General features: G+C 45.0%; 1 protein-coding gene across 4 annotated transcripts; it reads right to left on the bottom strand.

Annotated features, from left to right (window-relative positions):
* Positions 1-39,334: 39,334 nt before the first annotated feature.
* On the bottom strand, positions 39,335-70,932 carry XPNPEP1 (X-prolyl aminopeptidase 1). Of its 4 annotated transcripts, none has more exons than XM_032116555.1 (21): positions 70,885-70,932; positions 69,158-69,253; positions 66,376-66,506; positions 60,381-60,444; positions 58,564-58,668; positions 58,196-58,288; positions 57,115-57,258; positions 56,661-56,756; positions 54,369-54,450; positions 53,230-53,440; positions 50,435-50,524; positions 49,095-49,145; positions 47,914-47,972; positions 47,158-47,235; positions 46,575-46,646; positions 44,895-44,955; positions 43,996-44,065; positions 42,651-42,824; positions 41,726-41,802; positions 40,952-41,050; positions 39,335-39,897 (listed from the first exon to the last, which is right to left on the bottom strand). In XM_032116555.1, the coding sequence occupies exons 3-21, from the start codon at positions 66,490-66,492 to the stop codon at positions 39,769-39,771; spliced, it is 1,872 nt and encodes a 623-aa protein (XP_031972446.1). In that variant the 5' UTR covers positions 66,493-66,506; positions 69,158-69,253; positions 70,885-70,932; the 3' UTR covers positions 39,335-39,768. The 4 variants fall into 4 exon arrangements, with proteins under 4 accessions (XP_031972446.1, XP_031972447.1, XP_031972448.1 ...); XM_032116556.1 differs by lacking the exon at positions 70,885-70,932 and adding an exon at positions 70,583-70,604; XM_032116557.1 differs by lacking the exon at positions 69,158-69,253 and having other exon boundaries at positions 70,885-70,929.
* Positions 70,933-71,768: the final 836 nt, after the last annotated feature.

Here is a 71,768-nt window from a genome sequence, read left to right as displayed (position 1 = left end):
AGTAATTCCATCTCAATTTTGGCATTGTCTGTGTCTTCAAATGCTAAGGGTGCCACTGCTGGTGACTCCTTTCTAGTAGACACAGGCATGGGAATTCAGAAGACATGAATCATGTAGCACTGCTGCCAACCACTAATTGGATGTGTGTGTCCAAGTAAAGTAGCTCCTGCATATCTGGCACTCACAGGATACATTCAAGCCATGCCTAAGACAATGAAACTAATTTACAGCAGTGTCAGTATAAGCAATATGTTTCTACTTTTGGTCTTATAAATAAGCAATCTGGTTTTAAAAGTGCCACATCCTGAAATGCCCACATCCTGAGTAGCAAACTTTATATTTGATGTCCCAGCTTTGGGCAACGCGTCCCAGTTGTGTCCCATGCAGGGAGCCATGTCCCTGAATACTCTCTGGGAAGTTAGCTGAATAGTTGTCCAGAAAGTCCCACAAGTGCAAGGGATGAAGAACAGGTTGGGGTGAAATGAGGGAGCAGGCATATTTTCAAGTCATAAATAGAGCAGGGAGTGCAAGAAAAGTGAGTTTGGTGGAAAAGGAGAGCAGACTTGACTTTCTCCAACTCCTCTGATCCTCCCAACCATCTGGAATCAATCATTTGTCTCTATGTGGCCTTGTAACATTAAAATGAGCACTGGTTTGAGGCTTGTGAAATGCTCTGTAATCCCAAAACAAAAGGTATCAAATAACTGCAGCATGGTTATTGTTACAAATATTTTCACTCTGAATTATAGCACCATTGCAAAGAGGTTTTGCGTTCCTGCGTCCCTGTAAATCTGGACAGTCTTCTTTCCACAAATTCTTTTGCAATTTAGCTTGTAAGATTAATATTTTAAGAGCATCTAATGTTGCTAATTGAACAGGGAAACAGATATGTCAACTTTTGTTTTCCACAGGACTCACTTCAGAAGTATGAATGATAAATGCACCCCAAGAGATATTATCATAATCATCATTCCAAATAAATTTTTCAGACAATGGAGTGCATGGCAGATAACTTTCAGAGAGATGCATAAAACACACTCCATGCTAAGCTCTTTCCTAAACATATGAATATGCAATTTTTTCCTGTTGTAATGAACTGATATTGTTTAGATGAGAAGGACCATGACCAGGTAAAGGCAACATGAAGGAGCTCAAAACCAGAAGAGGTACTGAATTTGCAATCACATTTATCCTGCATACTCACTGTGGAGCTCCACATTTAGCAACTTGATAAGACCACACAGTCAATGGTTTCAGCAGCAGATTTTGCAGTGAAACAGAAGAGTGACCCTGTTATCGAAGAACAGCAGATATTTGTTGGTGTGAGATGGAGAGTTTTAATTTCCAGTAAAAAATGATCCACTGAGCTGAGAAGTGCTTTAAACCAATAGCTGTTTTTTCTGTCGTTAGACACCAATGATGTAAGGTGACTTCTCAAATATATTCTTCCTCAATTCTATAATTAATCCAGTGTTGTGGGAGGTGTTTCTCAGGGTTGTGTTTTACCCAAAAGAAGCAGTATTCCAAGCCAAGTGTCACAGCCCCATCTTAGATGTGTGAGGATCTCTTATGTGTGGCTGGCAGGTTGCTAACTGTACAGCAGGGATCCAAATCCTGTCCCCAAACCCCAGGGCATCACAGGTTGTCTGGAATTTCACTACATAGTTGGGTCCCCTCTTCCTTGGTGCAACAGCTCCTTGCCCCAGCCTTTGAAAATGAATTGTTTGGTTTTGCTTCCCACTCCTCTGTCCCTGATGCTTTTGTCAATAAATAAATAAAATATTAATTCATTGAAGTCTTTTGCTGGAATGAAAGAAAAACAGAAAACATGTTTCATTTCTCTGATTTTTGATAAGGACATTTTCTTCAGAAATGACTTTCTGACAACTTTTCCATCAATCCTACTCAAAGGTTCTCTGCATTGGGAGGCACAAATCTGCTTTCCCAATTATGCTGCATTTCTTTGTAGATTCAGCTGAAGGAAAACATGTTAAATAAATGATTTGTTTCCAATTACTCAGTCAACTCTAAAAACAAATATGCACACACGTCTTTACATAGAGACTTAGCAGGCAGACCAAAATATTTGCAATTTTATGAGCTTATTGGGAAATAAAAAAGGCAAATGTCTCTTCTGATTGTGAGCAAGTACATCATCACTACTTGAGCATAACATGGAGGGCACAGGGTTTTTCTGTACTGCAGGTAACTGAAATAAGATAAAATTGCAAGCCTATAAATATTACTCCATAAATGTTTTATTTATTTTTCAGATAAAAATGAAGACACACAGCTGTTACAGTATATCTTTGCCTTCAGAACAGTAATATATCACAGTGAAGATATTTTGATGGTGACTTCCAACAGCTGTGTGATCCTCTTTCCTGATAAGATCATGTGTCATCATCTAAGTAGCAGAGGTGAGACTACAAGAGAAATGAGCACACAAGGGAACACCCTGGAATATATGCACAAACATATTTGCTGTTTCATTTTGTTTTGAGTCTGTTTCACTCTGTTTGGAAAACAACTTCTGTTGTCTCTTTTTCTTACTTTAGTAACACTTCTTTTGCATACCTTCTGTTTGTTTGGTTGTGTTGGTTTGGTTTTGATAGTCCCAGGAGCTAGGTGCAATCCAATGTTGTCAGGATTCTCATGTTAAGGGTCCAGCTGACCCTGTCAGCTTTCCCAATCGTCTGTCTATAGTGGTCCTTTCCAGCTTTATCACCATCCAGAGAATGCTTCATTTGCTGCATCTGCTGGCCTGAAAACAAGTTGCTTTTTTACAGCCCCTCCTGGGACTGGTCCACCCAGACAATGCTGTAGTGTTTGACCCATCCCTCAGAACCACAGGTGCAGGTAGAACAATTCACCTGTAAAGTATCCTGGACAACAACACACTGATCCACTCACTCACAGTCAGATGAGGATATACTGTCCCAGGAAAAAGGGAAAAAGGATGGGATTATTGCACTGCATGCAACCTTATGCTAACAGCTGGCAGAGACACCGAGTTTCCAACCCTGCTGCCCTGTGTCTGCTCATAACTGCAGATCTCAACCACCCCTGTCTGCTTTTCCTGTTTGCTGAGGAAAGGGATAGAAGAGGATTACAGGGATCTCAGATTTGTATTAGGTGAAATAATAATGCAATTATGTTGGGACTTCAGTCATCTCTGAACTAATCATATCTCCTCCATCTGCAAAATTATAGTGGAAATTGAAAACCTTTGAGCCTGTCATTAGCTCTGTGATGTCCTCAAAAGACTTTTTGAAAATCCTGACTCTGGATTTTTGTCTCTTTTTGTTTACATACTTTGCTTCAAAAGGCAAAGTTTTACTTCCATGTTGAGCCTCTGAGGTGTGTGTAAACCAAAAGGTCCTGAAATTTCTTGCTCTTTTTCATGTCAAGAAATAGTATGATTGATACAACTAAGCAACAAATGAACTTTAATAACATTGTCTACTTGGTATCTTCACAGTCATCTTTGTTCCAGGGAGAGATAGAGTGTTTGTGCAGCCCTAGAGTTTATGTAATTGAACAAGTCCCTTAAGCTTATCATGCCTAAACTCATGCTTAAGCATTTTTGTTACATGTTAATGAGCGCAGATTCAGCAATTTATCCAAGTACTCTCTTAACACTGGTTTTAGCTTTGCAGATTTCCCAGCGGGCTGCCAGCCTCCTCCAACTAATTGACCTGGCTTCTGCTTCATGAAAAAGGAGGAGCAATAAACAGGGAAACATTATTTTCCTGCAGCAGAAAAGGCCACTGTCATCTAGCAATCCTTTCTGACTTGACTGAGCAGGAGCTGGTAACTCCCTTGGCAAGAAAGTTCCTGGGAGTCCTCACCTTTAGAGAGCTCAAACCTGTCTCTGCTAAATCCTCTCAGCCTCCCACACATCTCTGTGTGTTTTTTCTTGGCCTTCCAGCTCAAAGAGAGGAGCTGAAAGCCCTAGGCAGCAGTTTTTATGCATGTGATTTCTGACACTGTAGGATGTGGAAGTTTATTTCACCAAGAGAAATCAAATCCTAAGGCCTTCCCACCAGGTGTCCTGGCCTAATGCGAATCAACTAGGAAGTGGTACAAAATTATTTCATCATAAAAACTGGTATCATCACTGTTAAGTGATGAGTAAAATAGACCTTATATCATCAACACTTTCAGTTAATTCCCACTTGAGTTGAGCTTGGAGAAGCTCAAAAGAAGATTTACCACATCTCCCAACCCTGCTTGAAAAGTTACAGCTGCTCTGAGTCTCAAAAATGTTCTGCCTGAGGCTTTCCCATCCTCTTGCTTATCTCCTGTGGTTGCTGATGGGGACATGGCAAAAGGAACAAAGGTGACAGAGGAGCCTTTTACTATATCCAGTAATGGTCATTTCTCAAGGGGAAGTGGGCAATTACAGGATAACCTATCTAAGAGATCTCTTCTGGCCCAGGTTTCATTGATGACATTTCAGTATGAGCACAATACCTTGGTCTAAAGCAGGGGTAGAGTCTTTTTTTACTGGGAAGTACAGGTACTTTTGCACAGGGAAGATGCAGTTCCAGCAGGTGAAGCTTCATCAATTTATAAGGATTCAGCACTGCTGTCTTTTTAATCCTTATAAAGGAGAGGCAAGCCCCACAGGGTTGGGAGATCTTTCAAATTCCTGTATGGAAAATTCAGGGAGAAGGATACAAAAAATCCTAGGTTGAGATTCCTGTTCACATCCAAGCCACCTCCTCCCTACACAAGAGAAGCCCTTGAGTGCAAGTATTTCCCTTTATGGAGTGACAAGGACAAAATTGCCTTGAGTTCTCTAAATGTACTGGCAAATTTTCATACTTCTGGGGAGCAACTAGACCAGGAAAGATGATCTTGTGATTAAAATTCCAGCCTGATACTCTGGATATTTCAGTTTACTCCTTGCTCATTATTCACTTTTTACCTGATACTGAAAAGGCCACTTAAACTTGCTATGAACAAGTTCACCATCTTAAAATATGCATAACCATATTTCCTTTTCCTCTGTTTTACTTATTAGAATGTACATTGTTCGGGTCATCTCCCAGTACTAAAGGGTATTTAGTCATTGCTGCAATAAAAATACATAAGAGCAATAAAACAACACTGTGAAAGACAAAAAAAAAAAAAGTGCTAGAAATGCATAATGTCTCCCATTATCAGTATGTCTCTAAGTCCACTGAGAATGAACCATTTGATGGTGGCTCCTGGCCTTCCTGGCATCTCAAAGGGCTGCTCTGACCTGAGGATTCAAGTGGGCCACCTGCAATGAGAGGACAACACTCCTGGTTTATCAGGCTCCAGCAAAGCTCTCACAGGTTGCAAGACAGGTCTGGTGAAGTGTTTGCACACATGGAGCTAAATGCAGTATTTGTTATGTCTATAAAAAACATAACTTTTAAAAGGACATAAGGAATAAGACTGTGTCTCAATCAGATACCAGTGCCAGATATCTGAGGAATTGGTATTTCCACCTTAATATTGTTTTTTCTCCAGTCTGTTTGAAACACTGCTTGTGTAGAAAACTCATGTGTGTGTGTGTGTGTGTGTGTGTGCATACACACGTGTGTTTGTGTGTTTGTACACACCAGTATTCCTCCTTCTGCAAATAAACTACACATATAGGAAAGTCTTGTAAAAAACTGTATGAAGTCTTAAGATCAAGGAACAACAGGAATTTCTTGAAGTCAGTTGAGTTGGACACAAAGTTAGGAGCAGATCCAAAAGCTCTGTGAACTCAGCAGAACTGTACTGATGATGCCTTCACTCATTTACTGCAGAACTCTCCCTGAATGACCCTGCACAATGCATTTCATTACATATATTACGTAAGAATCATCAAAATAAAGTTAGTGAAATGAGAAAAAAATCTTCAATATTAAACATTGACAAGAGTGCTATTCATTACAAGTGGGGGACCAGAATTAATTGGAGTGAAATTTTACTCTATATATGACTGAGAATTTCTCTGGGCAGAGAGACTTCACGAAACCAAGGACAAAATGTTTGACAGCTGGGGGCAAAACCTCATCTGTTAATAAGATACGGCTTGAAAAGCGTCTTACAGGGGAGGTTGACTTAAACAACAGCACTACCACCTTTAGGAAATACTGCCAGCTTACAGTTTGAGTTCTGTAATAGAGTAACAGTACAGTAATAGCACAGTAATTGATGAAAAATAAAAGTGATTCCAGAAAAATCTGTGGCCTTTCATTACAGTTTTGAAAATTCATCCTGTAGAAATTTATTATTATGTAAATTCACGTTAGCCTAGCCCCATGTATTGCTTAGGGCGAGGCACACACAAATAGTCTCCATCTTCCAGCTGATACATGGTAAATTGCTGAAGTGCAGTAAATGAATCACATGCATGAACCCTTTTTGACAAATGACCTCTCATAATTACTACTTTTCCTAGGGAGACTTCAAGAGTAGAAATTTAATCATAAGGAGAGAAATTCCAGCAAATGATTCCTTCTAGTCCCAGACGTAAAATTTTGTATCTGTGGTTATACTGAATGTAGAAAATGACTTATTGCATTAATTAGTGGAAGCTTTTTTGGCCGATTCACTCTCTTGGCAATCCATGACATGGATGGTGCCACAGGCGTAAGACACGAGGTGTGTGTCAAAGCTTACTCTGTGAGTAACTACTGCTGCTCCTCAGCAGTGCCATTTACCCACACGACGGGAATGTGCCTGGATCCGAGCCCCTGCCAGCAGAGGTCGGCCCTTTCAAAGGTAACCTCGGACAGCAAGGCACTCGCTCCTTCCCACAGCAGTAAGGAGCTCACTCCCTTTTAAACCCAATCTGCAGTAATTTCCCTGCGCCACCAGCGGAGCAATCATTTCAGCAGGAGCAGTGGACAGTTTGACCCCATTTAGTGTCTGCAGACCCAGACCTGTGTGATTTTGTCCCTGCCCACACCGGGTCAGCAGCCCAGAGCACTTCTTGCTGCTGCCATTCTCATCCCCCCATGCTGTGGGGCTGCCCCAGTGCCAGCAGGGAGCTGCCGGCCAAGCCTCTCTGCCCAGGAGAGCTGCGAGCGAGAGATAAAATAGTTCTGCTGAAGCTAAGAGCAAGAGGAAGCTTATTCTCACCCAAGGCATGAAAAAGCTGTAAAACAGCACGATATGTGCGGGAAGGAAATGGAGCCTGACGGGTTCATATCATGAAAGCACCGAGCGTAGCCCATTAAAAGATTTTGCTATTACTTAGTGCAGTTGTAGCGTGAAGATACCGCAGGGTGGGAATCCTGGGTCTGACCACACCACCACAGCTCAGGAGAGAGCCAGACCTGCTCCTCTGTGTGCCTGTGTGTCAGGCTGTGTGTGATGTAGGTCAGGGCTCTGTCAGAATACACCCACTGTTTGTTCAGCATTCCACTCCTCCCCTCCTCTCAGAAAGGGGGGGAAAAAACGAGAAAGGGAAATTTATTTGTCCATGAGGCCTTTTTAAACAGACGAGGTAATTACCTGAGTACATCTATTATATGCAGAGCTGCTCCAATCACCACAAAGCACGATTGCTAAACTGTAATTAACTGCCAAACACCCAACCCTGTTTAAGTCACCTTAATGCAGGGACATGGAACAAAAATTTCTATTGTCAATCCATCGTGCAGTGTCAAAGAGAGGGCGGGAGGCCAAGAGCAGGGCTTCACCCTGAAATACATATCTTCAGCTCACTGTGCCAGAAATTCTTAACACTGTATTTTTTTTTTAGAACAAGTCTACTAAAGAGAGTTACTAAACATACATCAGCAGCCCAACACAGCACTAACGGGAGCGTGCGGCAATCAACCAAATGGACCGAGCGAGAGCCGGGAGCAAGAGAGTGTGGGAGAATTTCAAGTGAATTGGTGTGTTCATAAAAAGTGACAAATGGCCCAAAAGGCTCAAGGTTCCTGTTCAAGGAAAGACAGAGGAGCAGTGCTAGCTCCAGGAGGGGGTCTAAATTGTGCTGGGGCTGCAGATCTTGTGGAGCTACCAGGGCACAAACCCCACTCCTCCTCCCCACTTCTGTGCAGGCTGGGCTAATCATGGGTATTTCCTGAGACCAGGTGCTGTGGCCTGTTTTTATCCTGTCACATCTGCCTCCAGGGGAAGAAGATGCATCAGTGGGACCTGGACATTTCCCTCAGGTCAGCAGTGTTAACACCACAGCAGCAGTAATGCCATGGCTGTTTGGGGCCCCTTCTGGTGATGGAAGGAGTAGCTGGGTTGTAGTTTTCTGCCCCCATTTCTTCTCCAGGCCCCAAATACTGTGAAGACAAATGCTGGAAACATGGGTTTCAATGGTTGCTGAGACAGTTTGGTCCTAGCAGTCCCTCAGTACCCCACCACAACATCCAGCATCATGTACTTCAGGAATAAGGGAGCAGGGTTCTGTCCTGTTTTTACTCCCTTTCAGGTCTGCCCAGTTCAGTTTTTTAGAGCTTCAAATGGGCTTTTGGTTTTTTTCTTATGCCTCCATTTTCTGTGCCTAGGGAAGGCAGGAGTTCAGCTGGCTGCATCCCTGTGCCCACAGAGAGAGGGTCCAGCTGCAGCCCAGTCTGGCCCAGCCCTTCCCTACTTCTTCTCCTTTGAGGAATTGGTGCAAAACCAAAGCCAGCAGCAAGCGGAGTGGATAACAGGAAGTCAGAGTCTCAACATGCTCAAATCCCAACTTCACGTGACAGTGCAAACAGAGTCATTCAAAAGCCTTGAGCTGAGGACCTCCAAAACTGCAGAAAGCGTTGCTGAGGAAAGAGAAATTACCTGGAAAGGAAATCTTCTTCCTGCTCAGCTCTGCTCTACCCTTCTCATATGGCATCAAATCCATCCCAAACAGCAGAGGCTGTTCCAGAGCAGAGCCATGCCAGAGCAGAGTGCACCACTGGAGACTGGTAACATGAGCAGATGTCTGCAAACATGGTCCTCCTGCTTCTCACTCAGCACCAGGAACTGCTCCACAGCCCTCTCATCGAGAAACCTCTGGGGTTTGTGGAACTGCAGCTGCCTAGAGACAAAAGATGCCCATGAAGCACTGGGTGGGGGTACCCAGTTAATGAAGAACTGTGAGAGAAGTCCTCGTACATCCACAGGCTCATCACTGTCACCACTCAGAGGCATTGGACTGGACAGTTTCTTACTGCTGTCATTTCTCCTATGTCACTGTGCTTGGTGCTTTTCAGACCCTCTGGGATAAATGATCGTGGCCACCATTTAGTTCTGTTTAGAAATACGTGTACCTACAATAGGATAAGTCAGTTGCTGTATGAAGCTCATACTGTACTCACAGAACAGCCACGCTGGCTCTCTGTCCAGACAAGAAAGCAGTAGCAGCAAAGACAGGTCACTACAGCTGATTCCTTAACTCATATCCAAGAATTCAGGGACTGGGAAGAATTACAGAAGACCAGAGCAGGAAGAAAAGAAATATCTTGTTTCCCTACCCCCATTCCCATGTAATTCCACAGAGCTCAAAATCATTTTGTCCTGACTGCCACAAGCATGGAAGGAGAATCAGGAGTCACATATTTTTTGTTAGAGTGCAGAAAGGGGAAAAAATCAAGCAGAGGGTAAAGCAATAGCAGGTTTTTTTTTTTTTCCTTTTTCCAGTCCTAAACTTAGTGGAAGTAAGGGGCATGCATTCAGGGAGGCCCCCAGAGACACCCCTGTCCTGCAGTTGACTTTGCCCATTGAGCAAATTGCTTAGTTGCATTTACACTACCTGACCCACTTTTCATTTCCCTGTTTGAAGAAAAAAAAAAATCATACAGAAAATCAAGCACAGTCGAGATGCACTTAAGAGGGGCTTTGAACTGTGTATCACATAGAAAGGAAACTTGAGGAATAGAGAGACCTCATTTTACCCAGGGAACAAAAGGGACCAGTGTCATAACCTAAACTAGATTTACTCCCCAGTCCTGCCCACATCACACTTCATCACTGCTCTGACAGCTGTTCTCAAAGTTCTGCCTAACGAATGTCATAATATGGCCTCACAAATTATTTTTCATCCAAATGAGAATGAATGGACTTGGGCTTCAAATGAGAGACAACTTCCAGCTCTCTCAAGAGGAAAATCTTCACATATGCATCTATGCACATGTATTCACATGTACTCGCACATTCAACAAAAAAATTTTGTCTATTTGCAACCAAACCAGAAAAATTTCAGGCAATCCACCCCAACAAAGTTTCTCCTTCTATCTTTCATTTGTTAACATAACACATCATGGTGTCCTATTTTCTCTTGCATTTTTAAAAGTGAGATTTAATGTCCCCATTTACCACGGGTTTTATTGAATATAGAAATCAATAACAAACTGCTGGTCAATAAAGAGCTGCTTATGGAAGGGAAAAGCTTCTTGCAATGCTAAAAAGGAAAAAAAATAGAGAAATAATTAATATGTGTTTGACAGTGGCCACCAGGCTGTAACTAATAAGGGGAATGTATCATCTGTTAGGAGAAAGTTTTCATTTCACGGCTGCCTTGAAGACCTGGGGACATTTCTCTGGCTGTCTGCAAGAGCCAGGCATAGGTAGTTACCATCTCAGATGGATTTTTTAGCCAAGCAAGGAAATTTTTTTTTCATCTCTTTCAAAGTACTTACTGTTGGGACAGAACAGTTTCCTCTAGTTCCCAGCAAGTCAAAAACTACTTTTACATTCCTGTGAAGGAGGACACAGATGCTAATACCCTCATCATCACCATCATCTGATTGTATCTGTTGTCTCATCATGGTGTAGATCCTGCTCCCTCACCGACACAGATCTTCTAGTTTTTTCTGCATGGCTGACTCTGCTAACTGCAGCCTATCTCCCTATCAGCTTGCCATGGTTCAGGGATCTTGGCATCATCCAGCAGAATGTCTGACACAGACCTAGCCCAATTCACTACAGAAGTGATGATATTCTACCCCTATTGAACTGGAGAGGACCCTGGTCACCAGAACAGGCTGGCTACTGCTCACGGGAATAAGGCAACAAGGACAGGAAGAAAAATGTTACAGTTGGTACTCTGCAAAATAAAAGTGCTTGTAAGAAACAAGCCCTCAAACTGATGGAGAGCTAAACACATCAACTGAAATTCACAAATGAGTTATTAGATTTTTTTAGGAACTTCTTCTGTTGCTTCTGCTTTACAAATCCTGCAGTGAACTGCTCCAGAGAGTCAGGGTGCCATGATCACCTCTGCTCAACCTCACTCCTGTGGCCCAGGGATCCAAACAGCACTGATGTCACACAGACCAGGTGCTGTGCACAACCTTTGTTTGTCAGATTATAACATCATTTCTTCCTTTCCAGATGAAGACAGAAAGATGAAATAATGGGATTGTAGCAGGAAATAGTGAGTGTACAAGGCAGATTTCAAATCCTTTGCCTTGACAGCCAGGCTCTATCACCAAGGTTTTGTGGACATATTCCTGCTGTTATATCATCGTACAAACAACTTAAATGCACTTTTTACCTTCTTTTGCCCCATAGGGTTTTATTTTCTCCTTCAGTGCTATCAGATTTTAGTTAGAAGTGATCACTCTACATTATCCCACTGTTTGACCCCTCAGGTGCTTCAGCTATTAGATTAGACTGCCCCATACGTGAAGGCAAGGATATCGATATCAACTGTACATCCATCCTGATGAACCACTAACCACTACAAGATCACCTTGAGGGAGGAGGCATTTAAAATGCCCAAGAAATGAAATTTAGAGGAGAAAAAGACAAAGAAAAGAAAAAAAAGGACACTTGCCTGCATGGGGTACAAGTCCATGGAATAACAGCTTTCAGCAAAGAGTATCTCCTTCTGATGAGGAGAAGCCGCTGAGTTGCTGCTGCTGTTGTTTTTTATGGGAGTATGAACAAACGTCTGAGCTGTTCAGGTAGGAGAAATAATTGAGCTTGTAATCAGTTATAACTCTCCAGATGGAGCCTCATTAGCTTTTCAGGCAACATACATTAAAATTATGACCGGTTCATACCAAAGTCCCAACAAGTCAAAGATCTCCCAAGCATGTCTGCGACCTGTAAGGATCCCTTATAACTCCCACTGCTGCAGTATTTTAGTTAGAGAGGCAATGAGGAGAATGCTCCAGCTCCGAATGCAATCCATTCACAGCAGCAACATGAAGGCATCAGGATGTAAACAGACGGACATTTGGTATATTTAGGGTTTAATCTATATGCAAATTTCTTGAACACACTTCAATAAAAAAATAATTCACAAAAATTTATGTTTACAGCTTTGGGTGTGATTCTTTATGTCTTTAACTAATGGTCTCAGATCTGTACTGTTGTATTTTATAACACAGAGCTGATTGATAGATTGTTTGAACAGCAGCAGAACTGAACATTTCCTTTTGTAAATACAGAAGAGACCTGAGAGTTTTTTTAGATGAGTAACAAACAGTGGTAAGGCACACAAGACCTCTAGTCTAAAATTGCACTTCCCTCTCCCTGTCCCCAGCCCACTTGTCTTTTGAACAGGCACGCAGAGCAGCATGGATGCTCCAGCTGGATCCCCAGTCTGGAGAATCAGTGATGAGGACTCTGGACACATCTGTGTAGGTCATGTGCCCCACAGTCTAAACACAGAATGCAGTTACTTGAAGATTTGCAGAAAGTGAGAAACCAAAATATCATGGAGTAGACCCATAGCATTGTCCTAAGCGAGCTCTAACCAAACCAGTGTCAGGTCAAGAGTATTCCTAAAGACACATACAGCACTGCCAGCAGGAGCTGAGACCTCCAGGGGATCTGGCTAGACTGAGTATAAAAAAAGAAATTTGCATCAGAAACGTCGTATCAGGGCCAGAAAAGGGCCTTAAAGAAAGACATAGGTCACTACCTCCTCTAGCTCCTCTTAAAATGAGAACAATAACTCTTCAAGACAGCCAGCCTTGATTGAAAGTCTTCAAGCAATGGAGATTCATCATTCCATTAATTCTCACAGTTTCTCATTTCCATGGCAGTGAAACAGTAGTTTTCATGCAAAATGAGAAGCAGGCATTTTGAAAGGAAATGCTCATACATACAGAAGGAATGAATCACAAATGCTCATACTTAATATCTGCTTAAATCTGTCACAGCAACATGGAGGTTATAAACAAGAGACCCAACAATTTTCAGATCTTTATCTAGATGCAATGTTCTTTTTAATTTTAAATCCTGTATAATGCAGGAAATGCTAAAACATATACTTTTGCATATCACCAAGCAATTCATATGGAGATGGTTTAATTGCCTAGTTCATTGGGAGCCACATTAGTTATCTGCATGTAATTTCCAGAATATTTTATTCATATCATGTTTGTAGAAAGACTAAAAAAAAAAGGGCTATGTGCACTTTGATGGCTTTCTCTTAAAAAAGTAAGAATATTTACATAGCATATCTGATTTAAAATGTACCAGTTAGTAATATTGAATTGGGAAAATTTAAATATAGTTTCAAGGCAAAAAAAATGAGGAATACATAGAGGTAAGTTAAGAGCAAACCTGTTGCATGCAAAATCAATAAAAATACTCATTAAAAACCTCGGCTGCTCAGAGTTAATGGTTCTCTTAGAAGGCTCTCAAACACCTTAAGGGGAAGACAATGCACAATGAAGACATTTAATTAACCTTAACTCTGACCCCCACAGCAATAGTATTCACATATCTTGCAATCATTATTTCTTCCCTACCTGATATGTACCTCTGACAGCACACTTTCTCATCACCTCCTCATCACATGGATCTTTCTGTGCTCTTCTAAATTTCTCCAAGATAAGCATAAGGAACACTTAATGAAATCACAAAAGGGATCATAGGCAACGAAATGAGATTAAAGATAAGCATAGATGGAGATCATCTGCTGGGAAGATAAAATCTTCAAGATATGAGAAGATGATCTGTAGTAATGCAAATGCATCTGTTCCTCTCCCCTGGCTGCCCCACAACAGGAGATCGATGAAGAGAGAGGAGGAGTTACAGGGAGAGACAATCTTCTTTTTGACACACAAAAGAAACTACATGATTCTGGGAATGAGGAACCCTGCCAAACCACCCTGTTTTCTTGATTCCCTGTTTGTAAGAAATAATAATAATCATGGCTTTCTCATGGGCACCAAAGTAGCAAGCCCTATGGAGGTAAGATGAAGGATGGGAGGAAGAGATTGGTCCAGGTTGCTTCTCAGGAAACTTCCCAGGTTTCTGCTAACACACTTTAGAATCCCCCCTCCCTCAACACTGTAACCAAGATTAGAACCTCAGACTGGGAATTGTTAGAGATTTACTCTCCAAAAGCTTTTTAACTCAGCTTCCAAATGCACAGCTAATTCACACAAGATCGTACAGGACTCCTGAAAAACATGCCATCTGGAAAAAGGAAAAGGCTGAGGATTTTAAAGATGTGAAAAGGAAACACCTGATTTACACACAGACCCCTCAGTGTTCACAGGGGTCTGTGAGGACACACAGGTTTAATGGGAAGGGAAGGAAACCCCATCCATTACAGAAATTCCTGCTATGGAAGGTGATAAAAGAAAAGTGTCATTTCCTTGCCCCACAAAGAATAGCCACAAAGAAATCCAAGCAGGTCTTAAAAAGGCAGATCTGCTGAAGGTCGATATGCATTAAGCCTTCAGCTGAACTGGATGAGCAAAAAACGCAACTGAAAGATGTATTTGAAAGTTATTTGGAGGATAAAAGAACTATCTGTTGTGCACAATTACAAAGTAGACATCCCAAGATAGCAGTTATGTGAAATAGTGACAAAAAAAAAACCAGAATGCAGACTATTTAGGAAAGTAAAATTTAGTCTAATACGGGTTATTTTTCCTTGACTTGTAAAGGCAGTGTGCTTTTACTGTACCAAGTCGTAACTGTGAACCCAAAAATCCTCTTAAGTCAACAAAGAGACTGCCATTTACTTTATCAGACTATAAATCCAGTCCCAAAGAAGATGAGTGCAATGTGTGTCATTGATAAATGATGGAACTGAGAGGAGCTATTTTCTAGCCATAACCAGTTCTTTTGAACTCAGCCAAGTGCAACTCATGGCTGAAAACATCGTCCTCTGAAGCACAGCGTCTGCCAGGGCAGCACATGGGCCTTTTAAACAGAGCAGGACTGTAGCATAACCTGCTGTGGAGAGGAAAGCAGCTCAAACACACACGGGTGGGCCTAGAGTAGGCACGATGCTCTGGGAGCCCTGGTAGATCCCCTAGCTAGCCCATGGTTGCCCAAAGGTCTATGTGTCTGCTTTAACAGCTGGAAATTTCAGAGGTAATGTTCTTGTGTAGCCCCTCTCAGGCTGTTCAGGACCAGGAATTCAGACTCAGGAGAGATTATAGGGTTCCTTCAATCACCAGATCCATTCTCTTAGAAGATGCTGAGATGAAGTCAGCCTAGAGGGATCTAACCAGGCTGGATTGATGAGACAAGGCCAACTGTATGAGGTTCAACAAAGGGAGGTGAAGGGTCCTGCCCCTGGATCACACAACCCCACACAGCATTACAGGCTAGGGGCAGAGTGGCTGGAAATCTGCCCAGGGGAAAAGGACCTGGAGGGCTGGTCAGCAGCAGCTGAACATGAGCCAGTGTGTGCCCCGGTGGCCAAGAAGACCAAGGGCACCTGCTGTGTCTCAGAGATGGTGTGTCCAGCAGGAGCAGGGTGGCGATTGGCCTCCTGTGCTCAGCACTGGTGAGGCCTCACCTTGAATACTGGGCTCAGTTTTGGGCCCCTCATGACAAGAAAGACTTTGAGGTGCTGGAGCGTGTCCCGAGAAGGGCAACAGAGCTGGGGAAGGGTCTGGAGCACAAGTCCCGTGAGCAGCAGCTGAGGGAGCCGGGACTGTTTAGCCTGGAGAAAAGAAGACTCAGAGGAGACCTTATAACTCCCAGAAACTTCCTGAAAGAAGGGTGTAGTGAGGTCTAGGTCAGTGTGCCCTGCCACCTAACAAGCAATAGGACAAGGTCTTAGGATTATCAAGGTAGGTTTAGATTGGATATTAGGAAAAACTTCTTCACTAAAAGGTTTGTAAGGCACTGGAACAGGCTGCCAAGGGAAGTGGTGGAGTCAGCACCCCTGGAGGTATTTCCAAGACATGTAGATGTGGCACTTAGTGACAAGTTAGTCGTGGACCTGACAGTACTGGGTTAATGGTTGGACATGATGCTCTTAGAGGTCTTCTCCAATCTAAACAATTGCTGATTCTATTATTCAATCCTGTTTCATTTATGAGATTCGATGTGATGATAGGCCAACTTATCCAACCTGAGGGCAATGGCCTTTTGCACCCAGATGCAAAGAAAAATATATGAAGTCATTACTTACTGGAGCAGACAGCCTCTGCTATATCGTGTCACCATGCAGACTGTCAAAATAAATGGCTTTGAAAGATCTGGTAAAAGATACCAGGGGAGAGGCAGACAGATGGCTCAGATGGGAAAAGACAAACTCTTCATCAGAGCTCTGATTTGAGCTCACAGTGTCTTGGTTGTTTCCTTAGACCTGACTTTTCAAGGGCTTGCAGAGCTGCCTGCATAGACAGACTGACCTGCCTGTGGGTGAGCTGCGATAGCATGAAGAGAGAGTCCAGAGCCTGTCTGATAAAGCTGCTACATCACTGCTGTTGTTTCCCTCGTAGAAACTCATACACATAGCTTCAACACCCAGGCTTTGATTGTGCTTCCTTGAAGTGAGTCTGGTGGCACCTTGCAGCAGCAAGTTTGGTCTCCTTCTTTGAACTAGACATGGAAGGGCCAGGCAACACCCCTGGCCTGTATTATCCCCACTTGAGCACCATCTTTGTGTCCTAGGTGTTAGATCAAAACCCAGGGACTTTTTGATTAACTGCAGAAGAATCTCTCTGGCAGCAGATATGAATGACTTCGTGATAAATAACTCCTCCGCTGCCCTTTGAAATCCTAATGCTGCTGATAACTCAGCTATTGAGTCATATTGGAAAAGAGTGGAGACCTTTTGCTCTGCCAGCTCTTGTTTTAAGTCTAACTGCTAGTTCAATACAGCCATGAATTTTTGCCTCCTTGCATACAATATTTTGCTATCTAAAGCAGGAAAAGCAGGAGGAAAAAACACCCTCATCCTAGAAGGAAATTAGCATCCAGCAGCCTAATAACCCATTCTCTGCATCACATGCAGGGTGGTGTAATTAAAGCCATAAAATATTCAGAATTGATCTCCCCATTTGGAAGATACACTTGCAACAAAACTAATGATGGCTGCGGCTGTGTGCCTAGGAGAGGAGATCTCCCCCACAAGGCTGTTCTCTGATTATTTACCAATGCACCCCATGGCACAGTGACATTTGCAGGTCTCCTCTCACCCTGACAATACCAGGACTGCATTAAACTTCCTGCCTGCGACTTCTGCTAAACAGACTGCCCCAAACAAGGATTTTGTTTTGATGGTCTTGGTTTCATTCTATAATTGAGGAAGTCTCGCCAAGTGTGTTATGTTCCCTTTGGAAGCAGGACCGATTCCCTAATTTATAAAGTTTTAAAAGAAGGATGAGAAGTCAAGATGAGAAACCTTTTAAGCAGAGTTCATTGACAATAGTGTTTTAAACTGTACAGTAAACAGAAAGTATCTGATCTGCTTTAGGAAGATATCTTTAAACTCTGTGTTACATTTTTGTTCTCTGGTTTCTACCCTTATTTCAGCCACTGCAGTGACAGTTTTGCCATGTCTCTTCATGCTCCAGGGCAGGGTTATGAAGCCACTGCTCTCCTTTAAAACCAAATGTCTTGGAACCATTTGGTAGGAGATCTCCAGATTGATGCCTCCTGCCGAGTCTCCATCCACTTCATCCCAAGGAAGATGAGGAGCCCTGTAGCCAGGCCCATGTCTGCTTCAGCAGACCTACTGCAAAACAGCACTTATCCCAACCTATTACATGGAACAAAACCCATTACTAAAACCCTAGACATCAGAGCCAGTAACTGCAAGAATTTATGGTATAACCCAGTAGCTTCTCCCACTATATTTCATTCTGAGAACTAGATATTCTTCTGACATGCGTAGCTAAGAGAGCAAATGCAGCCTGAGATCCACCCTGCAGCCAGCTCTGAGCTAGAAGAAAACTATTCCCACAATTCAGCTTAATTTTGCTTCCTGTCTCACTCAAAAAAAAAGCTCTCTTGTAGAGAACATCTGATGACTCCCCTTGATTTACAGCTGGAGACTTTAGGAGATGTAAGAAGTAATTATGACCTCCTTCTTAAATATCTTGCTTCTGAAAGCCAAAAACAATCTGAATAAAAAATTAATTGATCAATATTCTCCCACAATTTTTGGCCAATTAAGCCTGTAAGTTAGGGTACCTTAAATAATGTGCCAGAGCAAAGGCTTCATGGGCTCAGCCTTGGCTGTTCACCTGTGAAAAATTAAATATGCTTAATTTTTATGTGGTAACAATTATGTAACTTATTTTTGTAAGTAAATAATTCAGCACAGATGAGATGCTCAACACAGAAGAATGGACTGTGCCTGTGTTTTGCCTACTGATAAGGGACATTTTGCTGTCCCTTTGAATGCCTGCAGCACAAGCATTAACCTCTGCAAGCATCTTGAGAGAGAAATATAAAATAGCCCTCCCAGCAAAGCTAAATTCCGCTGCCAGCTGACATTTGTTTCTTTTTATCTATACATTTGTCTAATTAAGAAGATATAGTGCTGTTTTAATTTTCATATAAACTCTTAACTTCAATGGGGATGCATTCTGCAAACCAAACAAGGATTTATTAAGATAATAAAGCAAGCACTTCATAAAAATTTAAATGCCTGCTCTGAGCATCTTTTTTTTGTGGAACTAAGAGGCCAAACTGCGGGAAGGATCTGCAGCAAACCACTTCAGCAGGCCCATGCCCAGGTACATGTGTGAAGTCTGTGTGCGCAGGGGCGCCTTCCCAGATCTGAGGCCACTTGCCCCCACAACACCTAGATTCAGCAGGATTTAAGCTGTGTGCCAGCTTTGCACTTTTTCAAGCACAGGGGTGCCCTGGTTCAAATTAATGGATTCATTTACAAGGACCTTGTCTGGGGGGAAGGCATATTAGTTTCCTTTGCTTGTGCTGCATCTTCTGTTTATAACAACATAGTTAATCAAAGGAAGGGGAGATGAAGATCTTTTTTTGCCAGTGTGGCAGGAAAGACCGTGAAGCTTTAATTGACCCCTCGAGAGACAAAGTGAAAAGCCTGTGGAATGAGTTGAATTTTTAACACAAGGGCATGTTTTCCTTTCAGTCCTGCTCTAGAGACTAAAAGAAAGGGTCGTGCTCCCAGCTCCCTGCTGCCCTGGGTGCAGCTGATGCACCACCTCCTTACCTGAGTCGTTTCAGAAGCAATGCTGCTATTAATACCTCAGGGTAATGACTCGCAGTAATCCCTTAAACCCCATAATTGAAAAAAAATGGCCACTGCTGACTAATGATTTTGAGGCTCGGGCATAATGAATTGACTTCTGGATAAGGTGCCTGAGGATTTTAAAGTGATTGGTAGCTCTGCCTCACTTGTCTGGGCTGTGCAAGCTGCTCCCAAAGGCAACATGCCGTGGATCAACCAGGCAAAATGGTATCCAGGTCCTTTGAGATCAAGGTTGGGAGGGAAAAAGGGAGTCCCATGTGCTATGTCTTCCATCCCTCCCAACACATGGAGGCACCAGGGCGGACTTAGCAGTCACATCACTGCAGACTCCCAGCAGGGTGGGTGAGGAGGGGCAATGATCCTTGCGACTGAAGCAAAATTTTGCAAAATTAGAGAGGCTGAGAGAAGAGACCATATAGCACACATGATTGTTCAAATTTTTTTAAGGGGGGACTGAGAAATTCCAACTTCAGCATTTAGAAAGATGGGGAAAGAGGAAAAGGTTCCCAGAAATACTCAAAATGTGATGAGAAGTTCCTGCAGAGAACTGGTGAAGTGTGCCTTCTGTCCCACAGGCTTCTACCTGGCAAACTCTTCAAGTAACCTCTATCAAATCAGATTTTCCCCCTCCCCTTTATTTCTGCGTGGGGAGAGAGACCAAGAGGCTGAAAATACTTGTTACAGCACAGGGCAGAAAAGGACAAGCTTCCTGCGCTCTCCTCCTTCCCTGGCCATGACCTACAGCAAGATTGCACAAAACTAAGGACAGGCAGGGATTAGCTGGCTGGCCTGATGAGGAAAGATGTGCTCAGGGTTAGTTTGCCATAGCAAGACCTGACCATGTTTGCCCTCCACAAAATGGACAGCAGATTCCAGTGGCGAAGGTTAGTGAGGACTGTGACAATTTGTTCCCAGTGCTGCATGTGAGCCCTGCATGTCCCTTCTTTCCACTCTCCTGGTAAATCTGAAGTGCAGAAGCAGCATTTTCCCTAGTGGACCTGGTAGTCAATAGGCTGCCACAAGTTCCAGCTGATAATTGATGTTTTAATACATAGAAATTCATGGAGGAGATAAACCAATAGCTTTCAAATGCTATAGTGAGGAATTCTTCTAGCCAAAAAAAGCAGATGATCTGCTTGCAATTTTCCACTATCACTCTGCAGATGTGGACACCTATGTGAAAACAATGAAAAAAAAGTGGGTTTATATAGAGGCAATGGCTTCTGTTACAACTAAAACCTTTTACTTCTTCTAAAAATCATTCTGCTCTTCTCTTCATACCACTGCAGCTCCCACAGTACTATCATAAATAATGAACATCATAAGCCATGTGGCAAGAAAATCTAAACAACACCATAGCAGCTCATCACTTGACTTAAAATATTCTAGTTGGATTTTCTCTCTGCTGTAACAACCATCATGTTTCTCCTCTTCTTCTCGAGTAACTGTGACACAACCACATTGCAAGAAAGTTCCTTCAAGCCCCTAGCATTATGCAGCCTCATTAGTAGCTCTGATTAATTATTCGGCACATCTCCAGCTTGCCCGAGTGGCTGTGACTGTCAGTCCTGCGCACTGATTCATATCGCCAGTGGTTAGTACAGTTCAAGTGCCAAAGGCAAGCCAAAGGGCAAAGTCAAAACAGGTAATAGCATCAGCTGGGAATAGTAACCAGTGCACATAATGTCAGTGACCTCGTGGTGACCCCACTGAGCTGTTTTTTAATGGCAGGCGCTGAAAATTAAGATTTCATGCCTAGGGACATATTGATAATTTCATGGAAAAGACCACAGACCCGCACTCTTCTTCTATCAATTGCCCTTTAAATGATTGCTAATCTTGTTTTAAGACAAGAAAAACTGCAGTTTAGTTGAATGCTCTGAGTCTACAGGGAGGTTTCATTTCATTCTTCCCTTCCTTTCTCTGAAGCACCAGATGCTAGACAGGATTAGACAGCAGTTTGAACTAGAATGCAAAAAAATAGCCTTAAGAAACATTTGCATTGCCTTAAAAGTCCTCTTGGAGCCAGGCATCCAGATTTTGGTCCTCATTTGAACCAGCTATTTTTTCCTTCACTGCGGCAGTGTTAAGGAGGTTGATTGAAAGTCAGCAAAGTTGTCTTACATATAATGCCCCTGGGACAACTGACCAATGACCCATTGACCATCTCCAAATTTTAGTGAGCAGGACAGGAACATACTTTTAGCCTTGTCTGGAAATGCCTAGTTTTAATCTCCTTATCTTACACGAGAGGGGGAAAAACAGCCCACTCCTTGTTTTGTGGGAATCAGGTTTTTTAGAAGCCTTTCCTCAAATCAAATCCTCACCTAGAAATTCTTCCCCACTATGCCAAAATATAAGTGATGTATTTTATTGCCAAAGGAAGCAACAGATGAATAAATAATAGCTTTATTTTTAACTCATCCCTTAAAAGGCATAAGGATCCCAAAGCTGTCCCACAGGAGTTATACTTTACCACCACTGGGTAAATAGAGATTTGTCTGGTTTGTGAAGCCCAAGTCATCCATATTCATGTCAAACACATAGAGTTCCTGTCAAAAAGGCTTTAATCAGACACAAAGCAGAATGTAGGTTACTCTAGCACCAAGAGCTGCTGATATGGTGATCTACAAAATATCATAGCAACCAGTCCTGCACTGGGCTGGATTTTCCCTGAGTTCTATCAGCAACTCAAATCACGTCTTGGGATGCAGGTCAGAGAAAGGAACAAGCCCCAGGGACTGCCGGCACCGTGCTCTTCAAGCTGATGAGTTCCTGAGTTGTCTTGTAAGAGGAGAAAAAAGACATGAAGTGAAAAAACAAGAGGCATTCAGACTGAAAATGTTCTTTCCTCTGGTGTTAAGCAGTACATGAAATCTGAAGCATTATGTTCAGGATCCAGCCTTTGAGAAGGCAAATTCTCCACTCCATGGTGGTTGATGCGATGGGATTTGGCTCCAGGTACAGCATCCTTCCTAGCTGCCAGTCTTCCTAGCGCCCTTAAAGACTAGCTGGCTGTGCTGTGACCTTCCCAACATATCAGCTTATAACAGGAGAGACACATCCAGACCCACCTACACTCCTCCAGCCCACCAAAGTTCTTGACGGACCAGCACTAGAGAATTCTCCATCTGCAGTGTCATAACCCTGACATTCCAGCAGTACTAGAAACGTTTGTGCTGCGTACAACTCATGCAGCGCAGCATGGCCGTGATGTGGTCTCAGACACAGAAGCCCAGTTGTTCTCGAGCCACAGAGCATCCTACAGCAAGGCACAGTGTTATGGCTCCCATCACATATTCAAAAAGCTCTCTGGGACTCCACTGCTGTGCAGCTGACAGCTCCAGCAGCCAGGCAAAGCAGCCTTTCCCACATTGTGTTTCCCTGTGTTTCCTCCCAAGTCTGTCCTTCACACTGCAATCAGCCTTCAGACACCCCTCATCTCCTTGAAATTCAGATTCCCATCTCTTCACACGCACGCCATGTACTCCTTGTACTCTACTGGGGACAAGGAGAAAAGGGGAAGGGGTCCTATCCCCCTTCAGGAAATGCTAATTAGATTATTTCAACCTGCTCCCTTCAAAATGTACTGTTATGGACCAATAAATTGTACACCCAGAGGTGACATTCCCCAAATAAACGATTACTTAAGGATTAGTCACGCAGCTGTACCGAAGGCACATGGCTGGCTTTGCAGGAAGGATTATTGTAGCACAGATGAATACAGATGACTCAAGCAGCCAGGGCAGGGACCTGTCCTTCTACTTCAGCTGGGTGTAAAGCTTCAGGCTTCAGGTCTGTCTACCTGTATTCAGCATTTCTGAGGCACACCTACAACACTGCAGCCTGTAATTATGAAAGAAAGGAAATCCTTCACAAAAAGAAAGAGCGACAAACTGAAAAAAGTGTTTGCATCTTGATCAATGCACTTAAAATTCTTCCCCCTCCAATTGCCAGTTTCTGAAGGACAGTGGAAAGGCAAAAACTTTCTGAGGCATTTTCAGATGCAGAATTCATAGGGGTACCCAGGGAGCTCTTGGAGAAGCCTGAGCACGTGGCCCTAGGCTGCACTGCAAACTCCTCTCCAAAGGGCCATTCTCAGAGCGAGCTGGAGCTGGGGAGTTTGTGCTCTCCTTCAAAACCAGGAGCTGCACTCCCTCTAAGGAAAACTGTTCTCTGCAATTCCATAACTCATACTTTAGCCTTGATGGGGTGAAAAGAAATGCTACGGCTGACTTCACTAAGGGTTTCAAATCAACCCCATTATCTGTTACATTAATAATTGCAGCTTTTAGCATAGTGAAGCCCAGCAGTTTCTTAGGACGCAGCAGATGCCCTTTGATTGCTCTGCTTTTTTTCCTATTGCTAATTTAGGATAATGGTTGGACTTGATGATCTTAGAAAGCTTTTCCAGCCTTAATGATTCTATGACTCTATTATTACTATTACTCCCAGGACATCGATGGGACATTTCTTCCTTTTTTTTTTTGGAGGGAGAGAATGGAGACAGGGATGACACTCGCTGAGGCACCAGCATAGCAGAGGCAAATGTTCTCCAAGCAAAGAGACCTGCACCTTGCATCCACCTAAACCCATAATCTCTTCCTATTTTTGTCTTAGAGCCCACAAAATCATGAATAAGACTATTACAGAACAAGTTTGGCAGAAACAGGCCTTAGTTTTACCAAGACACTTCTACCTTCATAATTTCAAATACTTTGTCAACAAAAACTGCTGAACAAACAGCAGGTGACTGGGAAAACTTGGTTATTCGCTGTTTCCGTTCCCCCTCACCCGTTTTTCGCTGGCCCGCAGGTCTTTCCCGCGGTGGCTCGGTGCTGCCGGGCGCGGGTGATGCGTGCCCGGCCGGCGGCTCCCGGCGAGCCGCGCTGCGGGCCCATGGCCGGTCCGAGGGGTCCCTCTGCCGATGGCAAGCGGCGGCGGCCGGAGCGGAGAGGAGCGGAGCTGGGGATGCCCCTGCTCTTTCCCAGCCGCGAGCTGCCCCGCCAGCCCGGGATGCGCTGGCTCCCGACAGCCCTGGGTACCCCGCACCCTGCCCGGGCTGCCCTTGCACCGCCGGCCCCGCGCAGCGACACTGGATTCAGTGTTGTACCTTCGGGTCTGTGCTTGTTTTCAGTGCTAGGAGAACACTGAGGCGCTGGAGTGTGTCCAGAGGACAGTGAAGCTGGTGAGGGGTCTAGAAAACACATCATAAGGAGCAGCTGAGGGAGATGGGGGTGCTTAGCCGGGAGAAAAGGAGGCTCAGGGGAGAGCTTGTTGGTCTCTACAACTCCCTGAAAGGAGGGTGTAGCCAGAGGTGAGGATCAGCCTCTTCTCCCAAGTAACAGGTGACAGAATGAGAGGAAACAGCTTCAGGTTGCACCAGGCAAGTTTTAGATTCGATATTAGGAAAAATTTCTCCACTGAAAAAGTGGTCAGGCATTGGAATAGGAGCCCAGGGAAGTGGTGCAGTCACCATCCCTGGAGGTGTTTGAAAGAAGTGTAGATGTGGTGATTAGGGACATGGTTTAGCGGTGGTCTTGGCAGTGATGGGTTAATGGTTGGACTCAACAATCTTGGAGGTCTTCTCCAACCTAGACAATTTGATGATTCTATGAGTTTAGGATGGGGTTTTTCTCTGTGGCTGCATGGGATCTGATCCCATGGTGGTGCACAGCCCATGGGGGCAGGCAGCAAAGCACCAGGACAGTGCTGATAACCCCCCTGTCCAGGGCCATAGGATTGCTTGCTCCTACAGTAGTGCAGGTGACAGGGTGGCCCCACAGCATCCTGTCCTCCACCTCAGAGGAGGGAGGAGACCAGCAGGTCACAACCCAAACACAAAACAAGGCACTGCCTGCACTCAGGTTTTCAGGCTGACAAATAATCTGAACTTTAATGAATGGGAAATACTATTCCTCTCCAGCCTTAAGGAAATGAATCTGTAAGTCCTCACCTCAACAGGGACACAGACACAAATCCCAAATTCCCACACAGGAAGAAAAGGCAGAACAGGGAAGGGATGGATTATCTTAGTGCAGTGGGCAGAGAATGGACCAACAGCGATTTTCATGAGTTCTGCAGCTCGTACCCAACAAATTGTCTTCAAATAATTTTTTCACAAATCATCTACAGCACATTCCCACTAATGTAGTCCAAAATAATGAAATCTTATTTAGAACACTATTTACATTCAAAGTGCCCCAAATCACTGTATTGAAGATATGGATGATTCACCATCTCTAATGACCTGTCAAACCTGGGGAAAGGAGGTCAGAACCAAAGAGGTTTTTCTAAACTTCTCTGGGCTTAGCAGAGACCACAGCAATTCTGCTAAGTGGAAAATAATTTGATGCTGGTCCCAATCCTTCTTTCACACTCATTTAGCCAGCTGCAAAGCTGTCAACAGCAGTGGCAATGCACTACTTTAACACAGGTATAATTTAGCAGAGGGTCATGTCTGCTTTTTTCCCTGAAGAGACTTTAGAAAAAGCAATCTGTCAGACCTTCCTATTCAGGTCATTCCCAAGTCGTGTACTGCAATACAGTTCATAGAGAATAACGTAGAGTGTTTTCACTTTAAAGTGTGATGATAAAAGAATACCTGGTAGCCAGCAGGAAATTTCGAGGGGTGAGAGGAGTCCTTCCAACTCCTCTGGGGGTCTGACATTACATACTCCTCAGACAAGTAAGTTATTAAGTTGCTTCATTCACACCCTTTAGTGGGAAGCAGAACTAAGTGCAAATCCAAGTCCCAAGTATTTCAGATTTCATTCCTGGTTTGGCATATTATCTTTTTCCAACTCTTGTAAGAAGGTGTTCATCATCTGAGGAGATCAGCTTTAACGAATGGAAGGATAAAAGTCCCCGTGGTTGCTGAATACAGATGTTTGCAGCTGCACCTTTTCTAGGGGCAGTGTGTCAGCTTTCTGCCAGTGCTATAAGGCAGCAGCAAGGTGTTCTACAAACCAGGGAGGATGGCAGCTCAGAAAACTCTGAAGCATCTCCTCTACAGACCACACAAGCGGAGCTGCTGTGTTCCAGCAGTGACACACTCCAGAAAGGTCCCATCTTAATACCCCTGATGGTGGCAATGACTCCCCATTCTCGCTGGCACCTGGGCTGCCTAAGAGCTCAGTCTTAGCCCCTCATGTGGGACCGGATACTTTGCACCATGATAACTCTTTTCAGCATGTTCACAGCTAATGAGCAGAACCGGCCTCGTGACCAAGTCTGCTGCAGAACGCAGACATCTGTGCACACAAGCGGTTCTCTTTGCAAAGGCACTTACACATCCCTAAGCCATTTTTAGCCTAACACTGAGGAGTTACAGGTGCCATCCTGAGAAAGCTTTGCTCTTCCTGTCACTTATCAGCAGAAGGCATTACTGCAGTCCAGCAGTGCACTCATGCTTAGTGCTTCCTCTACCTGGAAAAAGAGCACTAAGAGGAAACTTTATACTGCAATTCATTCCTATTTTACTTTCTTCTCATCGAAACTGCTCCCAGTCCATCTTATAATGACATTCCCCAGCCAGGCAAGCCTCACACCCTCAGAGATGCGCTTCCCTCCACAATTCTCACAGGTGATGTTGCGGTGGCTGAGTCCATTTTACACCCCTCAAGTTGCCTTAAAAGTGGTCTCTCCTTACAACACTCTGCTAGAAAGTTCTCCCTTTGTCTAGATTCTGCTGGTCACGAGCCCTCTCCCCCTCCCATCCCTTTTCCCATTGGCCCCCGTTATGCTATTCAACCTTGCCTCTGCCCCCTAGCCCTCAGACTATTGGTCTTGGATGCTCTGCCTGCCTTTGGGAGTTTTTGGGATAAAAGGGGCGCGAGCTTTCGAGTTGTCCTTTCTTGCCTCTGTTCCCTTTGGGTGTGTTGCTGTTAAACGCCTCGGAATTGCATGCAGAGAACCCCTCTCACCTCTCTGTCTCTGGTTCATGCACAGACTCTGTGTGTGTGAGCAGCTGTTTGTGACCACCTGTGAAGGTGAGGTTGTGTGCACGCGTGGGTGCTGGCAGAGAGCCGCCTAAGTGTGTCCATGAGGGACCCAGCAGGGACAAACATCGATCCACCAAAGCCCTCACTTCTTTAAGGTACTAATGAGACTCCACTTTCCTGGCATCCTTAACCACCAAGCACTTTGGAGGAGTGCCTGGGCCCCACTAAAGGGAACTGACAAACACACTGCCTCTGATTCTGATGGGCTCAAATTAGGCCACAGGTTCAGCCCCAAGTAGCTCCATCCAGAATGGACTCAAGCTCTTTGCCTGATTTGCAGATGGCAAAAGCATTCAACAAGCTCCTTGCAAGATTTGAAGATCTAAACGTGAAATCAGTGTTATGGATTGACACCAGTTTTTACCCAACAATGTTTTAATTGCCTGTTGTCTCTTTTCACAACCCAGGCTGGGAAAGAAAAACAGGTTTGTTTCACAAGCAGTACCCCTCCAAAGAAGCAGTGAGGACCTGGCATTTCTGAAGCTCTCTGGCAGCTTTGGTGCTACCAAGAAACTTTGAGGGACTTCAACACATTCTGCAAGTTCAGCACATTGCAGAGTATTGCATAAAGAAGCCATAAGCTCTTTTCTGGATCCAACCCTGGGACAAGAATCCATTTGATCCATATCTCTTTGAGATCCACCAAAACTTTGAGTTGCACCCAGAGACAATTTCCTAAAGAGTCATCTAGCTTTTGCCAAGATCCAGCATATAAGGACATGAGGATTTAAGATGTGTCTGCTGTATAAATAACAGGGACATCCACGCCTGTAATTTTTAACTGCCAGGAGTGGGAGGACAGGGCTGAAAGGGAGGAGAGCAGTGGCTGGATGTGTCTCTCCACCCAAATGGCAGACATCACCTCCCCCTGGCCCTGCCAGCCAGCTAATGAAGCCCCATTTTAGCACCTAAGTAAAGGTCAAACTTTCCAAAATCATGCCCTACTGTGGCTCTTGAAGGATGATTTTCCCACACACATGAAGGAAGAAAATATGCTCAAAGCAAATTAGGATATAGACATGTGAAATGTGAAGCTGAAGGTTTATGGTACCTTTATGATGTCTCAAACTCTATTAACATGTTGATTTGTTTTCCAGAAGAGTTCAATCCTGTTTCATATTTAGGGAAAGGGACAGGGGGTGGCAGTTCACAGCACTTTACTTCAGGCTTCATTGAGAAACCTCTCTCTTTTTCCCCCAAAAGGAAGTGAAGGCAGGCAAGCACCCCAGCTTCTCTTGCACAGGTGGATAAAGTAGTGCTCAGGTGCCTAGAGGTGCAATTAACACAGATTTTGTGAGCTTCGGGACTTAAAAGTGTTAAATTTGACCCTGCCTGATTTTGGTAGATTCTGTATGTGCAGGGATATACTCATCCTGTCCTGAAAAAACAAAGCCAAGAGCACATCAGGACAACCCAGACTAAGCACAGCCGTGGCAGGCAAAATTAGTGGGTGGTGCACAATATTAATTCAGCTCCTTACCCATGTGTGCCAGGATGCTGCCTTTAATTAAATTAGCATGAGCTATCTCTTTGACATTCTGATTTAATATTATAGACTCAAGGTTTTATCCCAGCAAATGCATAAAATGTGAATGCATCCCAGGGTCATCTTTTCATGTTTGTCTATACATTCGCTGTTTTTATTTTCCTAATGATCCGGTTTGTCTTTGCCAGCTGGAACGTGTGTGTTACAGACCAAGCCAAGGCTTGGTCCTCAGAAGTGGAGGGCGAATCACTACAGTGGTTTCTTTATTGCAGCCAGGGTGGGGGGGCTCCCCAGTGGGATGGAGGAGACTTATGGCTGTCATCTTCCCAAAAGTCATCCTGAGCCTGAGGAACAAGAGGTAACTGAGAACAATTTGTGCTGGGCTTGAATCTGCTGCTGCCCCATTCACCAGGGCAGAGCTCACATAGGTCCCTGGATCATTCTCCAGCAAATTATGAGGGCTCCTCTCCCTGGGCTGTTTCCTGTCTTTTAAGAGCACTTTGGTACTGTCAAGTCCTGTGAAAATGTCACAGGTAGCTGAGAGCCATGTTCAATATGTGATATACACAGCAGGGTCACACTGCTTTCCTCCTACAAGGAGACCCCTCACGCTCTCTTTGGGTAGGATTTGTTTCAGGCCTCTTGTGCACGAAGTCTCTGGACCACAGTGGCCAGGCTTATGTCCAGCTCGCTGCCCAGCACCCTCCTTGATGGGTTTCTGCCACCCAGGTAGCTGAGTGCCAACCCAAACCCCATCCTGGATCCCCCCCTTGTTATCAGCACTTTTCCTTCAGACTTTGTTCTCTCTCCCTGTGTGCAGGAGGTTTGCCCTGGGGTGGTGAACCCAGAGGAACCAAGGAACCGAACTCTGGTTCTGCAGCACATGATTTGTTGCTTCCACACAGCCTTCACATTTGCATGTTACTGAATTAATCACTTTAAATTAATGCTTGTTGGTTTTCTCATCTCAATAAACACACTGAATGCAAAACAGTGTCATCCTTACAGGGACTATTCCTAGCTCTACAGTAGATTAAAACTAAATTAGCTGATGTTTCAAAACTGGCAAAACCATGTATATGCCATGCAATTTGTAATGCTGGCAGATTGTTATTAATGGTGGGATGGCTTGTATTAAAAATTCTATGTTTATGAAATGCACTTTTAAGTGCTTGGCTGTAGCAGGAGAACACTCCCTTGCTTTGTTTTGTAAAGGTAATGGGAACCTGCTCTACTCAGGGTCATTACCAGGTAGGTTGTGGCTGTGCTGTTTATCTGGTCTTGTCTCCTCTTGATTCAGCAGCTGGAACTTTTCTGAATTTTTACAGTTTTTCCACCCCACATTGGGAACTCTTTTCTCCTGCTGCAAGTCTAATTGTGTCCCTGATATTTCACCCTACAAGGACTATCTGAGCTGTGATTGAGTGATGTCCCTCTGCACACAGAGAACTGGATAAAAGGATCTGGAACACCTTCTAGACAGCCTCCTCTGTCCTAGTATTTGTGCTTTTCTCTTGCAGAAAAGCCTCCTACTTTTTCAGGAGCTTTCCCATTTATCTAGATCTTGCACATGTTGCAAGATAAATTTCACATTTTCAGGCTCAAGGAAAAGATGGGTGTCCCAGCTGTTCTTAAGATGGCTTGCACAGCTCAGGAGGAAGAACTCAGGCAGGGGAGGATGGGTGAGCCCTGCCCTGGAGCTTGTCTTCCATCCCGGAATAGGAGTGGCAGGACATAGCAGGCCACGTTGATACAACTGGGAATGCTCAGAGCAAGGCTGTTCCCTGGGGACAGCCCACAATTGGACAGTGCCAACACCCCTTCCTAGAGTGTTGAATTCACATTATCTCCACTTTTTGTTAAACAAGACAGACAGGCACTGTGCCATCCTCCCCAAGACAGCAGCAGAGAGCACAGGGTGCTCAGCTGGTGATTAAAGCAAGATCCATGCAATTTTACAGCTATGCCTGGTAGGATTCAACGTTTATTTTTACTGAGAGCTGATACTTAACAGCAACATTAATTTATCGTTGTCAGCTTTTACTCCCAGTTATTCCTGCTCTCCATCCCATTGTCAGGGCCCACACTGTCCCCTCTTTAATGTTGGCACCTCCCTGGTGCTCAGCTGGGGCTGCTTGCAGAATCCAGAGCTGATAAGAAATTATAGCCACTGCTGCAGGAGCAAGAGAGAGCATGCAAAAAAACCTGTCTCTACTGATATTTCACAAAGGAAAATTGAGTCCCACTGAGCCTCCTTGTAGCTATGCAGAACCTTTAATATAAAATGGGTTTGAAAGCTTTTGGTGGAAAGACCCTGTGAGGAAAGGCAAGGAAGCTGGGTATCTCTCCATCAGGCTGCTCACATTATCACAATGCTTTCAGAGGAGCTTTATGCAGGAGATATCTCAGTCCAGCTACATAAGGGGCTGGTTGCCCCAAAACAGCCACAGTCTTACCTGTTGGTTCCTGCCCAGGAAGAGGCTTGCATTCCTGACTTGCTGCTTATTGTGGGGCAAAAACAAGTTCACCCCTCATGGTGTTATGGAAACACCCAACTTTGCTCCTGTGGTAACAATAAAACCAGTGCACTTTTCTTTAAACTGTGCACTTGTGAAGAGGGGCTATCTTGTAAGCAATGGCCCAGACACCTGCTTCCTGTCACCTCCACTCTGCAGCAGAAGCAAGGCAAACTGCATGAGACATCTCCATCCCATCCCCTGCACCACGAGCTGTGCAGGGACCCATGGCCTTCAGCAAGGGAAATGCAGAAGCATCAATGCCCAGCGTTATTTGCATTGCCAAGCAGAAACATTTGGCCTTATTCCCATGTGAGAAACCCAGAGACAGTAACAGCACCTGCTGCCTCTGGCCCAGGTGGGGAGCTCTTTTAAACTGACTTGCCATAATCTGGGCAAGAGGTTAGACAAAACGTGTGCTGCCATAGCTCAGCTGTGGGCAGTGCAGGTGGGATGCAGTTTGCTCACGGGTCTGTGCTGGCTACCCACAGACTCCACAGCAGGTCTCAGCATCAGCAGGGATGCCCAAACAGCTGCTGGCCACAAGCATGATGCAGCCAGCTGCTCACCTGGTAAGCTGTACCTCATGCAAACACAAGGGCTGAGCCCCGTTTGATAGGATGAAACTGTCGGCGTTTTCGGGACGGGGAGCCCGGACAGGCGTTCCAGGAGCCTTTTTATTATTTTATTCTCTTTTTTTTATTATTTTACTCTCTCTTATTCTTTTATATCAGTCTCACATACCAAGTTGAGACAGAGATGGTCCTGCTTTTTTTCTCACACCTAAGAGCTTTTCCACCTTTTTGTGTTTCCCACATTGATGCCTTTTCCTGATCTTAAAATCAAGAATCAAACACGGTTAGAAGGGAAAAAGGAATTTTACCTTGGTATTTATTTTAAGGATCCTTAGGTGCACTACGTCCAGGTTGAATGCACCGAAATGCACCCTGCAATGCCCACCCCCAAAAGATCTGCTATAACATTATAGGCTTTACTAATTAGCATAGCTATCAAAAATTCCCCAATGAGAGGCTTGAATGAGCCCCCCTCCCCAAAGAGCCTTCCCCTGGATGGTTCTATCTCAGTTTACAGAATGTGTTCTGGAGAGGACCTTGGGGTCTGGGGCACGCTATCCTCTACCTCTGAAGCTTCTAAAATGTTTAGTCTCCTAGCTGAACAAACAAGTTCAAGAATGTAGGCAAAAAGCACTAAGAATGCAGAAGCTGTAAAAAAGTATAACAGGGGTATAAAAGAAAAGGCAAAAAATCTTCATGGCATCAACATGAAACCACATTTGGATGTCTCTCAGCTCCTACTCCTCTTTCTCAGCAGCAGTGCAATCACAGCAGCAGTTTTTCAGCAAAATGTTTTACGTCAGGGGCTTTTTTTAATGCTTTTGTGTTTCTTACCTGAAAAGTTCAAGTTCTTCAAAATTCAGCCCGCACAGGAGTTCAGGGCCAGGTTTCATCAGGTTTATGTCAAAAAATATTTTAACACTGTTTTAAAAAATGTCAGAGTACCTTGTTCCAACAAGTTCTAAATGGAAAATCTCTAGCTAATGTTTTTTTCTTTTGCTTTAAAAACTAATCCAGTCTTTTCAGTTTAGTTAGAACAGCCAATATTTATAAAACTTCTTTATAATAATAAAAATTAAAATGTTTAATGGATGTGACTCTTTCAGCTCAATAATTTTTCCATGGTTTTTTGTAAGCAAAATTTTTCATGGTCTTATCATCTCATCCCAGAACAGAATAACCCTAAAAAATGTTTTCAAAAGGCAGAGAAAAAGAAAGATTTTCTGTTTGTCCCTTGTTTTGACCAACTCTGAAATTGCTGCAGTGTTTAATTCCCATAGGCACTCAGCCTCCTGAAGGGAGAAAGGGAATGCTAATTTCATGGTTGGCTTTACTTAATGAAGTAAAACTATTCTTGCCCAAATACTGTGCAAATAACGCAGAATTCTTCCCAGACACTTCCATGATCAAGCTGCACTCAGAAACATATGATCTGAGCATCCTCACTTGAGCAAACTGACTGTCAGGTCTTTGTGCCCCAGCAGGAAGATGGGCTGTTAACAAGTCAGGTATTTACAGCACAGATGTCAACAATTTGGAGTATTTAATTACAGCACACTTCAATTTGTCCTCAGCTCAGACAAACGAGCTGCCTGTGCCAAGGGTCATGTGTGTGTATGGAACTGCTCCAGTGTATCTAATATCATTACATATATCCTTGTTCTGGTGTAAAAAAAGAAATAATCTCTAACCAAGAAGTGCTGGATTAGCCCATCCCCAGCCAAGGCCAGCTCCTGTGTATCTACTGAAGCTGAGCTCTGTGTGGGCTTAAAGAAGCCCTGAGTGAGGATGGAGAAGATTTGCTTTTTCTGACTAACGGCATGGCATACATTTTGCTTGCAAAAGGCCTCTCACATACGAAATTTCACAAATATTATGAAGAGGTCTTTTCTGAGTGCCCAGAGACAGTGCACAAGCTAATTCTGTAGCACTGAGATGATAAAAGTACACCCTGAAGGAATGAATAATTGAAGCCCAGCCCTAAATATTAATAGAACACAAGGAGAACAGGACACATTCCTCAACTTTGCACTTACAGAGCTGCCTGTTTGGATTTGAAGCAGAGATATTCTCACAACCACTCTAAGCTCCTTAAATCCCCTCCTGGAAGACCATGGTGCTCCAAACTAATGCTACCTTTGTCTGAAATTCCCCAGCTCATTTTGTATTCAGACCTCAAGAGGAATGTGGTAGTGTTTATTTGGAAGATGTGTTCCAAAAGCAGATGGAAGCAAAGGACACTGTCTGTTCCCACAGAGGAGAGAGCAGCATGTGTGCAGGAGAGAGGATGCACAGAGGGACAGGCTGCAGCGAGTGGGGGCTTCCTCCAGCTCCAGAGATGCCCAGCCAGGGGAGCCTGACACGACGCTGGGTGACAGGGGGATACCAAAGGCACACAGTAGACACCCTTCAGATGGGTAATGCTCTGCTGTGGGAGATGTTTACAACATGCTGGCCCCAGCCTGGTTTCTAAACAGGATCAGCCCAATGCAGCTTTGTGCATGGCAGTCACAGGCTCTGAGTGCTGCAAGAAAGGGCTCACAGCCAAGCACGCACACGGGAGGCCACCCACCTTCAGGCTCTGTGGGCAAACCCCGCCCTGCCAGCAGGCACCAGAGCGAGCCATCCATCGGCAGGGACATGAAAAATGGATGGAAATGGATTTTTTTTAATTCAAATGCCATCTGAGCATGGAGGTTGCTGTGCACTTGGTGTCTCATGGGGGCAGGGCAACACTGCTCTCCGACAGCCGGTGGCAGTGGGCAGCCTTGATGAACCAATTCCCTCGCAACCTTCACAAGTCCTCAGGCCAGTAAAATAGAAGCAATTTAAATTAAATTTTTAAAAAAGGTATTTCTCACTGTCTGTTGATATGTCTTAGGCTGATGTCTGCTGGGACTAAAATAACCTTAAATACCTTCTGGCTGTAAATCAGAGGGATCTTAGACATCAGAGCAGCCACACTCTCTGACCACCTCACACAAGGCGCATCTGGAGGGGGAGCTCCCATCCCTGTGGCTTAAATCAGGGGGAAACTCCTGAAAGGCAGTGTGACAGGGTGATGGGACAGCCAGGGAATAGGCAGGGTAACTTGGCACACCCAGATGTCCAGGTTGGATGTGCCAAACCAGCACACTCCACTGTCAGCATGGAGCTGCCCTGAGGCCACCAGCCCCTTCCTCCTCCTGCAGCAACACAGAGGAACCCCAAGAAACAGGAGGGGGTTTATGGGGTCAGACAGCATTACACCCCTGCTTCCTTACCCTGTGAATCCCCATCAGACAGACATCGCTCCATTGCCTTGTGGAAGCAAACACATCCATGGGCATCCACCACTTCCCAAATTTAGAACGATTTTTAACAAGCTGGAAGCAACAAAATAAACAACACTTGATCTGCAAACTCCCCGCTCTTGACAGTGTCCCCAGAGGTGGTGGAAAGCTGAGGAGATAGCTCCTTGCTTTAATTGGTACATTAAAATTCTTCCAGGCCACTACACAACTGTTAATAGGCAACTTAATTAAGCACTAACACAGTTCATATTTCTACCCTCCAGAGGCTCTTGTTTAATTTTTTTTCTTATTACATCCAAAGCCATGGGGAGTTTTGTCCTAATCATGTAAAACAAGCTGAGGGCACTGACACCATGCAAGTTATTTAACTCCTGATCTTCAGACACCATTGCCAGATGTCCAGGCCTGCAGTTTCTTCTCCAAAAACAAGCCAGAGGACTCCAGGAACAAGGTGTGAATTGCTACAAGTCAACAAGAATAAATGTCAACAATCCTTAGCAGCAGCAGCCAACTCACCCCGCTGAGTGCCAAAAGGAGATGGGGTTGAGCAAAGACAGGTCCCCTGCAGGCATCAGGTGACAGACAACAAGCAGGTGGGGGTTTTATCCATTGCCTGAATGACCAAGGAGCCTTATTCAGCATACCACAAGGACCTTCCAAAATGCTCCATGCTGTCCTCTGCCTCACCCCACCCCAAGGAGACCCCTGAGGAAGAGAAGTGGCAAAGGAAAAAGATGGCATCTCCGGCTCCCCAGGAGAGCTTTGATATTTGGCTGCTCCCACCACCTGGCTCTCACCTTCTGCTGAAGGAAACACAGGAACAAGCACCAACGCCCCACAACACACCCCAGCCCTTCAGTGTTTCTGGGCAACTATTTCCCCTGTGTGCAGCCTGCATGTCAGGCTGGTTTGATGGGTTTTCTGAGGAGGCCCTCAGCGACCATAGTCTCAGAAATTTTCTTCTTTCTAATGCTGGAAATCAAAACTTGTTCCAACAGCTCTTAAGGGAAGCAACCAGTTTAATAGTCATGCAAACAATAGTGGGGTTTCCATTATAGGTGAGTTATGAGCCAGTTAAGTTAAAAAACAACTGAACTTTACTGCTACCAGGCACACTTAAGGTAATACACACAGACTGAGGAAGGAGGGGTGATTGGAGAAGCCAAGCAGTCACCTGGCTTATGGAGGGAAGGAGCACATGTTGCTGGTGATGAATGAGTATGAATCCTTCTGCTCAAGGAGAAATGGTTTATTTGCCTCAAAAGCCTTGTACACCAACAGGCACATTGCCAATGTGTGCATCATGATCCGTGATGGAACCGTGAAGCTGATACGGCTTTTCCTTCACTGGCAAATAAGGTCTGTCTCCTGCTGGAACATTTTTAGTCCAAGGCAACAAAGAATTCCAGAGCCCCAAAACGCAGCAATAGTGTAGTTGGAGATTTCTAGCACAAACATTAACAGCTGGGAAGGGGACAGACAGGGAAGTGTTCTGGTGACATAAAGCAGGGTGGCCACATGGGCCTTGAGTATGGTTCACATTTGCTGAAGTTGTGTCCCATGGGTAGAAACAGGATCACATGGTGGTGGTGAGATGCAGCCACCAAGCTCCTGGGGTGGTGCAGGGACGGGACTGGATGGGCTTAACCCACAAGCATTCCTGTAAGAGATGTTGTCTCACAGCACAGAAATGTGCTTTGCAGCATGATCTAAAGCTCCAAGGTGCCCACTAGGTTAAAAGTGCTGCAAAACAAAATGTTTTGAAAATAGATCATTAAGTACGTTGCTATTGAAAATGCCCCTTCCTTCCTTCCTTCCTGCCCCCCCACAACTGCAATAAAAGCCTCTATGGAATTTTTTTTTTTTCAAAATCAAATAAAATTACATTTTTCACTTGAAGAGTATAATTTTGTGGCTATTTCTGTGCATACAAAAATAAAATCTAAACCTAGCAGGAATTTGGTTTCCATTCAATTTTTTCCTTGCTCCATTCTTCCTTAAATTTTTCCTTCCACCAGGAGAGGGGAAGGGAGAGACCACTCAGAGAAAGCAGGCACTTATGGAATAAATCAAAGCCTGAAAAAAGGAAAAAAAAAAAAACCTAAGTTTAATTTCCATTGGAAACTTAAAGCTCAGACAGGACAGGATACAAAACGTAGCTGTGTTTTCAAGGAGTGAATAGGGAGAGAGACGAACGCCTTAGTTAGGAATGTGTCAGCAGCCCTGCCCTGCAAACACCGTGTCCCTCTGCTGATGTGCCAAATCTGAGAAAGGGGTAAAGATCTCCAGATGTGACCAAGAGCTGGTGTCAGATTCCCTGCAACAAAAGCCCACAGGGTTGTGTGGCATGGAAGGACGAGCTGGGGAGTGAATGCTGGGAGGGATCTGCTGAGACTCCCAGGGCCTAGAGGAAAATACAAGTATGGATTGCCCCACTTGTGGTCCTGTGCATTGGAGGAGACTTTGGGATGAGAATCAGCCATGAATTTCTGTGACTGGTGTGGGACTGGTCCCAAGGTGGCATCTGGCTGTAAAGAGGGAACTGAGGTGGGGAAGAAGTCTAATAAGACTATTCAAACCTGAAAAATTGCTTTTGGTGTTGTGCTCCCCCTTCACACTAAAGTGTCCAAGCCAGCCACACTGTCTTTAGGCTACAGGGACAAAAGCATCCCTGGCTTCTGTGTTCCTCCGTTTGGTAGAAATCCTCCTCTTCTGCCTTCCTGTGGGATGCACCTGTCCTTACGTTTGAAGAGACCTATCCAGGCTCAGTCTTTGCCAGGAGATCCGGGATGCCATTCTTGGGAACACCTGGGTGAGCAGTGCCCTGCCCCCACCGGCCTGCAGCAAGCAGCAGGGTCTGCTGGAGCTGCCAGCACTGCCCTGCAGAGCAGCTGCCTTCCTTCAGCTCCACAGGGCCGGGGAAGGCTGGGCTGCCAGCTCCTGAGCTCAGCCTTACTGAACACACACGGATTTTCCTGGGAAAGGCCTGCCTTGACACAGCACAGCTGTGATCGATTGTCCTTCCATCCTGTACCCACAGAGGCAACAGGCTCCTTCAGCAGAAAGCTTTTGCCTGACCTGTTTTAAGGGACAGCACAGACTCATGAGACACTTGGGCATGGTTACGGTGTGAGCTGGGTTTCCACAATCACAGCTGAGCTGAAAGTTGATGCTTCCAGCAGGTGGTGGGAAAGCACTTGGATACTTAAATACATGTACTTGTCTACAGAGGCTGAGGGGTGAAAATGACCTTTTAAAGCACTTACTGCACTTCTGTTTTATCACCTCCTTGGAAAAAACAGCTAGGAGGAACTTTGTTCCTCTTCCCAGCCCTTTTTCATTTGACTGCATGATACTGCTTCTGAGTTCCAGGACTTAAGAGAAATACTAATTTCATGCCATTTAACAGAGGTTCGTTTTTCCCTCAGAAATTCTTGTGGGGAGAGGGAAAGAAAACTACATAAACAAACATTTCCACTTGCTCTGAAAATTTCTTTGAAGTATCAGGAATTTAAGTTGCTGTTACCCGATTGTTCTCTTAATATCCGATATTGAAGCTGAGTTTCGATCAAACACTTGCAGTGAAAGCTTCAATGCCCGAGGAAAGCGCTCAGCCCGCAGTACGTGGCTCGGCCACCGGGTGTCCCTGCGCCCTGCCCGGCCCGGCCGCGCCGACTGACCCCACCGCAGAGTTCGGCCTTTGTCCATTGTGGGCATATTTATTTATTTTAACTTACTAATTGCTTTGTGTCCAGGAAGAGCTGCAATTCCGTGATACTGCTCACGCATCCTGCACTGCCATGGGCTGAACAAGCACGCAGTAAGACATAACAATAGACAGAAGTACTGGCCCAGGCGCTCTGCACACACAAACCTCGGCCGAGTGCCTCCATATCCTTCCAGGACCTGTTACAACGCAGAACCGACTGCTCCTGCCAGCTCTCTCCATAACCTCTGCCCAGTGCCTGGCACCAGGCAGTCCTATACATATTTCTTCCCTGTCTGAGCTGCATGCACACGTAAAGGTGGAAAGATGAGGTTCCTGTCCTTCTTCAAGCTGCCAAACCCAACACATCACTGACTGCAAGAGAAGACAGATGGAGCAAACAGCAGATTGGAATCTTTTATTCAGAATCAGTCCTGCTGTGTGGGTAACATCTTAGCAACTGGAACCCAAGTATGCAAAAATACTGAGTTTTCACAGTGAAAAACCAGACAGTATAAAATATTCCAGTATTGCCTCTTAAAATCATTATTGAAATAAGACCCCTGTTTCAAAGGCAACGTGCTGATTTATTTTGTTTGTTTTCTATGCTCAATCCCTCCCCCAAAAGACTTGTTCAGACAGTAACCCTCCTCAGCCCCACCTTACCCGCACGTGTTGTGGGGCAAGAAACACTACATGAAATCCCTTCTTGATTTCCAAATGCTTATTGAAGAATGTCCTCCCAGTAGTGCCAAGGTCCAGAAGACGCAGGTGATGGGAACACGGAGCCGTGCTGATGTTCCACACACCGCAGACAATGGTGGTGCTACTGAACTCTGCCCAGAGGCTCCGTCTCCCGGAGCAGCCACTGAAGAGCTTCGTGCCGGCCTTGCCTCTCCAGCTCTGCTCCAACTACTTCCCTGCACTTCTGATGGTACTCGTTCACCCAGTTACACTGGAGAAAGGGAGGGGTAGGACAGTCAGCACACACACAGAAGAGAGTTCGTGACCTTACAAGTTACGTACAGCCAAAAACATTGGTAGGCCCTTGTGCTCTTTGGGTCTGAGCTGCTAGGCTGCGCTGGAATCCTGTCCTGAAGAGGATTCAGATCTCTATTATATGGATGTGACTTGTAAATTTGATAAGGGTAGGAACTGAAGCAATTTGTCCTGGGTTTTCAGAGGAGACAAGAGTCAATTCAGCTGACAAGTAAAGTCTCTGCAAATCACTGCCTCCAGCAAGTCTGAATAGCTGCCTTGGCACAGTTTAATAAACAGCTTTGCAAAATTGTAACTGGACAATGCACTCCTGAGGCAGAAGCTGCCCTATTGATCTGAACAGGTAACCCTAGGGCAGATCTTGGTACCCTCCACAACCCTCCTCAGCAAACAGAAATGCAAAACAGGGTTATCATTCCAAAGAGGAGAACGTGCTGAGGTAAAATAAGGAGTATGGTAGAAAAACAGGATGAAATATGCCATGGAGAAGGTAGTGGGAGACTTAAAAAGAAAGCTTAGAGTATGAAGCTGTTCAGGAAATAAATGCTGCTGAGCAGGTGTCAGAGAAGTCTGCTCAGAGTTGCTATGTACTGAACAATGGGGTGTGCCTGAATGGGACTGGTCACAAGCAGATAGAGACAAGATGGAACAGTCATCACAATAGTCCTTGGGGAAACAGCATCATAAGACAGACATTTGCCAGAAGCAAATTAAGGCAGGAGTAGGAAAAGAGATGATAGCAGCACGTATCATATTAAGGGAACTACCAAAACGACGTAATTGGTGGGACCCTCACTGCCCTCATCATATAACTTAGATAGGAAGGACCTCTGAAAAGCTCGTTTAGTTCACCACCTCACTTCAAAGTAGATCAAGCTTAAAAATAAGTCAGAGTGCTCAGGATTGCTCTCTGGATCTATGAAATGGAACAAAGGCCAGTGGTTCTTGCAAACAGAACAGAACAAGCTGGTTCTAGTGTAAAGAAGGCGATGCAAACCTGTTTTACTTACCTCCTTTTCTGTCAGCAAATTAACATCAATCATTTTCATCTGGATTGGAACCAGGGTCAAGGGTTCAAAAGTCAGGCTCCCTCTGTTTTTGAAATTGTACTGCAGCAGAAAGACAAACGGATTGTATGGTTTTAGAAACAGCTCCACCTGGATCATACTTACTCCTTGGTTATGTCATCACTACAGAACAACCCAGGTAACATTCAAATGAGAGGGTAGCAACTTACAGTAACATTTTTCTTACAGCTCAAGCAAAGAATCTCAATATAAACCTTAGTTACTTCTTTCAGTGGTCCCTTTCTAAAGGTCAAAAATCATACAGGACTTCAGCTTGATGACTATATGATCATTTTCAGTCTGGCACTTCTAAAAGCATAACCAGCCAGACTGGCAACTATAGTGTCAAGATCTGTAGTTTCGTTTCTACTGCTGCTGAGGACTCTCTACCAGAAAGGAAAATCACAACTTGAGGTCAACCAGTTCTACAGCAATGACTCCAAGGGGCTGAAAAGATGCTTCAATACACAGACAGAAAACAATTTAAAACAACTCTCACACACACATTTCAACCCATGGAAACTCTGCAGCTGTTTCCTGTGCCCCCATTAACAAGGGCAACTTAGAACCACTGTTCACCAGTGTGGGGGTTTGGAGACCAGGAATCTCGAGTAGGCTTTAACTGTCTGCAGCATGGTCCCACCTCAAGTTCCAGTACTCTTAAGTTTTATAACCAGCAAGTCATGGAGAAAGGTGCATCTTGAACAGGTTATTCACCTTGGTTTCGGCAGGGATCACGAGGACAACGTTTTCTATTCGGATCCCAAAGGACCCATCTTCGTAATAGCCAGGCTCTGCAGAAACAGACAGTAATTAAATAAGCCACATTGCTGCACTCTGCAAGTTCTTATTCCCTATGGCCAAACTTCCCCTCTATGTCTTTAGTCCACTGAAGTCACTAAGCAATCTTGACATCAGGCAACCACAGAGGCAAACAAATTTCTGATGCTACTAAATAAACCCGCACAGAAGCCCCGAGCAAGGTGACAGCAGAAGTTCTCAAAGAGAGCAGAAACAAGACAGACAGCCCTCAAGCTTCAGAAGCTCCTTGGAATTCAAGAGAGAGCACAGAATTCTTGTGTTATATACAAATACCAGAAACTCTGAAAATATTAATGTCTTCATGAAAGGCAGGTGGGTAACCCCTTCCTCAAAACACTCTTTTAGAGACTGTTCCCCTGACTTCCTGAGAGGACTTTGCAGCCCTGAAGGAATGTAAGTCTCTCAGCAAACCCCAGCAGGCTGTTAATTTACTACTGGAAGAATGAGGCATGCAAAGATTTAACAGCTGCCTCAAATAGCCCATAGCAAAGACAGGATCAGCTCCTGAAAGCTTGGTGTCCACCTTGTACTGCAGCCAGTTCTTCCACAGTATGCCAGGGCCAGCTGGTCAGCACAGCTCTTCTGTGGCCTGTGCTGTAGAGAGCAGGAAGCAGTCCTGCAGCACCCCACTGCAAAGGTGCTTCATGGAAGGTGAAAAGCTAAAGTGAGGGTCTTTACCTAGACAGCTTAAATGACAACTAAAACAACAAGCTGAGGAAGCAGGCCTAGAGCTTTTGATCCAACCCTTCCTGTCATCTGCAGGTCCCTTAAGAGCTTGGTCCCTCCCCAGTGACCAGAGAGAATCACCAGTGCTAAATACCATCAGAGACAACCATTCCAGCCTCCAAGGGCTCGTCTGCAAAGGTTTTGTAGCTAATGCCACAAGGACCCTCATGTACATTTAGGAAAGAGCCAACTCCATGTCCTGTCCCATGCAGATAGTCCAAGCCACAGTCCCACAGGGCAGAGCGGGCAAAGGAGTCTAGAAGGTGACCTGTAGACAGACAAGGAGAGAATTCAATCAAGTCAGGGTCCCTCAGAGACACTGATAATAACACTGAAGGTTCAAACCTGAAAAACATGAAAAAAAAAAAAACCAAACAAAAAAAACCTACCAGCACCCCCATCAAAAGTTTCCACCACCACCAACAAAAGAAAGCAAGTCATTGGATGGTTAGAAGTTATGGGGCAGATTTGACAATTGTGACATTCAGGCTCTTTCTCAGCTAAAGAGCCCCTCTCTCTTCCATTACATAGGTCTTGAGAAGACGGTCTGTAACAAACATTGCACTGCTGCTTGTTCCACTGGCATTTTCAGAAAATAATCTAATGGTTAAAGGTCCCACAGAGAATTCAGTACCTTTCGTAAAAGGAGCTGCACTAACTGAACTGAAAATAGGAGAGCTGACAATTGTATTCGGTGGACTAATCAGCCAGGCTTCTTGCCTGGATGACCACCCATTTCACATTGTTTCAATCAGAGGGCACAGAATTTCTGTTGCCTGCATGTGAACACCCATGTATCCAAGTTCAGACACCTTTCAGTTTCAGTTTGGGTTTCTCATAGCACCGTGCAGCTACTTTTAACTTGCCTACCCAAGAATGCAAACTAAAGAAATCTCTAAAAAGAGGTGGTTTTGTATAAGGTATGATCAGGGAGAAAATAACTGTAACAAATTCACCAGAGGTGGATGTATGTCACAGCTTCTCCTGCACAAAATCAAAACAGCTCCTTTGTGTGTCATTTTCCCCAAGTATTTTCCCACTGATATAAGAGATTCCACAGTAACTGGAAGAGAATTAGCCAGTCCTTATGAAGCTGGAAAGGGACCTCTCACTTTGATAGGGCCATTAGTAAAGAATAAAGACAACCTCCAAGCACAGAAAGGTCACAGATGTGTTAAGAGTGCCACTGAGTGATGAAAGTCACTATCACCCTAGAGCCAGAGCACTTCCAATATCCTTTGGACTTCCCCCTCAGAATTTTCAGCACTGGTTGATGCTGAGAGAAAAGGCATCAGCAATCCAGAATCCAAACTGCTGTGACAGAAACAGACAGTTACATCAACATCTGCCTAATCTGCCTAGACCTGTCAATCATAACATTGTTCTCAGACCACTTAATGGCTCTTCAGAGGTCAAAACACTCCAACTCACCAACCCACCTTTGGTTCCATTTGGGAAGATGGCTGCACTCACAGCTATATGTCCCTTCAGGACATATGTGAAGCATTCCTGTCAAAGAAATGTGTGCCATAAGTAAAGAGGGAAAGAAAAAGCTTTGTATTTCCCAAGAAGAGAAAGAAAGGCTGCATCTTGTAGCAAATTGTGAAAGATATGGAAAAACTTGCTTGTGGTCTCCTGTGGCTGGAAATGCCAAAGCAAACCATGAGTAAAAGACATTTAAATCACTCTGAAGATCCCTCTCCAGTAACTACAGAGAGAGCATCACAAACTCAGACTGCAGGTTTAGCAGCAGCATTCATCTGATCTACATGACTGATGTCCTTTGTGGCTGTACTTTTACTTCCTGGGCTAAGTGAACTATAATAATGAAATTAGTTTTAGTTAAGACTAATAAAAAGTTAAAGAAGCAATTTAAAATAAACAAAATTACATTGGTGAATTTTCAACAAAGACCTTTTCAGGTAAGTCTGAGACTGATTTTTCATATGGTACACTAGGCACAATCTGACTGGAGCCTTGCATCAAACACTGAGCCTTGCACTAAATTACACCCTCCTGGCTCCTGTATTGGACAAACCAGTAATGTTTATCCTCAGTTTGCTGATTTTCTTATTTCTTAGAAGAAACATGTCATTTTGCAGATGAGAACTGTGCATTTTAAGATATGAAGGTGTCAATTCTCTATAACAGTTTATATTTTGGAAGTCTGAAGTATGACAGTCTCCTTTGCAGTCTTTATCCAAATGCTGCCACATACTGGTAAATAAATGGTAACTCGATAGAGAACTTTGACTACGTAGCAATAGGGCATATTACTAATTTAAGTATCTCTAATAATAAGGGTCAGATCACAAACCACAGTGTGATGCCAGCTTACCTTTTCATAGGCTGATGGTGTGCCAAAATGCATTGTCCTGGTCACATCTGTTGTACCATCTCTTCAGAGGCAAACAAAGATGCAGGAACCAAAGGGATGGGAGAAAAATAAAGATCAAAGTGAGAATGCACAGAAGACCCAGTCACACTGCAACAAACCAACCAAGCTCATAAATGGATAAAGTCATCTGCTCTGTGCTACACAAGACTGATGATGTAACTGCCCCTAATCTCAAAAATTCCTGAACACAGTGCCCTAGATGTAGCAATAATGATTTACAATTCTAACTGTTATCTTTCAAACATAAGCATCCCAAAGCTCTTCACAAATTGGAATCTAAACTTCTCATAAAAACGATGCTAATTTGAGGTTTAGCAACTGGTACCTGTCCATTGAGAACAGGCCAAATTTAGGCTATTTGTATGGAAGGTGATTCATTAACAGCTTTTAAACATATACTTATGCACAAATGACAGCTACCAGCTCAGGAAAGGGAAGTGTAAGGGGAGATAGTATCCCTTTCATCCTCAGGATGTTTTCTGCTAAGATTTCTAGAAATCATCCTGCATTTGGATAGGGGTTAATCCAATAGATCAAAACTGGCTCTAAGTTCCTTCTGCAAATAGCATTTTGAGCCTGCTGTCAAAACCACAATGGCTCTTGAAATAACGAGTTCCCTTTGAAACGCTCACTCCTGTCCCTGTGCTCTTCCCCAGCACACACAGGCCATGGTCACAAAGAACTCACGGTTTAACTTCTCAGCAGGGACAAGCAAAGCATCCCTGTCACAATGCTCTGGTAAGTGCCATTGATGTCCAGCTTACATTGTATCCAAAGGGCTGCTTTTCATAGTGGCACTAAGGAAATCGTTAATTAGGCCATCGGGGGGAGGAAAAAAGATCTCCTTGTAAAAATCTTATCAAAGGATGTCTGTATGGCTCTTTTTCAAAGCTCTTCCTGACTGACATAACAAAAAGGCATAGCTCTAAAGACAAAGCTCATCTCAAAGGAGCAGCCAGGCTTGTCCTGCGTCTTCCTGAACAAGCCACTTCTCATCTATTTACACTGGTTAAAAACATCACTTCTTTCATTTTCCAGGGAGTCAAGAGTTCCACAATAAAGGAACTGAGGCCACTGAATGGCACTGTCAAAACAGCATTGAGTGAGCTTTCAGACATAATGCCTTCCAAAAAACATATCCAAGACCCAAGTGGCCACTGGGATGAGGAACCCCGACTCTGAGTCTCACTGAAAAGGAAGAGAGCACCACAGGGCAGTGCTGTCCTGCTTCTTCGCCCCACCTTGTTCTGACCTCAATATCAGTCAAATCTGCCCACAGGGCAGATCCTGGCAGGGTAGGTGCCTCACCCAGCTGTGCAGGCTGCTGAGTAGGCAGCCCAAGGCTAAGCCAGGGCAGTCAGGCCTGCTCCCTGTTCCTGCAACTTTATACCAAAACCATCAGCTAAAGCACAGCTCCCATCACACTGAGGGATGGATGGGACTCAGATGGGAAATGTACTTTGACATCTTGTCCCCGACCCCAACAAGGCCTGTCAGCAGCCCTGATCTGCTGTCTGCTCAAAACCACATTGCCTCGTTTGCCAAGGCAACTGTGAGCTGACCCTGCAGGGGTCATGGGGAAAAGAAAACATGGCAGCTCAGCACTGTTCATCCACTCACTTGTACTGTGCTCCTGAGTCCAGGAGGTAGATCTCGTTCACAGACAGCGTTCTGTTGGTCTCAGGAACTGGCCTGTTCAGTTAAACACAAAGGTTTTTATCCCACAGTTTTTAAGTCTCCAGCCCACATCTGCAGTCCAGAAACCATATTAAGTGCAAGTTTGGATGTGTTGGCTCTGATTTCTTGTGGCAGTGATGGAAATCCACACATGCTGAGCCAGGGATCATACTGAGGAGAGGATTTGCATACAGCAAATAGCACTACAGTACAGACCTTTGCTGCTTCCAGCAAAACCCTCAACTTCTGTTTCTGGATGTATTTCAGAACAGTTGTGGCACTTCATACTCGTCCTTCCCAGACTTCTAGCCCCAAAAAAGCCCTTTTCTATGGCCCTGAGCAGATCAGCATCATAATACATGCATGCTGCCAGCAGGGAAAGATCTTTATTTAGTAAGTGTGGAGTAAAGAAAGATAGCAAGCAACATCTCCCTGGAGTACTTTGTTGTGACTCCATGAAGAAGAGAGACAGCTCATTCCAACTAGGTTTGCTGAGGGATGCAAGGGGAAGCTGTGTTTCTCTTACTTGTAGTGAATGATGGCTCCATTTGGACCTGTGCTTGATATGGTAGCAAAACTCAATTCAACAAAGTCTTTCTGCTGACTGAAAGAAAAGATTGTGATCACTACAGCACAAGTGAGAGGAGCACAACAGGCACCTAGGGCACCTGGAGTGCCCCATCCTCAATTTCACATCACCTTAGCCTTCCCCTTGGTCTTGAAAGCACCTGGGCAAGCAAATTAGGGTAGAAGAAATGTACAATTTGAAGCCCTCTTCTCCCAGCCATGTGAAGACCTGTTTTCCAGAGCTACTCTTCCTTATAAGCAGAAAATTCACCACCCAAACCACCCAGGAAGAGATGTGATGAACAATTTCTGCGTTGTTACTTATTTACTCAAAGGCATTTTAGAGGTCCTGCTGATGCACACATGGGAGTAACTCTCAAAACAAATGGTGTTCCTTCTCTATCAGAAGAGATTTTTTACATAAATTTCTCTGTGGAAAGGAAGCAACTGTCTTGTATTAAAGTGTCCTAACTGGCAGCACTCGTCATTGCTATCTCAAAAGGAAAGTGGATAGGATCCAGTGGGCTGAGACTTGTATCTCCCAAGAGACCCAATTCTTCCCAACTCTTTCAAGTTTTCAAGGAAATCCATTAGTATAGGTTTGTCCTCAGGTAAAATATATCTGCAAGTGAGATGCATTTTTAAAGAATAAAATAAAAGCAACGGATAAAAAATGCCACCCAGAAAACCTCCCCAGAGTAGATTCACTTTTTACCTGCGGAACTCCTCTGCTTTGTCTGCAGCAATTATTTCTGTCACTGTTCCCTTTGGAACCTGGTGGACAAAGACGTGGGCTGGATTAGTGCAGCGACAAGCAAAGAAAATGCTATATGCTTAAGCACTGGGCCTTGTCTGGGCAGTATGAAACCCAGTCTGGAAGTGGCTTCTTTCCAGGTTTTCTGTCCTCATTCCTCAGTAATGACAAACAAACCCAGCAATACTGTGGAGGGCACTTGAGAAGGAAGTGGAGACTGTCACAGAAGGGTTGCTGAACCCTGACTAGGGAGCAGTTAGTGCAGTACTAACTTCACTGGGATGTGCAGAGGTAACATCTCACAAGGCAATTCTCTTCACAGTCAGGTTACACTAAGCTTAAATAGCTCTCTTCAACAGCCCATGCTATTAGAAATTTTATGCTTTTAAATGGGAATGGAAGCAGTTGCAGAAAAAACAAAGTGTGTTAAACTTTACTTTAGGCATTTGATAAATTCAAACCTGTGACACAACTTCCCCTGGACTGGAAAACAGGCGAAGCAGGGCAAGAGCAAGGTTTCATAATCCCTGAGGTTGACTTCTTGAGATACTCAGACATGTAAAAAGGCACCTTCTGGAAGTCATCAAGCCCTCTCCAAAAATAAAGTCAATAGACTCAGACATGCAGTAGCATAGCTCAGTAAGGTGCTGTGTAACACTTGGCACTCTGCACATCCACTGTGTACTTCTAACCCAGTGAATACACAAGTAATTCGTTTTTATCCCATTTTCACTGCACCTCCCATTCATAAGTACCAAATTTGTTCATAATGGCAGACAATGCTGATTATCATGAGAATAATTCCAAAGTATTGTATGAAACTGAATGTTATTTTATTATTTACACTAGCAAACCAGCACAAGACAGCATTAACACTACACTAAGCCTGCTCAGGTCATTTCTCACTTGTTTGAGCTTTGGTCTGTGTAAAATAAATGGGAATATGTTTTCAAAAAAATTAATTCAGCCTTGGATGAAAGCATGATTGAAATCCTTGCAAAAAACCACAAACCACCAGATAAACCCCCAATTGTTTCCCCACTTTCAGCAAAGGCACTATAAAGACTTGCAAAACGCTTATGCCAATGAAGAATTTTACACAGCAATAGAGCCTCCAAATTAAAAAAAAAATTATACAATACCTCCTTTTCCAGCCAGTTAAAGAGCTCACACAGGGCAACAGCATCTTTAATCTACGTTAAAATAGGCACAAGAAAAGGGAATTGAGAAGAAGAAAGGTTTATCAAGCCTCAGTATAAACAGGTTTTGATGCAAAAGAATTCAACCTGTAAGTTTCAGAAACACAAACTAAGAGATGATCCAAGAGGTATTTTCAGGTTTTGCACCCTGTAATTTATATAAACACTGAAAAAGTATCTGGAGAGTTAAATGAATGTTAATAATTACTGCTGGGACATATCTTACTGTCTGAAGTACTGGCTTTACCCCACACATCACTTTCAAGGCAATTTTGCTTTAACAGCCAAGATCTTGGATCTCAGATCACAGAAGGCAACCACAGGACACATCTGCTGATGTAACAGGGGAACATGTCCTTTGGGCACACGGCCACCACACAGTCTCTGTCACACAGCTTCTGGCTCTCTTGCCTTATTTTTTTTCATTTATTTTCATTTTTTTTCTACATGTTTGCAGCATGCAGGGGCAAGAAGCAGGAGATGTGTACAAGAGCAAGGCACAATTTTGTCCTCAGGTGGCAGGTGACAAAGTGCCTCAGTACAACTATTTTTACTTCCCCTTAACTAACAGGGAGAGAAAAGCACTGAAATAGAAAGTACTGGTTCCCAGGAAGCTGCAGAAAATATGGGACAAGCCCTGCTTCAACTGGCACTTTTCTCTTATTGTGAAAACTGCTGCTTGAAAACTAACTAGAAATAAACAAGAGACAAGTTCAGCCCCACCACAAACCTGTTTCACAGACAGCTTCTTTGCTTGAAACTATGAAGCTTCCTGGGAAATCATTTCATGGAAGCCCCATTTCCAGTGTCATGATGACAAGACTAAAAGAGTGCTTTGAGGACACTGGCTGCTTCTGAACATCTTGGCCTGTGTTTTGCACCATGTGTCGAAGAATTTCTGTGTTCTTTAGGCTGTGTTTATTCAAGTGATAACAATTTGAAGACTCCACTGACAAAGACAACAGAACTAGCAAAAGGGAAAGAACATCCCTTTAAGGGCCCACACTCCAAAAAACACTTCTCAAGTCTGCACAGTCTTCCCACAGAGCAAGGCTGTTTCCTCACACTATTGCAAATGTTGTTCTTCAAGGGAATGCAAAACAAGCAAAAAATCTGCTTCAACAGCAGATGTCTGAAAAAAAAGCCTTTTTTATCCTGCCATCCAAATTCTTATTTGCTTTTTATCCAAAGCATTAAAAACTGAAAGGAAAACATTATTTCTTTCCCTAAAGGTAAAGCAAACCTGTTGCCATGTGCAAGGAGACACTCAAGGCTTCACTTACGTGTGCTCTTCTCATGCCTTCCGTTTCCGCTGCGTTCTTCACAGCTTTTGCAATGCAGATGGGGGTATATGGGGTGAGGTATCTGTAAGCCTGCAGCAGAAGGACAGGGATTACTTGTGGATTAGTCAGACTACATAATCCTACAGATTTAATAACTCAGCCTGGCCACAATTTGTACTTTGGCAGCCCCTCTCAACCTTCAGCATTGTGAGATGCTGGTTGCCAATAGTCAGCTAAGTGCACTGGGGAATAGAGAGGAAAAACAGTCCCTGACTGAAGGAAGAACAGCCATAGGGAAATCCAAAGAACTAAATAACAGCTTGTCATGAAGCAGGGTGAAGACCTGGATCTCCCAAATACCAGAGATCTATATCAGTGTCTGAGCCATAGATTTCCTGTTGTTGATGGACACTGAAGGCCCAGAGGCCAATGAGAAGCACTACTTCCAGATGCTATGGTGGAACTTAGGCTGTGGAAACAGACCTAAAAGCCACCTTGACTTGTTACCTGACAGTCACCCTCAAGTAGCAAGGAGCAAAGGGTACCCAGCCCAGGTACCAAGTACTGAGCGTCACCACTGTTAATGATCAGCAGCTCTGACAAACACATTGAGGCCCCAAAAAACGTGAAAGGCCTTTGCAGAGCTCAGCTTTACATGCTGCCAGTTCTGAAAGGAGCTTACATCAGTGGTTTGAGACAAAGCTTTCCTGTGCTTGGATGGGGTGACCCTGCATTAAGAACTAGTAACTGATCCCTTACCACTGCATACTTCCTCAAACACCACCTGCCCTTAGATTAGCAGGAATGCTTGGCTGGTTTCAGCACATCTTCAGAAATTCACCAGCTGAGGTGACTTGCTCAAATCTTGTCACACTTGGCATCAGAAGAAGGAAGAAGAACTAAGTCCTTTGCCCCACAGTTCTTTGCTCTACCCATTATATATCAGGAGATGGGATGAGCACCTACAGAAGCACAGCCCAAGCAACATGTTGTTTCCTACTTCAAATGCATCAGCATACAAAGAATCACTCAAATTCAAGGAAAGGCCCCGTAGACACTCTGCAAAGACTAATTTCACATAAATCCTACAGGCTTACAATTTCCAAATTCTTAAAAACAGCAAAACAATGACACCACATAATGCAGAAACTAAATTACAGAAAAAGCCACAAGAAAGTCAGAAAAGTCCTTTTATCAGTCAGGATAAATAGTCAGATTCTTAGGTTGGCTTGCCTTTCATAGATACTGGTAAGTACTATTAATCTTCTGTGAAAAGTATATTTACATGCAGCTGTAAACAAATCTATAAAGCGTTTGCAGATCTGTGTTTAATAATGGAATGGATTTTTGCCAGTGTCAATATTTGGCTCTGATGGAGACAGACACTAGATGGACTTCCAGCACTGGTGTTCTTCACACCAGCTGAGCAACTGGCCTGGAGTGCTTTGAAGTGGTGGAGAGCCAGGGAGGAACTAGGAAAACTGGCTCTTTCAGTGACTCACTAAATGGCTTTTAATCAAGACATTTCACTCTTCCTTGCCTGCTTTCTATTGCACAGAGCTCCTCAAAACAGGGACTCTCCCCATTGCATACAGAGGGCATGCAGCACTGTAGTGACTCAATATCAGCCAAAACTTCCAGTGCTTGCAGGGTAAATAATGTCACTCTAACTCATTTTATTCCTTTATCTAGGTCACACCTTCTGTACTTCTCCATATGGATACTCTACATAAATCAACTACAGCAACTTAACCAAACTGGGGATAAACCATTGATTACGACTACAGCAAGGGACTCCCTACTCTGAAGTCAAAAGAGCAACAATTCATCCTGAATGCTTCACAGCCACTATGCTGTCAGTATTCTGTATTAGGCCTAGAAATGGATTGATGGTGTCTGAAGATTTAACCCTGGACAGGGACAAAAAAACTGTATATTTACTCACAGTATCTGTTAGTTACTAGACATCACTGTAACTGGATGGTATTCCAGAGAATGTGAGCTCTAGCAAACAAGAGATGTACCTAAGATGTATGGAAACCAGCTTATTTGTCCAAAGCTGCTGTGTCCTTCCCCAAGTATCTTCTTTCATGGCTATTAGAATATTAGGTGGACAGGGGGAGTCCTATTCAGCCAAGTTCAAAAAGGTAGCAAGATATAGCGAGTATGGGTGTACACAAATTATTCTGATGCTACAACTGTCCCTCGGCAGATGTACTTAGTGCATGGACAACCAGTGCCTGCACCTTATCTGCGTCCTCACAAGGTTCCCTGCTACAAAAACTCTGTCATCTTGTCCCTCCAGCCTTCAGTAAAAGACATCACATATTGCCTGATATCCTCAAGTCACTGAACTAAGTAAGGGCAACCACCTTCGGACACTCAGATCAAGCCAAATGTACCCTCCCAGAAGTCCTGCTCAACTTTCCTGCTTCAATTTCTGCAAGTTTCCAGTTCTTGCTGCTTGTCCACATGAAGCTAATGCTCCACCCGTGGGCAGAATGACCTGAGTTCACCCTGCTGCCTCTTCCCTCCCCTCTCTCACTGTACTTGTTTTATCTTAAGCTGACAATTCTTTGGATAAATCGGCTTAGCGAGTTGGAAGGGCAGCTCCAGCAGGAGCAACCCCAGGATTAACAACCCCCCAATACCTCAGCATGGCTGGATCCCTTCTGCACAAGCTCCGGCCTGCATTGGGCTTTGCAGAGGGGAAACTGAGATCAGCTGCCCTCATTAACACCCTTCCTAACCACGACAAGCAGAGAAAAGTATTTTCCCTTGCTAGGGCCACTGACCTTGGGAATGGCCTCAGTCAGAGCATAGCTGGCTTTGTCACTGAGCCACACTTTCTCCTTGGGTGAGAGGCCTGCACCAACAGCCTGCAGCTCCGACAGGATAGATCCGTAGGGCATCACCTGGATTTTGAACTCAGGCTCCAGGGTGGAGTCAAGCTGTAAGTGCTCCCTCACAGGTGGGTCCATCATCCGGTCACCATCAATGAAGAGCCTGAGAAAAAATTGGAGAGAACAAATAGGTGAGACCACATCTGAAACTGGTTGGAGTAAAGGAGGGAAGGAAAAAACATTCTGGCAACATTTCAGGGAGAAAGGAAATCGTGAATTATACACTCTACTTTGTCCTATGTCATTTTAACCACTGGCTTGCACACAGCTTAAATGAAATTAAGATGTGCTACCCCAGTAAGAGGAAAGAGCTGACAGCATTTCTATTTGTATGACACATGCAAAATGGCTACATCCCATCACTGTGCTTGAAACAGGAAAGTAACAGAGGAAAACAACAGCCACACTCTAATTTTTAAGGGCAACATCTGAAAACAGAAAAGCTACTGTAGTTCTAAGTATCACATTGCTCTCACTTTCACTGAGTTGAAAAGTTCAGCTCAACCCTCACACACAACCTGTACTCACTCACCCAGCCAGGATTTACCTTAGATGGATCTAGGCAGCAGCTTACAGGTGCATCTAAAAGAACTGTGCTTGCTGAGGCTCAATATATGGGGCAGGAAAGAAGCCTTCTGCCATAAGCCAGCCCTGAAACTTTCCTGCACAGTCCTGCAGTTTTGAAGTGACTCAGCAATTAGACTTTTCCCTAAAGTTTGTAATGTCCAGGCCAGGCTCAGCTCTTACCCACATTTCACCCAGAGCTCCACAGGCCCTACACATTACCTCAGGGTGACAGACAGAGGGCTCAGCCATCATGCTCAGGGTCACCCAGCAAGTCAGCCAAGATGCTGAGGAGTGCAGCAGAGCTCTGATCAGGGAAGGAGAGTAACTAATGTTGAAGACAAAAGTGCTCAGAAAGGACACTGAAGTACCCAAGTGTAGGCGTTTTGAAAAGACAAATACTTTGCTAGAACAGCTCTCCCCCAGAAAAATGTGTCTTGGGGAACAGAAGAAGGGAATACAAGCACCTGATTGTGTTCATTCCTATGACAGCGTATGCGAAAAACACTGGATTGTACTCAACATCAGAGCCTCGAAGGTTGAAAAGCCCTGGAAAATAAGAACACCAAGAATCACAGTCCTGGTTCATCTTCTGCAACATTAGAGAAAGCCAAAAATAATCACACAAAAACACAGGCAAGCAATGAGATGTCACGGGTGCAGGCCGTGGGTCCAGCTCCCACCCAGCTGTCCCACAGCCTGCTGCATTCCCGGCAATCCTAAATTTTTGCCAGGAGATGGCACCACAACCACAGTATGAACACTCCCTGGTGTTTAACTTCTAAAGGAGGGCTGGCTTGGAAAAAAGCAGGTACAGGCAAGGAAAGACAAGGACACGTGTACAAAAAGTAGTGTCTGCCCTTTCTGGTCTGTGCAAGGCAATAAAAGCTCACTCCTTAACAGCCAGAAACCTTCAAGGTTACAAAGTATCATTTCATTCCAATCCTTTTGACATTTGAGGTAAGAGGAAGACACAATAGGCGAGACTAAAATACCCCAAAAAGGCCTCTCATTTGGGCACCTCCAATATCTCAGATTCAGACTGTACAGCTATTTTTCACAAAGATTTTATCCAACACAACTCCAGACAAAGTCAAGAGGGGAAGTAGATGTTCAGCACCTCTAAAATTCTGATTTTAGGGTCAAATAAAAACTCCAGGGTATCCAATTAGCTGAAATGAGTTACTCAAGCCAATAAGGCCAGCCAGCAGGACAGCTGGGAAAAGAACCAACATGTCCTAAATTACAACCCAGCACTGTATTCATCGAACTGCAAATTCTGCCATGAAAGTAAAAATAGAGCTTAATTCTCCCCAGGGAATGAGTAGGTCACTTGAATGCAGGAAAGAGCCACAAAGAACTTTTTACTGCATGGGTACAAACTTCCTCGCTCAGTCAATTCCCAATGCAGTAAGAAGGCAACAATCTCCTTTGTGGCTCTTTTTCTGTCCCCAGGAACTTGTCTGGAGTTTATTACAGTGAATTGAATTAGATAAAATTAAAACACAACTTCTCCCCTTCCCCCTTTAGGATAAGAAATCAACCAGGCACTCGAAAATGAGCTTGTCTCATGACCTTCTCTGGTTCATCTTAACACTCTTAATTCATAACCAAGCTTCACTTTGCTGGAGACATTTAATCTGAAACCACCTCAGGGCACCAATTTATCATTAATTTAATTGGAGATGCTCCTGAAAACGTGAGACATACAATCTCTGCTCATGCAGGCCTCCCCAGGGAGGAGTCATATTCACCACTCTCAGAAGTACTTCTTTCACAAAACAAGCTCTTTGCTCAGTGTCCCAGATCCAGGAGAGCCCACAGACCTCATCGAGCTGGCTTCAGCCAGTGCCAGGGACATTGTGCTGGCAGTGCTGGAGTGAGGAAAACACCACCTCCATTTCTACCTTTCCAGATCAGACATGGGGCACAGGCATGAGCAGCACTCACACCCTGCCAGTGTTACACTCCCCCTACAGCAGTCCATGCACTGGTGATTTCTGCAAAAAGGACACGCAGTACTAGGAACAGCAGTGCTGGGGAAACCACTGCTGTTTCTGGCCATTCTCCTTTCCTACACACTGGGCTGGGAGCCAGCATGTGGAGACCCAGCCATCCTGGGGCCCCAAACACAGAGGGGACTCTAGTGAGACCCTGGGTTGAAATGATCTGGAAAAACAAGTTGAGCCCTGACATACTTGTTTTAACCAAAGCATTGGCTGAACACAGGAGAGGTAGAGACTGACTTAAGAAGTAGTGACAATTAGGAAGATTACTGTGAATGCGGTGAACCCCACCCTTGCCTTATGTATACAAAGCCACATGTTGCACTGCTTTGTTTATAGCCCAGACTGCACAGCAGAAAACAGTCTCCATCTTTCCAATGGGTGAGGCAGCATCGGGATATTTTACAGCCAGAATATCTCTCAGGTCTTTTTTTTTTCCATCACGCTGCCTCAGGCTTTATACATGACCTTCCTCTCCCTTTGCCTGGGCTGTTTTACAAAGGTGGTGGTTTGCTACATTTCCTGGGCCAAAAAATATACTCAGGAGCTGCACTGGTGTAATGAGGCACGGTGCAGAAATACAGGCTTGCTGTTTGTGACCTGTTACCACCACTGTACTTGATAAGAAGTTAACTGATGTCTAACGAACATGCTGTCATAAGTGCCTCTCACCCTGGCATGGTTCTTCCTTTCCAAGGCAGGAAGAACATTTATTTCGTAGAAAGAACTGAGAAAGGAGATGCAAAGACTTACATGCTACTTCATCCAAGGCCGTTACCACAAACCACATGACTTTCCTCTCAGCCATTTTTGAACGGAGGGCTACAATTTTGTCTCTCCAGCTGACCCCTGCAAAACACAACAGGAAAAGCTACAGTGCCTAACTTTGCAGGGGATAATGAAGTAAATACAGACCAACATACTGTGCTTGTGCTCCTCCTTTCTAGTAACTGATATGAACTATCTCAAAGGAGCTGCCCTCTAGATGCCCATGGATTTGTTTTGAAGTTACCTAACTTCTAGCAAATGGTTATTTGAAGTTTTGAGGATAGAGGGCTCATTAGCTAAGGTTTGATCAGCTTCTTGACCTATTCACAGAGACCACATTGTGCTGCAGTACTGTTTTTCTCTCTCCTTTGTAAGAGAAAAGCAAAAGGGGATAGGGCAATAGGAACAACCCATGTCTGTTGGGAGTTAAGCCTCTCACCTGTGTAACTCAGGTCAAGCGTGATGAGAGGCTTGCAGGGGCGTTGAGGACAATCTGTCCAGATTGTATCAATCAGGTTTTCTTTGACAGGCACAAGGTCGTGGCCAGCACTTCTCAAGACTTTGGACATTCTCTTCCACTGGTCTGCCAAAGGGAAGAAAGTCACAAGTGGTGGCTTTAAGGAACACACATATGTTCAACAACATATGTTCACAGAGGTCAAACTCAAGAATCAGAGTCTTCTCCTTTCCTTCCAGCCCCGCTTTATTCCCATTCCCTCAAAAAAGAAAGCAAAATTACTTTGCTTTTACTGCAGTTACAGTTCCACAAACACGCCACAACAGCCAGCGGCAGGTACAGAACCTCACAGTCCTGTAGCCTCATCCTTGAGCTGAAGAAGAACTGCTCCAGCTGGGAGACAGAAGTCTCTGGAAGAAGCCATGGCAGAAGCTGCCCTAAGGGTGTCCTCTCCCCCAGTGCAGAACCATGCTAGATCAAAGCTAGACAAGATGAGAGTTGCTTCCACACAGCCATGAGACAGGTTCTTAGTCCATCTGAACAAACAAATATCTCCCCTAGCCTCCAGTGACCTTTGCACTGGGCCTCATGATTTGAAGCATGAATAGACGGATACTATGATATAAATGATACCTCTCCCTGTGCTTCCTATAGGGAACGCTGCAGAGATCCCAAGACCACCAAGCAGGAGTAGCAGCATGAATTTTGCCTGGGTGTTCTTGCTCACATGCTGGCCAAGGCATTCAGCACCTTTGTACTGAAGTGCCCGTGACAAGCCAAAGCACAGACAAAAATTGGTGATCAGGATTCTGCTTTTCAGGTAAAATCACTGCAAGCCTAGAAAGCAAGTTTCATCCCTTGTGTTTTGGAGTCAATGTACTGCTGTGGAACTCTTGTGATACATAGCTAAACCAAAATCTAACCTGTTTTGCGTAACAGTTTAACCACCACTACATCTGAAACATGGTTAGCTGCACATCACCACACAACAGCTCAGCCAGAGAAGCAAGGAAGCAAAATCTAGTTGCCCAACCCAGAGTTAAAAACATAGAGTAAAACCAACCCGCTGGAATAATGAAAGGGTCCACTCCCACCTTCGAGCCTTCTGGGAGGACACTCACTAGCCAATCCTCCTGAGTTGGTGTATCTTTCAGACCTTCAAGGATTTAAAAGAAAAAGTTCAAATAAGTAGTCACATTGAAACATTCCAACACTATACAAAACGTCCAAGCTAATACATCAGATATATCTACTAATGAATGTTTAGACCCACAGACAAGAGTCTTCACAGGACACTAAAGCAGAAGCAGTGTATCCAAGATGTCCCTAAGTCCCTGCATGATGGGATATATCCCTAGGGCTGAAGCTGTACATGTGCAAAGGGACTGTTCTCCACTGATCAGTGGAGAAGTATCCCAGGCTCCTGCATACCCATTTTCATGAGTGTCCAGTTGTTATCCATTTGATGTGCAGCTTGCAGGAAGTAGCGTCCATCAGTCCACATGGCTGCGTGCTGCTCAGTGACTATGGCGGTACCTAGGCAGGGAGGCAGAAAGGAGGGGTGATTCAGGCTGGGCTGCCACCATGCAGAGACACAGACAGCAGGGACAGTGTTTGAAATTCACCCCAATTCCCTAAAAGGCACCTCTGATCACTGTTCAAAAGCTATTCCTGTTTCAGTGGAGACATTCACTGTTGCCCCTGCACTGTGACCTTCTAAATCCTGTTGAAGACAGTATGCACACAGATGCACCTTAATGAACTGCCTCAGATGAACTCAACTTAAGCAAATCTCAGCCAGACAGTGGAACTGGGTAAATGGGGCTTTCCAAACATACTGTAACAGAAACTGTGGTCTCCACTTGGCTCTTGTCACAGTAAGACACATACTGTACATCCCTGAACTCCACCCCAAACTCTTTTGGGGAGGAAGCCTGGGCTCTGGCCACCCACAAGAATCAGCTGATACCAGCCTGCAGACATGGGTGTCACTCCCAGCTGTCAGCTGCACCCCTTTCCCAAAAGTTACAGCTCTAGCAGAGATGGCTGAACAGGAAACATGACTACAAACTTCTGCTGGTTTCATTGTCTGTCCCATTCCACTGACTCCAGATGGAGGGATGCAAGCAGACAGCTGAGGAGCAGTGACACCCCAGCAAGGCACTCAAGCTGCCTTGCCCTTGACAATATAAAACAGAACAAACCATGGCACAAACTGAAAGTGAATCCAAGTCTTTGGAGACTGCATCTTGACCATACTCTCTGTCACCAAAAACTGATGCCCAGATTAGCAGAGCAGAGTTTCCAATTATTAACTCATTGTCTTCTACCAAATTCTCCCAACACCAACCCCATTTTAAGTTGCTTCAGCCTGAAAAGATGAAGCAAGAAACACAAGGTGAGTCCCTGTGTGAAACCTCACTGATTTGCTGAGCATTAGGCTGGGAACAGACCTTCCAAGTACATAACAAGGGCACAAATTAGAGAGGAAGGTTATGAAGAAGTCACACAGAAAGGGCAAAATTAGTACAGGATTCATGTGAGCCATTAACAGCAGCCCACAGCCCTGGATTTATCACCTTCCAAATGAGGTCCCAGAGCTCATAGGAACTGATGAATAGACCCTCCAAACAGAGGTACCAGTATTTATTAAACTGATATACAATTAGAGGGGAAAAAAACTTCAGTAGACTAAAGTGACTTTCCAACAACCACAGAGCAGAGTAATTTGCACAGCTTAGGGTACAGCTAGGGTAAAAACTAGGTCTCTTGAAACACAGACCCATCCTACAGCCAAGAAAACATCCTGTCTCGGCAAGATAAGCAAACTTTTCCACAGTGCATTTTCCAAATGCAGAGTTTCTGGCCCTGGCTCTGTTTAAACAGAAAGGCCAGCTAAAGTCCATCCACTACTCACCCAGCCCGAACGGGCAACGTAAAAATCTGTTCATACTGGCTGCACATCAAAAGAAATGACCACAGGTTACAAGCACCACATTAAAGTGTTAACAGGATTTTACTTTACGAGAGGTTCATTTAGGGGTTGAACATTTTCTGAAAACTTGTTATTCCGTTGATATTACATAATTCCAGCGGGTAGCCAAGACACAATTCTGCAGATGCTGAAATGGGAATAAAACAGTCCAAACAAGCTGGATAGATTTTCTTTTCCATCCTGCCTCTATGCCATGAATGGAACTGTTTCTTTAGAGGAGAATTATGCAAGAACCCAAGTTCTGGAAAGGTACCTGCAGAGCCATCAAATCCAGAGATGAATGCCCTTCTGCAATCACAGGGTGCAATGTACTCGCTCTAGAAAACAAAAGAGGCAGCAATTATTTATAGCAGCAGGGAAAAAAAACAATCAGCTGATGACAAATACTTTGATAAGCTTTTTCTCCTAAAGGACACCACAGAGAGAACAAAATGAGTTAAAAATTCCTGGGCTCTACTCCACTGTGATTATACTGTATTTATGTTCAACTGGTGGGGTTTTTTTAAGCTGCAGCACTTTTCTCCCACAAATATCTGTAAACACTGAAGTGCTTCAGGGTTTGCAGACGTTTATTTCACACTCAGCCTCCCCTTTGGGCAACAAATAAATCAGGTCTGCAATGTGAAGGGAAGGGAAACCAGAAGCACCCCCCGATCTCGGAGACCAGAGTAATCAGCACCTAAAATCTGTAAAATTCACTATCTCCAGTGAAGTCCCCCCACTGGCATTTATAAGAATTCCTTTAAGACCTTTTTTTCTGCAATTGTGACATTGAAAGAAAATCATCAAGGTGGTAAGACTGTAAAAAATTTAACCCTTGGGACCTCTCATAAATAGATACTGATCCTCTCACTTCTTCCTTGCCTACTCAAAATCGACTACAGCCAAAACCACCAGACCATGGTTTGATGGATGAGAGGGAATCAAAGGCTATTAGTCCATCTTCATCCCAAACCTGTGCTTCTGGACACATCTTTTCAGAATGTTGTAGAAGAGCCTGAGAATGCACAGACACCTGATATTAACAGGAACTGCCAAAACTAAAAGAACAACTGTACCTTCACATGGCCCACATGCCTTTTTTATGGGATTCCATTCTCGCAAGTTTGTAGGTCAGAACTGCTGAGTAGGCCTGTTAATGAACTAGTGCAAATCAGCAAATCAGCTTAATCCAGGCTGACAGCACTGACGTGTGAGCTGCAAAACCCCTGGATTTGTACCTTACAAATGGTCTGAAAAACAAGTCTGTTTCTCTGCCCATAAAGTGTCTCTGCACCCAGCTGTGCTGGGGCAAAAGAAGCATCTTGGAAACTGAGCTAAGAAATCACAGCCCGATTCTCAGGTGGTTTTAGTCTCTACTGTGATAGAATCACCTGATTGTTAAAAAAATACTCCTTTCAAATCTGTTACTCTTCACTGTTCTAAAGAAGACAGAGGGTTCAAAGCACAGGAGTGAGGGAGTGAGCAGCACAAATTACAGCACCTGGGACCAACCCTTTATTTCTGCTCCAAATCACGCCATGATCAAATCCCTTCTGCAACAGCCATGTCTCTTCCTTCCTGGGAGAAGCCAACCAACCATCCCCCACTAACATTTTGAAGCTGAACCTTGGGACAGTAAATCTCACAGCCCAAAAGAGGATCTCGTTGAGTGGGTTTTGCTCCCAGTTGCCAAGGAAGATTTCTGGTATACGGTCCAAAGAAATCCTCTATTTTATCCAAACACTAGTGAAAGCTGGCAGAAAGGACGGGGATATGGAGACCATGCGTGCCCTCCTCTATGACCCAGTTAGTTTCCTGTGCCTTTTCTTGTCCAGCCCCACAGGGCTGTGACACGCTCAGCAGCTGTAGGGAGGAGGGAGGCTGGGATACCCACCTTGGGAAGGGAGGACTGCCCTCAGCACAGCTCTAGCTGATGGAGTGGATCCCTCAGTACCACACAGCACATTGTCACCAATAATGACAAAGGCATCAGCAGACAGAGGACAAAGTTGTTGAGGGAACAGAATCAAGCGTCTGTTTCCCCATGATGCTTTAGGTTTTAACTTTTATATTTTTCAAATTCTACAATGCTTAGTGTGTAACTCTGAAAGTTTCTTGTAGCCTGTTAATTTCTACTCTCTCATGCTATGTAGACATAACAAAGCCTCTCTGGATCTGCTTTCCAAGGACACCAAGACCTTCCTAGGCCAAAAGTATAAACCAAAGAGCCTCTAAAGCGGGGGTAAGCTGAGGGGAAAACTGAAGCTCTAACTGGAGAATTAACCCTGATATGCAAATGAACCAAACCTATAAAAGGGTGAAGAACTCGTGACCTGTTGCCCATCTTGGGGCCCATTTTGAGAATAGCTTCAGGCTCCCCAGGGTGTATCTTTGAAGGCCTTTCAAATAAATACCTACTTTTATTCCCTTACTCCTGTCTAGTCTCTGTTTCTAGGAGTCCTGTTAAGGCATCACCCACTGCCTGTCTCAGAGCAGCTGGAGAGAACACAAAGGCAAGAGCGATGCTGGACCTGAGGATTCCTCATTCCAACATTTCCTAGACTGCTATGACTCCCCATCCCTACACTTCCCAGCTTGAAGGTGGGACACCATCTCCCAGGGTCCAGTGCCTGAAGGAGATACTGGAAATTTCCCATCATGGATCACATCATTTAAGTGCATCTCAGATCAGACCAGCGATTTCTTTTCCATTTCTCTTGACCAACACAGCAGAGACTACAGACTAGTTTCCTTGTACAGACAAGCAACCTCACATTCATAGCATGGGTTAATACCACAGAAGAGTGAAATGGATGAAAACAATTTTTAAAAAATACAAAAGGAAAAGAAGTGTATCAGTTTTAGATCTGGTAAAAGCTGACCCAAATTAGCAAAGACCTTGACTGCATGGACATACCTCATGCTGTCCCATTCACAGACAAATCCAGGGAGTGTTTTAAGAGCTTACAATGAGGCAGAAGGGCTTTAAAAGGGAGTATCAGGGATCTGGAGGGAAAGACAGTTCATTCATCTGTCAGTCTGAATTCTTGCACACGCACCTGTTCTATTCCATGCAGGAACCCCCACTGTGCAAAGATGACCCCATGTTTTGCACAAGCTAAAATTACATGGGGAACACCTGTGTATGCCACACAAAGCACAGACCACAGCACAGTGAGAACAAGGTATTTCCCCGGGGCTTGTCTTGCAGCTCTGATGGCCTTCAACCTGGCCTTCCTCAGTCCTTTCACCACAGCTGTCAGTCACACAGACAAAACTTGGGGCTACATCACAAAAACCCCTCAGCTAAGCCAGGAAGAACCCCCAAAAAATCAGTGCTGCTTATCCCCAGAGCCTGCATGGTTGTGCTGTAAACATGTTGAAGCTCATTCTAGCCTAATGTCAACCAAGATCAGCAATGCAAACTGCATCTGGCTACCCTTAGAGGCACAACACTGGTGTCATTAAAGAACAAACATTGCTGTGTACCTGGAGAGAGGGAGGTATTCACTGCCAGAAACCTAACTGCATTGGTAAGATCTGGAACAGGTCAGAGCAACCTGTGCACAAACCATCTCTTGCTTTATAATTCGGCTGATTCCTCAGCTCAGCACAAGTGTGTGTTAGAGGAGCCAGCCCTGAGCAGAAGACAGCACCTCTGCCAAGCCAAACACGGGGCCCTAAGCTGGACAGGTGCTTTCTTCATGTGGCAAACCAGCCAAACCTGACCAAATTTGTTTTGAGTCTGGAGGCCTCAAAGGCCTGGAGGGTGAAGCCAGCCACAGTTAAGCTGTGCCTGGCTCCAAACCCAAGCTCTAATCCAAACATCATTCACGCCCATTAAGAAGCAGCTCTTCCAACCTCTGAATAGTCCCATATGGACAAACTCCAGATGCAATGTAAACACACACTGACTCAACATAAAAATGGATCCTGCTTTTTACCACTGCAACATCCCTCTGACAGACATTTTTAACCAAACCACAAAGGGCTTAGGTGCCTCATTCCCAAAAACATGGCTTTTCATCCCTTCATGATCCTTGGGCACCTGTAGACACCCAGCATGCATGAAAAGAAGTGAGACTCTTTGAGCTTCATTCCACTTTTGGCTGGGACTGTCCTCCTTTCTCATCAGCCTCTGGACCATGCATGTCCCCAAGAAAAGAGTCTGTTTCTCTGACTTCTTATCACCAGCATCAAAAATTTCAAAGATTAAAGCAGCCAGCCAACATCCAAGGCTGAGTGCAAGAGCCACAAATCCAAGGCAGCCTTGGTTAAGCCTGAGTCAGAGCCAGCTGTGTTTGAGAAGCTCTGCAAGTCTTTCAGTTTCTTATACAACTAAACATGGAAAGCAAAGGATACAACTGGTAGCAAGACTCCTGGCAGTATGATAATCTAGGAAATTGCAGGAAAACCAATATTAAAAGCATCACAGAAATCACAGCTCATCAACATTCCCAATGTTACAAAGAGAAATTAGTCAGCAAGTTGCAGCATCAGGGTATATCAGCATCAGTCCAATCCAGGGGTTCCTTTGCAACCCAGAAACGAATAAAGCTTCCCCCAATCTAAACCCTGTGGCAACACCACAGGATGGAAAGCCCTATTTGTTGACAAGTTCTGTGATGTGGATGCCAGGACAGCCTCAGGAATAGCCGAGAGAAGCAAGGACAGCAATACATAGCTTGTTTGGGCTGTGGGGAAGAAATGGCTTAGGCCACCAAACGCTTGGCTATAATTATTCTGAGTCATGGAGGGAGCTGCCTAAGAGCAAAATCTGACTGCAGGGCTGTAAAGTTCTTGTTTGCACATAGGAAACAAACCCTTGCGTGGACCATGGAGAAGTTTTCAAATCACAGGTCATCACAATTTACCTGGAATCAGTAAGGCTGTTCTGGGATCAACAGGTTTCTGTCATTGGCAGAAACTGCCTCAATTCCCAGCCCTCACAGAAAAAAATCCTGCACCAGCTATTCAGGAGGCACCAGAATCGGCAGTTTTTAGTAATCGTTTCCATTCAGATAGATTCCCTCTGCAGAGAAACCTGACCAACTCGCCTGGCAGGAAATAGCAACATGGGGTTCTCTGCTTAACTGCACTCTGTCAAGGAAAAAAAAGCAACAGAAAAACTCAGAAGTCCTGAGGGTCACATTCTTCAACTCACATGACAGCATTTAATGTCTAGTGAAATGAAACCAGAGTTATATACGGACAGAGGCAGCTTGAGGCAGGAATGCAGCAGACAATAGCAGCTGCAGAAAACGCCTTCCCCCTACCTGCCCAAGTTTGGACCTCCCTATGAGGAAACACGATGCTGCACATATGGTCCCAGGGCACAGGCAAGTCTGGACCTGGCTCACCCCAGTGCCAAGTCAAGGGCAAAGGTTCTGATTCAGTTGCATTTTGCTCTTGCGCACCCTGGGGTAAAAGGGAGCTTTGGGTGTGAGCCAGTAAAGCTTCAGGTCTTTTGTTTCCTGAAAATGGCTGAGGAAGGAAAAACCCTCAGCAGTTCTTGGGTCTCCTAACAGAGTGAATAGAAGAGTGAAACATGCACATGAGCAAGCAGGGGAGGTAAAAGGCAGTTGAGCAATTTAAAATTTATGTCACGGACTACAAAATTCTAACAGTGGAAGCAGCACAATTACTGTCATGGGTTACCACCCTGGGGCCAGACTTCCCTCCTGTCTTTGGTGCATAGAACATGATGCAGAGCAGCATGGAAAGGGAAGTGTCACTGTGGCCTGCTCCTTCCCTGCCCCTCCAAAGACTCCTCCTTGTGGGATCTGAAAGGGTCTAGCATAAGGCAACAAATTCCACCAAGAAATGAATGAAGCAAAGAGAAAGCTCTGCAACTAAACCTTTGCTACCTTGCTTGAGAGTATGTATTGATCAGGAGGTGCTACTGGGGAAAGTCAAGCCCAGATAAGGCCTGTTCCACCTCGAGTAAACCCCATCTTCCCAATAGCCAGCATGGGCACAGCAAGTGCCCTGGCAAGATCCCTTTTCTGCAGTGTAAGCTCCCTGAACACAATCTGATAAAAAGCAGTCGGTGGAACATGCACTTTGATTTGTTACAAGAAGATAAAAACCTCAGTCTCCCGAACAGACCCCAGAAATGCTTTCCAATCTGATATTTCTCAGGTTACCCAGAATTTTATGCTAGCACCATTAAAGCGAGTGAACAAAGGATGATTTTAGTTACACCTGGCTTTTATTTTTTGCAGGGAAGGAAAGTGTGACCATTCCCATAATGCATCCATCCATACCTGGTGGGCATCTCCAGAGGGCACTATGTAGGCTTGGACAGGCTCCTGGACATACTTGGGATTCTTCATCACCTGCCGCAGTTGCTTCAGCAGCTCTGTTGTAATTTTTGGACTCATCTTCCTACCTGCAACTAAAACAAAGCATGAAACTTCAGTGTTTCTCTAGCCATCCCAGGTCACTCACATGCACAGGCTGGAGGAGGCTATCCCCACTGGAAACTCCCCTTGGACAACTGTGCCAACATCATCCCTGTCAGACCTATCTTGTCCCTTCATTCATATTCCTTGAGAAAAAGAAATCAGGTTAAGGCCAGAGAATCAAAGCTGGCCTGTCCTGGAAAGGATTTTTCCCACCCGATGATGGATGGCATGCCCTGTAGTGATACATGAAAGCTTAACATACTGGTCAACCCCTTTTTGCATGTGGACAGCAGCAGGAACCAAAGCACCTCAGGCATACCCTATGACAGCCAGGAAAGGTCTTGGAATGGGATATGAATGGTCCCAAGTACCCACACATCAGAACCAGCCCCACCTGTGAAGTGCACTGAGAGAAACTTTCAGTCTTTTCTCTCTAGGGCCACAGATGGTGTGGCTTATACACCACAGGAGCACAGGCTGCTGGGAGAGGAAGACATGCACGTCAGGAACTCAGAAATGGACCAATTATAAATGCAATTTTTAGAAGTTTTACTGTAGCCGAGAGTTTCATGGTGACCTGGTGACTGAATGAACTCAGACAAAAGAAATCTGCTCCCAAGGACATTCAGAGGGATGCATTCACTGGCCACATTTACCTCAGGGCTGCATGCTAGTTCACCTAGGAAGAACACAACTGTAACAGGAGGAACAGCCCATTGAGCTCTCACAAGTGACTGCCACAGGACAACTGAGGATGCTTTGGGAATGTTCTCTAAAGACCTTTGGCAAATGCTCTGCAGATCTCAGCTGGTGTCAAGCAGGGTTGGGGCACCGCCTGGATAGCACACAGCAGATCAGAGGGCAAAACAAGGGCACAGGCGAGTCAACCTCCCTGGCTGTGTTTCTGCAATGGATATGCCTGGCATTGCAGTGAACACCAGCCTCTCAATGTGCTCCCCCAAAACCCTCACCAGCCAGCGCCCGCTGTGAGCACCCGGCACAGCGATGCACCAGGCCCTGCTTCTGTGCTGGCACAAGAGACAGCTGCAGTGGGAGGCACGTGCTGGCTGCAGAGGATGCCTGGCAAGAATAACTATGAAAATCAAGAAGCCTGAACCTTTTCAGAAGTTGTCCATCTTTTTCTTCACTCCCATCTCCAAAGGGTACCCAATGTGGGATAATCCCCTTCCTGGTTTTCTCCCCGCTCCTTTCACAGTTTTAAGAACTCTTATAACTTTAATCCTGTCACTTTCCAGGGCAAGGTGGGTAGGTGATGTGCTGCTTGAAGGCCATGCTATGAAGTATTTCATTCTGACCAGTTAATTTCACAGCTCATTTCACAGCCATGTCTACAAACAGGTCATAGATGGGAGAAGCAAACAGCATGCAAGTCTCAAACATTTTTTGCTTATCCAGGCACTTATTCTATTTACACCTCAGTAGCTACCAGGAGTCCCACATGACATTACGGTCTTATGGCAAAAGACAATAAGGCACAGTCCCTGCCCTGTGATGTTTGCCATCTAAACAGGAAGGCAGAAAAGCTGCCTCCATTTCACAAGATATGATTTGACCAAGGTCACGCAGCAGTACTGTGACCAAGTCAGGAACTGAACCAAGATCTGATGCACTCAGGTGTAAAAAACCCAAGACCATCATTCACATGTCTCATCATAGGAAGTTTAAAGCACACCAGACTTGTGTGAGATTGACTCTGCCCACAGGTACACTGTCTTTTAAAACCCAGACCACAATAAACAAATCAAGCTCAAAAGGCACCATACACTATATCCTCAAATTGGTAACTTGTCCCTTTGCTGGGGATTACACCTCAGACTTACTTCCAGGACAAATTTCATTGTTTTATACAGTGTTTGCAGGCTACCCTGAGCTTTATAATACTGTGATTGTTTCTGTTTGTCCTCCACAGAGAGCTGCTGTAACACTCTATAACATTGCTGCTGATTTATGTTCAGATAGAGTGAAACACAAAAGAGAGAGAGCAACGACATAGTGACTAGCCAGCAGAAAAGAATCTCTTTCTACAAACTCATAAGGACACAGTTTCCTTTCTTGGCCTGTGCTTTGTCTCCAGGAGTCTAAAAGTCTCATATAAATAGGCAAGGCATGACAAGGCTTTGCCTTTTAATAAAGCTCCTTGCTGACAAGCCATGGTTTTCTTAGCAAGAGGAGATTCTCTCAAGGACAAAAAAAAAAAAAAAATAAAAAGTACTCTCACTGTTGAAAGATTTGCTTGCAATATTAAAAACACAACTAAGATAGATTAGCAACAAAACCCATATTAAGGGCTTCTATTTTGGATAACCCCCACATTATAAGAAATGGCTTTCAAAATATCCTCCATGAGTTTTACAATAAAAATTGTCTTCAGTTTCCAGAGAAATAGAAGCTGTTTTCTCAGAGATATTTGGTAGTCATTTACTCTGGTCACCCCTATAAATCTTAATTACAAGCCTCTACAAAGTTAAAACAGTTTATCTGTCATTATTTCTATCACTATTTAATCAGTCCAGTGATTAAAACCAAACACAGCTGAAATTAAGGCAGTGGCTGTAGCACTACAAGAACCAGTCCCATTTCCTGCCCTATCTTTTTCAAAGGTATCATGCTCCCTTGTTACCTGTCTCTGCAGTTCCCCACGTCTGGATGCCACTTGTCTCTGCTCACACAAAATACCATCCAGCTCTTTGCTCGGCCTTCATAAGCTCCACTGTGCCTGAGAAAGCAAAGGGCAAAACTGAAGTGGCCAACAAACTTTGCCCTCCCATAAAACATTCTCATCCCCCAGCAATAAGCTGAAAATGCATTAACACTGCATTCTTGGTGGTAAGATTAGAGACCCATTGAGGGTGAACCATGAGGGAACAGGGAACGTCAAGGGCCAGGCATTTGCTGGTCAAGATTTATGATTAAATCTTGCAAGTGTGTGCTGGTTTATGCCAATTTGTTTTCTCAGTCATTCTGTCAGAGGCCACTCATTTCACAGATGGGGAAATTAAGGCAGAGCAGGAGTAACATGCAAAGTATCACTGTAGCATGACGAGAGTCAGAGCTGGATCCCAAAATCTGTCACTGTCTAGACATATATTATCTACACCTCACTCAGACTGCAGGAGGCAGTTCTCCAAGAGCCCAGACCAGATCCTGCCTGGACAGCATCTCCATCAGACACACGGGACAAAGAGCAACCACGAAAATGCTGCCAGAGGAACCAGACACGTCCTCCTGCCTCCCACACGCACACACAGTGATGGGCTGCTGCAGCACAGGCGCCAGCGACGGCCAGGGCCACCAGGCCCACTGTATCAGGGTGTGTGTCAGTGCCACAGTGGGGAAGGGAGGCAAGGCCAGGAGGTCTGGCTACAGCTGAGTGTGCCTTTGGCTGCCGTATCAGACCACCCTGAGTGTTTATGTCATGCTTTCTTCAGATATGCTCATCCTTGTGATAATTTCCTCTCTGCTTTCTCTTTAATGAATACTCTTGCTCAAAATAAGCACAGTAGCTTGCATAGTCAGGAGCCAGCAGCACCACCTCAAAGCCAGACCTCTCTGGCCTGGACTGGCTGCACACAGGGCAGCCCAAGCATTCACTGCCCAAGCAACCACACACTAAGGCACAAGATCCATTGCTTGTCCCCTCTCCACATTATCTGCAGTACCCCAAATTCACCAAACAGAATGGCAGAATTGTTAGGGTTGGAAAGGACCTCTGGTCCAGTCCAACCCCCTGCCAAAGCAGGGTCACCTGGAGCAGGTGACACAGGAACACATCCAGGTGGGTTTTGAATATCTCCAGGGAAGGAGACACCGAGGCATCCCTGGGCAGCCTGTTCAGCGCTCTGCTACCCTCAACGTAAAGAAGTTCTTCCTCACGTCGAGGTGGAACTTCTTGTGTTTTAGTTTATGACCATTGTTCCTCGTCCTGTCACTGGGCACCACCAAAAAGGGCCTGGTACCATCCTCTTGCACCCGCCTTTAAAATACTTATATGCATTGATGAGATCCCCTCTCAGTCTTCTCCAGACTGAACAGGCCCAGCTCTCACCGTATCTCCTCGTAAGTGAGATGCTCCTGCCCACCTGGGCCAAAAACCTCCCCCAGCCCTCCACAGGACCGACGGAGCCGCCTGGGCCTGGCCACCCCCGGCTGGGCCCGGCTGTCAGTGCTGGATCCCCTGCAGGGCCTGGGTGCCCAGGCTGGGCCTGCAGACCCGTCGGGGACCGGCCGGAAGGAAAAGCCGAGCCCAGGCCGGGCCGAGACTCCTCGGCCGAGCCCCGGGCACAGGATCCGCTCTCAGCCATGAGCTCGGGGCACCCACCCGGGGCTGCCCCGCTCGCCGCGCCTCACCTGCCGCCGGCCCGCCCGCCGCCGCCGCGTCAGCGCCCACGCGGGCCGCCAGCACCGCCCCCCGGCGTCACGGCTGGCGTCACGGGGCGCGCGGGCGGGGCCGGGAGCGGATCGGGGCCGCGCACCGGGCACGGGCACCGGCTGAGCCCTGCGGGCACCGCTCCGCCTCCCGCCCGGCGTCCGGCGCTGTCCCCGCCGGCGGTGTCCGGGCTGGGCGCGGGGCTCCGTGTCGCGGATGAGGAGAAGGTGGTGTGGCGCCCGGGGCACCCGAGTGCGCTGCAGCCGGCGGGGAGGGACCGGAGCGGAGCGCCTGTCCCACACCTCGGTCTGCGCTCGCCTCCGCGATCCGCTTCGCTCTTGAACTTCAAAAATCCAGCGTGGAGAAGCCATTGAGGCCGCTCAGCGAGTGTGCCCGGCTCCGCGCCCTGCGCGCCCCGCCCTCCTCGGCCTCGGTGCCTGGGAGCCGGCGGAGAAGGAGCCGGGGCAGGGCCGGAGGGGCTGGGGGCTCGCAGCTGCTTCCCCAGCACCCCGCTGGGGGACAGGCTGAAGTTGGGTATTGGGATGAAATTCAGTGCTGTGCGGGTGGTGAGGCACTGAAACGGGTTGCCCAGAGAAGTTGAGCGTGCCCCAACCCGGGAAATAATCGAGGCCAGGCTGGATGGGACTTTGAGCAACCTGGTCCAGTGCGCATGGTTGACACTAGATGATCTTTAAGGGCCTTTCCAACCCAAACTATCCTATGATTCTGTGAAAATGCGGTCATTTGCCATGCATGCTCCGTAATGAAAATACCTTCCACCACCCTGCTATGCCCCAGCAGTTTTTTACAAGTGGGCTATAAGCGAACCCTATTGCCAGAAACAGGAGGCTGTTACAGAAATGCA

This window comes from Corvus moneduloides, chromosome 8, assembly GCF_009650955.1.
Source record: "Corvus moneduloides isolate bCorMon1 chromosome 8, bCorMon1.pri, whole genome shotgun sequence".
Taxonomy (NCBI): domain Eukaryota; kingdom Metazoa; phylum Chordata; class Aves; order Passeriformes; family Corvidae; genus Corvus; species Corvus moneduloides.
This window is presented reverse-complemented; position numbering and strand designations above follow the sequence as displayed.

Excerpts from the sequence above, each read along its gene's own strand:
- XPNPEP1 (XM_032116555.1), bottom strand. The coding sequence starts at position 66,492 with ATGAGTCCAAAAATTACAACAGAGCTGCTGAAGCAACTGCGGCAGGTG. Across the intron at positions 60,445-66,375 it reads CCTCTGGAGATGCCCACCAG|AGCGAGTACATTGCACCCTG; the intron begins GTATGGATGGAT and ends TTTGTTTTCTAG. Across the intron at positions 44,066-44,894 it reads CACCATCAGCCTATGAAAAG|GAATGCTTCACATATGTCCT; the intron begins GTAAGCTGGCAT and ends TTTCTTTGACAG.